The 71,718-nt window shown below is 41.4% G+C and overlaps 4 protein-coding genes across 5 annotated transcripts; 2 read left to right on the top strand and 2 right to left on the bottom strand.

Moving 5' to 3' along the window:
* The first annotated feature begins 18,980 nt into the window (after positions 1–18,980).
* LOC308377462 (N-acetyllactosaminide alpha-1,3-galactosyltransferase-like) lies at positions 18,981–22,252 on the top strand. Of its 2 annotated transcripts, none has more exons than XM_080854124.1 (5): positions 18,981–19,161; positions 19,301–19,387; positions 19,926–20,012; positions 20,114–20,251; positions 20,471–22,252. In XM_080854124.1, the coding sequence occupies exons 1-5, from the start codon at positions 19,118–19,120 to the stop codon at positions 21,150–21,152; spliced, it is 1,038 nt and encodes a 345-aa protein (XP_080710250.1). In that variant the 5' UTR covers positions 18,981–19,117; the 3' UTR covers positions 21,153–22,252. The 2 variants fall into 2 exon arrangements, with proteins under 2 accessions (XP_080710250.1, XP_080710251.1); XM_080854125.1 differs by having other exon boundaries at positions 19,024–19,161; positions 19,926–19,963.
* A 490-nt stretch (positions 22,253–22,742) lies between these two features.
* Positions 22,743–53,495, bottom strand: ccdc30 (coiled-coil domain containing 30). Its single transcript, XM_080853832.1, has 28 exons — positions 53,101–53,495; positions 52,542–52,727; positions 51,992–52,112; positions 51,583–51,773; positions 50,319–50,408; positions 50,041–50,124; positions 48,848–49,001; positions 45,115–45,230; positions 43,931–44,005; positions 43,730–43,794; positions 39,681–39,873; positions 39,438–39,524; positions 39,198–39,323; positions 38,804–38,941; positions 38,242–38,420; positions 37,580–37,835; positions 37,053–37,175; positions 36,586–36,756; positions 34,085–34,294; positions 30,905–31,062; positions 30,063–30,228; positions 29,320–29,441; positions 29,079–29,220; positions 28,709–28,845; positions 27,447–27,558; positions 26,019–26,077; positions 25,071–25,352; positions 22,743–22,983 (listed from the first exon to the last, which is right to left on the bottom strand). The coding sequence occupies exons 1-27, from the start codon at positions 53,104–53,106 to the stop codon at positions 25,142–25,144; spliced, it is 3,678 nt and encodes a 1,225-aa protein (XP_080709958.1). The 5' UTR covers positions 53,107–53,495; the 3' UTR covers positions 22,743–22,983; positions 25,071–25,141.
* Positions 53,496–58,021: 4,526 nt separating this feature from the next.
* emp3b (epithelial membrane protein 3b (MAM blood group)) lies at positions 58,022–61,116 on the top strand. The gene is made up of 5 exons (XM_080853587.1): positions 58,022–58,049; positions 59,585–59,686; positions 60,034–60,136; positions 60,513–60,653; positions 60,824–61,116. The coding sequence occupies exons 2-5, from the start codon at positions 59,609–59,611 to the stop codon at positions 60,997–60,999; spliced, it is 498 nt and encodes a 165-aa protein (XP_080709713.1). The 5' UTR covers positions 58,022–58,049; positions 59,585–59,608; the 3' UTR covers positions 61,000–61,116.
* A 1,026-nt stretch (positions 61,117–62,142) lies between these two features.
* On the bottom strand, positions 62,143–69,443 carry nsfl1c (NSFL1 (p97) cofactor (p47)). Its single transcript, XM_080853672.1, has 9 exons — positions 69,336–69,443; positions 68,228–68,325; positions 68,027–68,104; positions 67,575–67,740; positions 66,331–66,426; positions 66,004–66,113; positions 64,260–64,397; positions 63,526–63,702; positions 62,143–63,162 (listed from the first exon to the last, which is right to left on the bottom strand). The coding sequence occupies exons 1-9, from the start codon at positions 69,435–69,437 to the stop codon at positions 63,000–63,002; spliced, it is 1,128 nt and encodes a 375-aa protein (XP_080709798.1). The 5' UTR covers positions 69,438–69,443; the 3' UTR covers positions 62,143–62,999.
* Positions 69,444–71,718: the final 2,275 nt, after the last annotated feature.

Here is a 71,718-nt window from a genome sequence, read left to right as displayed (position 1 = left end):
ATTTCGCTCGATTCGATTAACGGAGTATTACAATCTGTGTTAAAGAGACGCGACTCAAGTAGAGTTATCGTCTCATCGAAGCTTGCCAGTAGCCTACACTTGGTACAAGTATTGTAGCCATTGAAATTTGTTGGAGAGTCGCTAAGCATATTACACGATGGGCAGCGAACAAGGGTCGAACAAGACGCCATGGCCAGCTAAGCGTTAGCTGAGAGGGACAAGAAATAGGGGGGGGGAGAGTGAATTCCCAAATTCGATGTAATGTGAAAGGTAGTGATAGTGAGCGCGGTCACTGGGATACTTAGCAGTACAAAGCAGATAAGCGTTCCGGGGCTAGACAGCACGGCACAGTGGCAAGCGTAGCAAGCAGGAAGTGGCGTCCAATTTGTTAATTGGAAAGGTTAGTGTACTTATTGGGCCTATTGTCTGTAATAGTGTTCACACTCTATCTTACAATTCTGCGGATGACAAGCTATCTACCAGGGATTATTTGCAAAGTTAATACCATTAAGCCAAACCAATAAAGACACAATTTTATATCGTTTAATATTTTATTTAATTGTAAACGTGTAAAAAATGGAAATATGAAACATGAAAAACAAAAACTGGTCAATGCAGAGATTTATGCTCTATTGATTGCAGAAAAGGAAAAAAACAACAACATTGCTAAACTACCAGCTTTATCTTACCACTACGTTAAATAAATAATCAAGGTACAATCGTGTTATTTTGATGCTATTGCTGTATGTCAACATGTATTTAGCTAGATAACAGTATAAAATCATGTCAGTAACAGCATACGATATGCAAAGTCATAGACATTAACTTAGCATAGCAAGAACTCTGCATAACTCGACCTGTTTCTCCAAATTTGAAGGCAAAATTTTGAAGGCTAGCAACTCCTTTTTTGAGGTAGACAGGAAACGCACTGAAACCTCCACGAGTTATTCTTGGGGCCTCTGAACTTGAACATGTCCTCAGATGAGGCTGACTCTGAATCCATGCTGAAAAGTTGTTTGTTAGTCAGGCTGTTTGTCGAATGTTTAAGCAAAACAGGTAAGGCTGTCGCTGCCCTATCTGAGTCGGCTGCCCTATCTGAGTCGCGCATGCATAGTAGTTACCGGATCGTAGTCGCTTGCTTCACTTTGCGACACTGTAACAACGAGCCAGGTAATCCACCAAGGTTTATGATGTTAAGCTTCATGTTTATTGAATTATTAGTTAAGCAGTGCATTCATTACTAGTAACAGTAATACAAAATAGCCCCATATGTTGACGTTGAGCCTTATGCTGTTTACCGTTTACAACACAATTAAATATAACATTAAATGTACCCGTATTATGTTTTAAGACCAGCCCCATATGTTGACGTTGAGCCTTATGCTGTTAACCGTTAACAAAATTATAAAACATTACGTTAAATAAACCTAAATTATGCGTTAAGACAAGCCAGATATGTTGATATTGAGCCTTCTGCCGTAAACCGTTTGTGTTTGAGCATGCGCGATGTGTGGGACTCAGATAGGGCAGCGACTGTCGCTGCCTAATGTGAGTCCCTGCCCGATGTGAGTCTGCATGCGTCACTTTGCGACACTTTTGTAGTACAACGAGCCAGGTAATGCTGGTGGTGTACAGCATGAAGTGGAATGACAAGCGCATTTGTTTACGTTTGAAATCCACCAAGGTTTATGATGTTAAGCTTCATGTTTATTGAATTATTAGTTAAGCAGTACATTCATTACTAGTAACAGTAATACAACATAGCCCCATATGTTGACGTTGAGCCTTATGCTGTTAACCGTTTACAACACAATTAAATATAACATTAAATGTACCGGTATTATGCGTTAAAACCAGCCCCATATATTGACGTTGAGCCATAGCTGTTTACCGTTTACAACACAATTAAATATACCAGTAAATATACCCACATTATGCGTGAAGACTAGCCCCATATGTCGATGTTAGGCCTTATGCTGTAAACCTTTGACAAAATTATAAAACACTACGTTAAATAAACCTACATTATGCGTTATGAGAAGCTAGATACGTTGATATTGAACCATGTATGAGCATGCGCGTCTTGGATAGTTTGCTCCTGAGCCTTCTGCCGTAAACCGTTTGTGTTTGTTTGCGCATGCGGACTCACATCAGGCAGGGACTCACATTTGGCAGCGACAGCGACAAAGGCTACCGTAGTGCTGCTGCCAAATACACACTCTGCTGTCATTGGAGCTGATAGAGCCACCTGATTGGTTGAAATGTCCTAAAGCAACGCAATCCATATTTTTGTCTAGGCAACATTTTGGCGAAACTGTGTTCATAAAATGTAACGAATAACGACATATGTTGTAGAAATGAAGCGGAGTAAAAGTATAGATAATAGCTGCAAAATTTTACAAAGTAAAAGTAAAAAGTATGCACTATTATTTCTACTTAAGTAAAGTACAGAGACGTAAAAATGTAACGAAGTACAGTAACGTAGTAAAAATACTTCAATACATTCCACCACTGTACAGGACTCAATAGCCGACTCAGAGACAGGGGTAAAGAATAAATCTAAATGTTTTACTTTCCGAGTTCGGTACACGATAAGGCAGTCCAATAATAATTATCCTTGTGCCTACGCTGCCTCACATGAATGTCATCAAAAACTATCGGAATATTGGAACTATTGGAATATTATCAAAAACTATTGGGATATCAGAACTATTGGAATATTAAAAAAAAAAAAACTATTGGGATATCAGAACTATCGGAATGTTATCAAAAACTATCAGGATATCTGAAAATCAACTTAACTTGCCTTCTTTACTTTACTGCTTCATAATTACTGAGCTATTTTTTAAACACTAAACAATACCAATAAAAGGACCTTCAAGGTACAAGTTATGTGTCCTTCATTTGTTCTGCCTCTTCAGTGAATAATGGTTAGTATTCTGTGCGTGTGTTTCAGGTTGGTTAAACAAATGTTCCTCAATAAACCCTCAATAAAGTCTCCAGCTATGAAAATGTGTTCAAATAGGCGATATATCACTCTTAGACTTTTATCTTGAAATTGAAACAAAAAAGGACTGCTATTTTGGAAGGTAATATCTCTTGACGTCAGAACACGGAAAAGTGCACGCTGCTGCAGTAGCGATTACCACTTTCCTTTACTTTATTTTAAAGCGTCTCCTTTCTCTGGGCTACGGTGTTTTCTTTTACACAGGTCGGGTTTTGCTGATAATGTATCCATTGTCTCTGACCTTGTAAGAAACGAGTAGTTAGTGTTGGAGTCGGGTAAAGTAGCGTAAGCACTGCAGAGAAGCTATATCTGCTAAGGAGTTGTTTCGAAAAAGTTACCGTCTTGACAGGACTCATTGGCACCTACCTCAGCTTAAAGGCACCCAGTGCAACTTTCGAGGCTTAAAAATAAACATTCAATTTCTAGTCTTTTTTACACGTAGTAAATTTCAATAACTCCATACCATTACATACCGACATTCAAGCAGCAAAGATGAGACGTCGTTGTGTGGTGAGAACTGATAGAAAATCGATAACAGCAACAATCGCCGCCATTTTCTATATTTTTTGTAACCTACAATAAATAAAGCAGGCTTCCAGTCAATGGAAAAATGGCTTCTCCCCACCGGCGATTGTTGTTGTTTACGATTTTCTATCAGTTCTCACCACACAACGACGTCTCATCTTTGCTCCTTGAATGTCGATATGTAATGGTATGGAGTTATTGAAACTTACTACGTGTAAAAAAGACTAGAAATTGAATGTTTATTTTTCATTGAATGTTTACATAAAGTTGCGCTGGGTGCCTTTAAGACCCGAACGTCACAGACATGAACACAGAGAATTTCTCTCTGAGTGAGTAGATGGTGTCCTCTTCCTACATACGGCAGGGGTCTCACGGTGGATGCCCACGGGACACGACTTTGTGTCGCTCTCATTGGGATAGAATGGAGGCGACTTGTCGACTGCTGTCACCTGCTGAGGAAAAAGTCGGCTCTGCTGACTGCTAAAAGTTGGGGATTTTTTAACTCTATGCAAATGAAGGTGACTTGCTAACTGCTGAGAGCCAATCAGTTCGGCGTGTGTGTGATTTGGAAGTCAACATAGCTCATAGGGGCGGGAGTAATCAAAAATTTTGAAAAAAGATGGCGGACATCGGGACTAATTTACCGTGACATATTTTATGTGAATAAAGGTTATCTACATGACTTGTATACGTCTAATTGACTCGGTTTGTTGTTTATATGCTACACGAATACTGTGAGGTCAAACTGAATATTGTAGGTCTTAAATTAAGCTCTCAACATTTAGTTAGCTTGTCGCTAATACTATGAGCGAAACCCCATTGAAAACACATTGTAGCTAGCTAGCTGCTAAATATGTTACATACAACGTTTTCGTGATTGAACTGGCTGATATGGTTTAGATGGTTTAGAAAGAATAAGTACACAAATTATAAATTAAAGTAATCAGCACAACATCTAAACTGAACTCTGAACTATTACTGAACTATTACTGTTAGCTTGCCGCTACAACTTTAACCGAAACCCCATTGGAACACAAAGTGGCTAGCTAGCTGGCTGCTAATAAGTTTCATATAACATTACATTGATTGCTGTTTACTTTTCATATGAGCAGATTTTGGGGCGAATGACCCACTCCAATATTAGCGATCTCAGTCACTACGTGGAGTTTTCGTTTTTAATTATGTATTTTAATGATGACTTTATTGGCAGCACAAAATAGGCGGTTATAACCTCGGCTACAACACGTACTGTGTTGGGTGCTTGCAAAACCACAAGCTCTCAAAAGCTATCCCTATCTGACCACGCTCCCCAGCCGACTTTTCGCGTATCGATTAAACACAAGACATATCTACCGTGGGCATCCAGCGTCTCAGGCTCGGCGTGGTCATGAGCAGTTGATAATAGTGATGGGAAGTTCGGATCATTCATTCTTTTTCCGACTGGGTCTTCGGATACGGGTCTTTGGATCATTTTTCACGTGACCTGCATTCAACAAATCATTTCTGTTTCCTTGGCTTAGCCAATGCAACAGTCCCGATGCGCGGTCATGAGAAAAAGAACAAATCTTTTTTTGAGAGGACTCGTTACTCTCGAGTCGTTGTAAGGATTCGTTGAAAATGAACGAATCGTTCACGAACGACACATCACTAGTTGATAAGGGTCCTGTTGGAACAGGTTAACAGTCTCTTGCTCAACACAGTGATTGCACCAGTGTTACAGATCTACTGGGGCTAATCGACCACAACACAGCTTTACGTGTTATACTTATTCCAGTATTAAATGTTTGCATATTTCTTGCACTCTCATGTTGCTTACACTATTTATGTACTCATTTTTACATAGCATACATGCAGGGATGGATTAACGAACGAGCCTACCGGGCCCAGGCCCAGGGGTACATGAGCTCAGGAGGCCCCTAAGCCAGAGCCTCTGCGTGAAGTCGCTGTTATGTATCTCTTATTTGTGGTTGAATAAGGTGTAGTTAGGATGACTTTTTTGGAATACATAAAATACCTTATTCTATATATTCCCTCAAAGAGGCAAACCTCTCTCTGCGACGGTTTTAATATTTTTAGGGGGAAATCGTCAGTAGCAATCTAACACAATTATATGCTTATCGTATATACACTATAGACACTATTAAGAAGCTAATTCAATTAAATGAATAATTTCTTATTTAATTAGTTATTTTTGTCGTATACAGATATGCAATGATGCTTGTTGGGTAATATGTATCTTGTTCGCCAATGTCAAGTCTCTATTTGATCATGTGACAAGACGATACGATATAGCTAGTTTAGGTTCATAATCTGAACATCAAGACCTACAAGCTGACTGAGCCCAGCCAGATAGGATAACAAGCCCCATGCTGCTCAGGTAGGTCATTGTTGGTAAAATACGCCTAATGGTGTTTGTGTGTGCGGCGGGGGGGGCCTTTAACATGTCCAGGCCAAGGGGCCTGTGGTTTCTTAATCTGTCCATGCTTTCAGACCCTTCCTCAACACACGATGAGCCATGTGCTTTAAAAAAAACAAATCACGCTCATATTTGCACTGAGAGGATTGACATTGGCATTGGATTGCATTGGAAGAATCAGTGTATAAATTCCATACAATTTACATTTGATTCTGCATAAATTAACTTTCCCCTTTACGGATGAGGGCTTTGTGATAAGATAGAAGGCCTATAAATGTAATGATTTACAACTTTCTTTGTTGGTGATACCTCTGGTTGATATAACTTTGCCGGATGAAATGTGTTTTCAAGGGATTGTGTTTTGGTTAACCTGAAATATGTTGAAGCGATGTGAGATGACACCTTTTTAGAAAATAGACACTTCACTTCACAGACAATCTTCTAGGTTTCTATACCTCTAAATGATGGTTGTACCTGTCCTTCGTTGGTTGGTTCTGTTCATGTTTTCCACTGTTCAACTTTGAAAATAAAGCACATTTTGCTCTCTCAGTTCTTACCTTTTGAATCTATCATAGGGAGATAGCTTAGCATTGTTGGTTGCTTGCCACTCAGCCCTAGCAAAACTCTGGCCATAGCCTCATTTGAGTGCAATGTGTTTTTATTTTACAGAGCTTTAACTACACAAGGATTTGGAAACGAAGTGGATAAAACATGACAAATACATACATGCACATTCTCTCATGTATCTACAGAGATGTATCTACTGATGGACCCAGATATCCAGTGCAGAAGGACACCCACAGGATGTATTCTATGTTAAATAATGCAGTGCTTTTTAAGTAAAGTACCACATCTCTAAATATCTCTAAACACGCTCATATTTGCACTGAGAGGATTGGCATAGGCATGGGAAGAATCAGTGTATACATTCCATACAATTTACATTTCATTCTGCATAAATGAACGTTCCTATTTACTGTGGGGGGCTTTGTGATAATATAGAAGAGCTATAAATGCAATGATTTACAACTTCCTTTGTTGGTGATAGTGTTTTTTGCAGTAAGTAAGTATCACATCTCTCAATATCTTTGCTTTGAATTCAGTCACACTTCGTTCCCTTACTGATACAGTATACTTCACCCAGTGATGTATTTTGAAAATATATAACCATTCTACTTAATTATAGGAAATCTGTCCCCCTGTGCATCCTCACACAAGTACCCAGGTGCCCACCCAAACCAAGGTCAATGATCATTTCCCCCGAGGAGTCCACATCTGCAGCCCCAACCAAGTTCCCCCTTGCGCTACAAATTAGTCTTCTTGTGCATCCTTCTGTGGCACCCCAAAATAGTTCCCACATGCCCTCACCAATTTTACCCCAAATGTGTCACAGGCTCTAACACCCCCCCCCCCCCCCCCCCCCCCCAACAAATCCCAAACAAATCCCAAACAACACTGGTGTAAAAATCTAAAAAAAACTATTTTTGACCCCTCAGTAGAGACAATGTACTGTTATGAGCCGAGGCAGATGCTTTGCTGCTACCGAAAATGAATTTGCGCATAAATACCTTAGATGTTGCCCTTCCTTTTCATGAACAGAGAGCACCAAAGGATTGACAGCAATATTGGCCTTACTTTCAATAAGATGACAGACATTCTTGCAAAGCGTTCCAATTAGGCCCATCCTGATTCACAGCTCCAGAAAAGTTCTCAAATGCAGGTCCTAGCCAGACCTGATGTCAGTCCCCACAGCAATCCTAATGTCATACCCCATAGCAGCACTCACACTAGTGTCCAAGTCCCCATTATTGAAACGCCACACATCAGTCCCATCAATCTTGTGCCTCTGAGACAAACCTCTCCACCTGAAAGGACCTCCAGCACTGATGGCCGTGCGAGTGTCACATTCAAAACTGGCGTGAAATCGTAACAATATTTGACCCCTCAGTAGAGACAATGTACTGTTATGATCCGAGGCAGATACTTTGCTGCTACAGAAAATGAACTTGAGCATAAATGCCTTAGATGTTGCCCTGCCTTTTCATGAACAGAGAGCACCAAAGGATTGACAGCAATATTGGTCTTACTTTCAATAAGATGACAGACATTCTTGCAAAGCGTTTGAAGTATGCTTTAATGACTATTTTTGATTACTACTGTTAAAATGGCTCCCTCCACCAGATGCATCCAGCTGTGCACCCCATTGTGTGGGGGTCGTAAACGGTGAGTTTCACTGGCCAGTTGGCCACCTCATGCTGGGTTCCTGAGGCATGCCTGGACATGCCTCTCAGCCCCTCTCTGGCCTATATAAGGCCAACCCTCCTCTGGCCATTTTGTTGGTCAAGAGCAGAGCTGGAGAGAGGGGCACTAAGGAGTTTGGACAATTCATTCAGAGACATTTACAATCATTCATGTACCGTGCGTCGTTAAGATTGTGAGTGTTCTATTGTCATATGTGTGTTTATTAGCGAGTCTGTTAATATCAGTTCATATCATATGTAAGTCATTTAGTGTAGTTATCATTTCATCTGTATAATTTCACTCTTGTTACTTCAACCAGTAACTGTTATTACGGGATAAATGGAATGTTCACCGTTAAGCGGCACGGTGTGAAAGGAACATATCAGCATTTAATCAAAGCCGTAATATTCATCATGTATACTACAGTCATTCATCGTGTATATATTCTTCATTCATGTTGTACATATTTGTTTATATCTGCATGTCTTGTTATTGTCATTCCATAGAAACCACAGGTCAACTTCCTGGATATGTCACTTACAATGATAAATGTATCCATGGATTAACACGGTCTTCAATCATTCACTGTCATCCAGTTGTATTCAAGTCCCTTACAAGGATAATTGTATTCACTGGCATTATTCATTCATCAGCAACGTTCAAGTCATGTCTCGTGTGTGTGTGTGGAAATAAACCAGTCATCATTGGACCTTTGGCATCATCAATTCTTGTTCTAACGGGACAGACCTGTGGCGATTGTCACTCACTATTTCAGTAATCAGTTATACAGTCCTTTTTGGGATTCATCAATATCCCTTATTTTATAACTACTAATGAATATGTTTTCCCAGGACAGATGCATATTTTTTTATAGAGGTACTAATGTGGTACTAGTGAGTTTCAGAACAGTTTACATGTTTTTAAACTAGCACACTTATTCTATAACATGAATGATGACGCATGAGGACACCCCCGGAGAGCTGTGTTTATTTATTTGATTGTCTGTGTGAATATTGTCAGCCTGACATTTGACATCTCTGTGGAAATTTCACCCAACTGTGGTGTAGAGTTATTTTCAGTATATGTCAGAAAGGTTGGAAGGTGAGACATTGTGCAAACTACTGTTTTTTAGATTCTTATGTTTTAAGTCAGTTAAGAGATAATCTCTCTATGGGCCTTGTGGAGATTATTAATGGAAAAAATGTACAGACCTTTGATTTTAAGTGTGTTTAGGTCTAGAATAAATATTTGGAGCTCACTTTCCACATTTGACCTTTGACCTTTATTTTGGGGTACTGTCATTTATAAATGACTACGGCCCATTAGGGTAAAAAAAAAAAGAACATTTTCCTTATGTAAAATACCATTGATAAAAACACAGAGGCATATATATATTTTTTATACATTTTAATGAAAAACACTTAAGTTCATATCATAAATCATCTAAAAATTCATCATTTAAAATCAATTATGAGATGACTTTTTCCTTTATATGGAATGATCAGCTCATCGACACAGAGATGTTCACTAGGTGGGATGCTTTGCATTCTCTCAAGTGTATAGGTAAGAAAAGGTCTGACCTTAAAAAGTGGGTCATGGCCCCAGCAAGCAAGCCGCCATGGGACCCATGCAGGCAGGCTGTGGGCGCTGTGGGCTAGGGCCAGCCCACACCAATCCTACACAGGCCCGGTGTGGGCTTGCCCAAGCGGGGCCCGCAGCTTTGGCTTCACTGCAGGCTGTCACCAGATAGCCCAACAAAAGATTCTAGAGTCTAAGCTGCCCAGAAAACCCATGCTGGGCCTGTGCGGGCTGCCACATATGGGCCCCCTTAGGGCTGGCACAAGGGCCCTTTGAGGGCTGCCCACGCAGGGCCCCTGAGCTTTTGCTCATTGGCAAAGTGCTGGCCCCTCAGTGCTGGCCCTGCGTGGGCAGCCCTAACATAGCCCACAGGAGCCCTCACTAGGCCCACAGCAAGAAAGCCTCCACAGGGCTGGCACAAGGGCCCTTTGAGGGCTGCCCACGCAGGGCCCCTGAGCTTTTGCTCATTGGCAAAATGCTGGCCCCTCAGTGCTGGCCCTGCGTGGGCAGCCCTAACATAGCCCACAGCAAGCAAGCCTCCAGAGGCCCTGTACGGGCCCCCTTAAAAGTGGCACAAGGGCCCTTGAGGGCTACCCACACAGGGCCCTTTGAGGCCTGCCCACACAGGGCTCTTTGAGGGCTGCCCACACAGGGCCCTTTGAGGGCTGCCTACACAGGTCTCTTTGAGGGCTGCCTACACAGGGCCCCTTTGAGGGCTGCCTACCCAGGGCCCTTTGAGGGCTGCCCACACAGGTCCCTTTGAGGGCTGCCCACACATGTCTCTTTGAGGGCTGCCTACACAGGACCCCTGAGCTTTTGCTCATTGGCAAAATGCTGGCCCCTCAGTGATGGCCCTGCGTGGGCAGCCCTAACATAGCCCACAGGAGCCCTCACTAGGCCCACACAGAGCCTGCACTCATTTTTTGCTCATTTATTTATTATATCATCCTCATCCTGTTCTTCCTCACCACTCTCAGCATCACCGCTTCTGTCATTTTGTACTCTAACTACCTCATCCTCATCACAGCTTGACTGACTTTCTTCACTTCCCTCAGGAATTGGCAATGCTGTCCCTCTTACCTTTCCATAAAACTTAGAAACATCCTGAGAAAGACATACAGTATGTGTAAATGTGTGTATACTGTCTGATAGTGTATCTTAACAATTGGAAACTATACTGAGCAATTGCGTAAATTCCTATCCCCTTATAGGACTTTGTTAGTTGTACATGGTATTAACTTTTTCAAGGTTTTACACAAATATTTGACATATCTCTACATAAAATTGCAAAAACAATAAGACAGTTTAGGCTACCAAGAAATATTTTTTTGGTTGGTGTGTTTTATGTCATATTGCTTAAAAACTGAACTTACCATCGTGCTCTTCCGGCATGTGACTCACATGTGCTCTCCTCTGCTATACTTCCTTATAGCAACAAATATCACCAAGATATGTAACAACTTTTGATGTTATTGGTTGAAGGGGATGTCATGTGGCACATTTTTAGGTTAATATTATTGGTCAAAGGTTTAGGTGTTTTTTTAAAAGCAGTTTTTCTTAGCGTCATTTATAAATGACAAGTCCCATAGAGGGTTAGTTGCAAAGCTGATTTTGTGCACTTGTAAAGAAAGGCCAGAATGATTAGGAATGAGATTAGAGTTGAGTGCATACTGTGTTGTTTTCCTTAAAATCTGTTGATTAGACTTTTCTGTTATCTTCATATGGTCATGGTTAAACGACACTCACAAAGAATATTTGCTGTATAATGTCAGCCACTCTAATTGAAGGATCTCACTGGGTTTAAAAAAGCCTGAAAAGGAGAAATTAAGGCCCCCTTTACACGGAGTCTAGATTCACTGAATCTGGTTCATTTTTCACACCTATCGAATCTTTTAATTTCGAAAAGACAGAGGGCCTCATTTATAAAACGTTGCGTAGAAACCATCCTACATTTTGTCTAAGACATTTCCTGAAATGAGCGTAAGTGAGATCCACAGTAAACAGACGTACACACAAAAAACACGTGTACGCCAATCCTTCGGTTATAAATCACAAATGGTAGTGAAATTGTGCGCAACTGAATCTCCGCCCTCAAAACGCCCCTATTTAATCTAATCAGCATATTATTAATGCACAAACAGAGCGCATCCTCAATGCACAAACTCTCTGTGACATTGGCAAGCAAGAAAGAAACATGTAAACAGAAGAAATAAAGTGAAGCTGACATCGACGTTCTGCTGATGGAAGAGCAGATGCGGGCCAAAACATCGTTAGAAAGCCTGTCTGGTGGCGTAATGGCAAAAGCAAAGTATGTGACATGTAGAAGGCACGTCTCCGAAGCACCAGCGGCCGCAACTGTCGCACGAGCAGCACCAGAAGGTGCATCTGCGGCAGCAGCACCTGCTGCTCCAGCATCGGAGTCTAGCCGGCCGTCGCCACCTTTCCTTAGGCATGCCTTTGCTGTGCTCCACTACCAACCGCGCACGGGCATGTGCTGTATTAAAGTGGTCTTCCTAGGCTGTTTGAGTGTGCGCAATCTGGATAAAATTGGCATTGGGAACCCTGTTTTACTCAGGAAATCCTCTTACACATTTTGCTGTTCCTGGGCACTGTATGGAAATCTAATAAATTACGGGCATATAAAGTGATAATACTGCGAAGAACATCGGGCAAAATTCTGCTAAATGAATTCCAATTTCTCATCGGAACGTTCCTGTAGCCAGGAATCCAAGAACAGACAAAACCTGAACGTGTATGGCCTGGTTGCATCTGGTGCGCCTCTGTAGACGAGAGGCTATTTGGGCACAACGCTCTCGACAAGCTGTAGGCCTACCTGCTTATCAGCCATACATCATCCTGTGTCAAAAAGTGTGCGCGATCACGAAAAAACCCTTTCTCTCCTTATTGCGCAGTTGGTAATATCCTCTAACAACGCCAATGCAGCTATATCTCCTAATGAAAACTAAGCCACTATTAGACCTTCTATAGGCTATAGATTGAGCGAAATGTTTTACACTAGTGAAATGAAAACGGAATACCCATTAGACGTGAATCTCATTCATGTGTGAATTGTTCTAATAGTTTAATTGATTTTATTGAGCGAAACATTAGCCCTAATGGTGACGGTGGTGCACGATGATGATAATGAAACTGCGTGTCGGCGCTTTGAGTTCTAAATTCCTGCAGTACTCCAGTATTGCCACAAGGAAATGTACTTACACGAACTAAAACCAGACGTAGAGATACGTCCTTTTCTACGTCTAAGACGGTTTTTATAAATCTGTACTTAGACGTGGATTTGATCGCACGCACAGTCTAAGATCAATTCTGTGCGTAAGTACGTTTTATAAATGAGGCCCAGAGCCTGGTAACGAGAGATTTGCGTAAAAACGGAGCCACCAGATTGTGTTGAACAGGCTGTAGTACATACCCCACGCCTGTGGGTGGCGCTTTAGCGCTTTAGTTACACAACTGAAAAAAACGTGAAAAACCTAAAAGAAGAGACTAAACAGCACATGGTTAAACACATTACACAAGACATTCAAGCTCCAATTAGCAACATTACATTATGGTTGTTAATAAAATCAGTGGTCAGACTAAAGGATAATGCGAAAATGAATCCTATTTTCTATTGATAATAAAGAGTTTGGAACAGTACAACATGACATGTCTGTCATCCCATTTCCCAAGAGGCTTTGCTCCGACCATTTTACATACATTTATGAATAAAAAAGCAAATTAAATCGCTGGCCAATTTGTATTTGTGGTCATGAAAGTTGAATAAAAAGAATTAGATCAAGATAAGGCTAATCAAAAATCAGTAGGCTGGGTTAATGAGAGTGAATTTGAGGCCCACCACGAGTGAGATTTTGAGGGAGAACAAGTGATAGTGGTTGGAGATCGCAAAACAATCACGTGGGGCAATGACGTCATCAGGTTGCGTGAATCCGTGCAGACGAACACCAGCCCCCGTACCGATTCAAATCTTCTCACTTTCTACCCTCGATTTGGATCGTTGCGGATAGAGAGTGCTCGTCTAATTGATAGGGCTATCTGTATTAGCTATCTGTATTAGTTTGACAAACTAGGCTCCATGTAAACGACCTGTAAGTGTATTGGAAGAAAAGTATGTGTCATGGTCTGAGTAGACCACAGGTTCAATATTTGTAAAGTGTTTAATTTCTTGTGTTAGAGCGCCCTCTTGTGACCTTAGTTGGTACCTATAAATAATTTATAATCCATAGCAACGCTTCCCGCTCCGTGTTGAGAGAAAGTCCGTTGAACTGGTGTGATTGATTCACTATTACGGAGAACGCTAGTTACTGTTTCTAAGATTTCCACCTGCATTTTAATCATATCTTACTCCCACGAGGGCAATTCTCGTAAGTACTATATCGCTATATATATAAGTCTATAGAAAGTCTAATAGTGGCTTAGTTTTCATTAGGAGATATAGCTGCATTGGCGTTCTTAGAGGATATTGCCAACTGCGCAATAAGGAGATAAAGGGTTTTTTCGTGATCGCGCAGACTTTTTGACACAAGATGATATATGGCTGATAAGCAGGTACCACTTGCCGAGAGCGTTGTGCCCAAATGGCCTGTCGTCTACAGAGGCGCACCAGATGCAACCAGGCCATACACGTTCAGGTTTTGGCTGTTGGATTCCTGGCTACAGGAACGTTCCGAGGAGAAATTGGAGACCAGTCGAGAAATCCCCGTCATCATTAAGCAGAATTGTGCCCGATGTTCTTTGCAGTATTATCCCTCTATGCCAGTATCAATTATAATTCCATACAGTGCCCAGGAACAGCAAATTGTGAAAGAGGATTTCCTGCGTAAAACAGGGTTCCCAATGTATTCTCATCCAGATTGTGCCCACTCAAACAGCCTAGGAAGCCCACTTCAATAGGCCTACAGCACATGCCCGTGAGCGGTCGGTAGTGGTGCTTTTGCCGTAGATGCGGCTTCTGGTGCTTCGGAGACGTGTCTACGACATTTCACATACTTTGCTTTTGCCATTACGCCACCAGACAGGCTTTCTAACGATGTTTTGGCCCGCATCTGCTCTTCCATCAGCAGAACGTCGATGTCAGCCTCACTTTTAATTCTTCTGATTACATGTTTCTTTCTTGATTGCCACTGTCACAGAGAGTTTGTGCATTGAAGATGTGCTCTGTTTGTGCATTGATTATGCTGATTAGATTAAATAGGGGCGTTTTGAGGGCGGAGATTCAGTTGCGCACAATTCAACGAACATTTGTGATTTATAACCGAAAGATTGGCGTACACGTGTTTTTTTTGTGTGTACGTCCGTTTCTGTGGATCTCACTTACGCTCATTTCAGGAAATGTCTTAGACAAAATGTAGGATGGTTTCTACGCAACTTTTTATAAATGAGGCCCATTGAGAGAAAACACATTGCGTGAGTACTTTTACTTTTGAAGAACATTTAAAAGTAAGTACTTTTTACTTAAGTAGGATTGTTGATGTAGAATTTTTACTTTTTTTTCCCTGGATACTTGTACTTTTAATTAAGTACTAAACTTCAGTACTTCCTCCACCACTGACTTTAGGTTTAGGGGACCTTTAGGGGAAATACAAAGTCTTTGCAGAGGGAATGCAAAAACATTGCGAGGGAATGAAAACGTATAACGGGGTAATGCAAAACCATGACACTTTTGAGGGCTGCGTAGTAGGGGAGAAACGTATGTGGCAGTGGAAAAAAATAAGTGTCGAGTAATATTGTGTTCACCGCTAGAGGGCGGGTGTAGACAAGGAGAAACTTGAAGTTGGTCCGATTCCTTTTTATCATCAAGCTGCCACTAACAACAGGTCCGACAGGCAGTCAACATTAATTTACAGCATAAAATCCGTTAGATATGTATCTCTTTGAGCCTTTACTTGCTTAAGTGGCACTGATTAAAGTCTTCGGACAAAAGGCTCAGACGGAAGACAGTTGTATATGATCACTATGGCACAGGCAGACTACCAGCTCCTCTTAAGAACCAGCGATCCATGAATGAAAGAGAGCGAGCCAAACATTTCAATCGTAGCTCCTCTCTCCAACAAGCACCACACATGGCAAACAAACTACAGTGATCTGGTGCGCCGCTTTAATATACCCATGTAGAACGTTGCGTCGCATTAGTACCGCTTTTGGCGCTCGGGTGTAAAATCATAATACATTTATATTTTGTTTTATTTGGTCAGCAAGGGGTGGCCGCAGGGGTGGCCAGGGACATGTCTACGGGGGCACGGGCCACCCCAGGCCTCCGTGTAGAACCGCCACTGACCGTGCATTTTGAAAATACTGAGAAGATCTATAAACTATCGAAATAGTGCTTCTTTAGTTACTAGTATTGACCATCATTAAGAGAAAGAGCATACATCAAGTAGTGAGAAACTGGCAGTCAGTGTGTTTTTCATAGTTTAATAGTTCCTTTTCAAGTATGTGCATTAAGAAACCTTGAACAGTGCAATTGGCAATACACAGTTATTTCACAATTATATATTGTGTCAATTGCACTGCATAGATCTGAAAATGTTAAGAGCATGATTGTATATTATGTCAAATTGTACAAATGTACAAATATATATATATATATAATATGAATATATACTTATACTTAAAATATATTATATTATATTGTATCACATATTATATATATCATATGTTATTCCATTGCACATTATACTGAGTCATTATATTATATTGTATTATATATATGCTATGTTATTTATATTACAGTTCAACTATTGAGATGTGTAGGCCTATGTATATGGGCCATTCTACCGAATTGGTGCAAAGTCAGGTCGGAAATATTTTGATTTTTTTTATGTTTTATTCCCAAAACTTTGTCCGTATGTATATTGTACCATATCTAAAGTACACTTATCTAGTAAAAGAACAGTCAATTTTTATATTGTATTTTCAGAATGTGTTGGAATGTTTTTCCTCTTCCAAAAATTGTCACTACCGAAACATCACATTTACTATAGTAAAAAAGTATTATTATTCACCTGTTCAGATTGTGTTTCCTTCCCTTCTCTGAAGAGTATTTTTACAAATATTTCTTGAAGGTTTTCACAATGAAATCCATAAAAATGAATTTTTTACCAAATTTTCAAGTTCAATTTATACAATTCATCAAAATCTAAGTGCAATATTTCTTTGTAAAATGCAAAATACTGATCATATTGATTCCAGAGTTGTTGATTGATGAAATTGAACATACATTAATCCAATCAGTATCATAACATTTTAGTTGATTACTCAATATACTTAATTTTTTACAAAACATCCTGTGTTTCGGTAGTGCTGCACTGTTTCGGTAGTGACATCCAGTGTTTCGGTAGTGACTGCACTGTTGGATGGATGTTCATTTCTCTCCCAAAATCTTCCAAAAGGTGCTCTGGGCCACCCTTTAGTCCACACAACACATTTATTTAAAAAATTATCGGATTGAACTACTTACCATTTCATTTTGTCACTACTGAAATCATCAGGTCACTACAATATGTTTCGGTAGTGACTGTTTCGGTAGTGACAATTCTAGCTAATTTTAAGCATAAATAAAGAATTCTAACAAGCACACTGCATGCAAAGACATCTTTGAAGAGGTGAACACACATACAAACATAAGATTTTCCATGAAACCCCAAAAGGTTTACTTAATTGAAGAAAACATGCGTTTCGGTAGTGACAATTCTTAAGGTTACACGTCGATTTTCAGACTTTGGAACACATTTATATAAAAACTATGGGATTTAGCTACTTACCATTCAACCATGAGGGTCAGAGATGCAGTGTCACTGCATGGTCAAAAATGCAGAGTCGTGGCTAAAACACAGGCTCAGCCAATGGACTAAAACTCTTGTGTTTCGGTAGTGACATGAAAACTAGGGACATGATTTTTTGAGTATAGAAAATTGATTTAAAAATTAAACCCACAATAAATCTAAATATTCCAAGTTCTATTTCAACCCAATCATAAAGATCTTTGAAATTAAATCATTGAAAAAAATCTAAAAAAATTGAAAAGTGTTATTTAAAGGCATTGAAATTTAGATGTCAGGGTTGGGGACAGCTACTTCCCAATAGAAAGTACCCTATAAATGATGATTTTGTTTATATTTAGCTTATCACTATCTCATGTAATGCATTGGGTTTATATAGACCATAACATTTTCTAATTAAATATCTATGCCTAAATACCTAATTGTTTTGTAAATAGTTTTTATTGTTGAGGGACTGCATATTACACGAATTCGGTAGAATGGCCCATATATTGAGATGTGTATATTTTTTACTGCTATAGAAATATAGGCCTATAGCTTTTTTTGTAATGTTGATTTGTGAAATAACTGTGTATTGCCAATTGCACTGTTCAAGGTTTCTTAATGCACATACTTGAAAAGGAACTATTAAACTATGAAAAACACACTGACTGCCAGTTTCTCACTATTTTATATATGCTCTTTCTCTTAATGATGGTCAATACGTAGTAACTAAAGAAGCACTATTTCGATAGTTTATAGATCTTCTCAGTATTTTCAAAATGCACGAGCTTTGCAAGAAAAGTGAGCGTTTATCATAGACCCATGCACATGTATGACTGGCGATTTAACTAGCGAGATTCAAAGTAACGTAGAGGCCAATCTTTTTCACACACTTCACGTAGAGCATAAACCCTTGAATACTCCATGAAATTGGTTGCGAAATGTAAAAGGTTATCGTGATTTTTATCCAGATAAACCGCAGCTCCTGGCAACTTGCGCTTGTTTGACAGACCGCTGAAGTCAGAGAGCTCCTTTCTCGATATGGCGGCGACGCGTTTCGCCGAGAAGCAGTGGAGGCGGCGTCTACCTATACATGTCTATGGACCATACCGCCACTCCGGGTTACGCTGGAGCGTACGCTGTGCGTGTACTGTAACTTTTGTAATTCAGACATGGTCCTTTGATCCGATGGTAGACGACACTGAAGAGTTCTGTCGTGCCAACACGTTGACATTTTTCTCTTTGAATATAAATCTTGACTTTAAGTAGGCCTATATATATCCTGCTGTTCAAAGCTTCTGCAATTCTGTGATCTACTTTCGCAAGAATTACGGAGACCCAATCCATCTTTCCCTGTCATTCGGAATTGGAAGTTCGACTGTCTGCCGTAGGCTACTAATTGAAGTTCACCATTTGCGTGAAGTACCTCAAGGATTCGCCGAAATTGATTTATTTTTGCCCAAGACCTGTGAGCAGCTCTTTGAAGAGGATGAAGTTGCAGTTCCCTTAATGAGCATAATGAGGTTGTGTTTTCCATTTCCTTCTCCTACCATCTGAGATATTTAGGAAATGGCTGGGACACCATATAAAATCAATTACTTTATCAACATAAGGTCAGTCTTTGTTGTCTTTTTTATACTCGTCGAGATAACATGCTATAAAATAGAAACTTCAACTGATTTATGCTCTCAGTTGTGTTCACAATGTGGTAGCCCATTAGCTAACTTTCAGGTTCGTCCTTATTTTTATCAGACATCTCCGCGCAAAATGGATGTGCCCACTTTTTCTATGTGTGACTGTGGTGCTCTTCATCTTACATCAGTATACAATTTCCAGTGGGTAAGTGCTACACGACTTCTATGAAATTACAATTGGGTTGTACTCTTTCCTTAGTAGTCTTATAATGGTTAATACAAGTGTAGAAGGAAGCACAAGACGATTTTTTAGGTACTGGTCCATGGTCTTTCAGAATGTGTTTTAGGACTATTTTTGAGCATAATGCAGCAACAAAAAAACTTTCCTTTTGAATAAAAAAAGTCAAGGACAGACATGAAATCTGAAGGCTACTGTAACAGTAGATGTTGATTTTTTATAACCAATGTTACATTTTGGTTTAGTCATGCAGGCTACTACACATTAGAACATAAGTCTTACAAGGGACACAACTATAAACATTTTAGGTGTATTTACGTATGAGCACATGCGATGCCCAAAATAGCCACCCTGACATACCAATGACATGAAGAAATCTACAGGCCAAACACTTATGTATATCCACACGATGAAAAGTCAGAGATGTTTACAACTATGTTTTTATTTCTTGAAGCTGTATTTGTTTTTGTCAGGTGTTTACTTTTTCTGATATACTCTCCTTCAGGTATTTTACTGCAATGATGAAGTGTACTTTGCCCCCTGGTGAGACCCTACTACCACAGGATCATATTGATAATTCACTAGATCTCTGGTATGTTAAGCGCTATAAAGTCCCCATCAAAGAAGTCCACGCGTTACAGTAAACACATCACCGTGGTGTGATAAAGCCCATGTGTTTTTAAACCCCTTCAGGTCAAGATGGGACGTTCGAACATGCACATCATGGAGGGCTCCAATAATGTGGAATGAGATGTTTGAAAAAGCAATCTACGATCAATACCATGTAGAAAAGGGTACATCTGTAGCCCTAACAGTGTTTGCCGTCGGAAGGTCAGTTTTTCATTAACTTTTATTGTTTTCCTGTTGGCATGTTTATAGACTTGTATGGGCAAGAGAAAGAGAGCAATCTCCACTAACAGTGATCTCTTCCACAAATAACTGTCCTGTGGAACTTTTATTGTGTGTCAAACAAATTCAATGAGGTCAACCAGTTCAATTCACTGCCCTACGTTTATTGATTCCTTTATCTGTGTTCTTTACCCTTTAAAGGTATTTGGAGGTCTACTTGAAAGAGTTTTTAACATCAGCAGAAAGGCATTTCATGGTGGGCTTGCCTGTAGACTACTACGTGTTCACTGATGTCCCGCATAATGTTCCCACTGTCCAGTTGGCACCAGGACGGACACTGCGAGCAATCCCGGTAAAGAGGTACGAGCGCTGGCAGGACATCTCCATGATGCGCATGAAGGCCATCACAGATGCCATCGACAACCTCATCAGCACGCGGAACCAGTATGTGTTCTGCATGGACGTCGACCAGGTCTTTGTTGGGCCGTTTGGCTCCGAGGCCCTCGGGGATTCAGTGGCCTTACTGCACGCATATTTCTACAAGAGCTCAGTAACAGAGTATACGTATGACCGAAACCCTAAATCAGTGGCTTACATGAATGACGGGGACTACTATTACCACGCTGCTGTCTTTGGTGGCACCTGGCAAAACGTGAGGAACATCACGGAAAGTTGCCATCGGGGGATTAAGACGGATAAAGTAAATGACGTTGAGGCCCTTTGGCATGACGAGAGCCACTTGAATAAGTACTTTTGGCTTCACAAGCCCAGCAAAGTGCTTTCGCCAGAATACTTATGGGCTCCGGAGATTGGCTCCACTTATGAAATCCATGTCCGTAGAATGATCTGGGCTGAAAAGCACTACGGGGTCCTCAGGGGTTAGAACTGGACTTGGTGTTCAGATGTTTAGACTTTAAGTGTTTAGACGTCATCGGTTGTATGTTTTTTTGATACGAGAGTTAGCAACCCTGCAAAAAGGCTTTGAGACGTCTTAATGTATGACAATTTTTTTGTTAATGTGCGAGTTCTTAAGTGGCCAGTGGTCCAGTGGTCTGTAAACCACTATGGAGAGGTAAGTAAACTTTTCGAAGAAAGTGCCAGTTTTATTTAGCTTTGCCATCCAACAAGCTTGAACAAACTGTAGTGGCTTAAAGTTCCCTTCTTTTGGTCAGTATGTAGTTCTTATCTTAAACCTTAAGTAATCACTCTTAGACGGAAAGAAAACGAGTCTACGCGTGTACTGTATTTCAACAACGGTAGAAAAACTGTGTTCGCTCCGTCTTTTACTGAAATTCTGACAAGTGCAACAAAGTGACAGTTGATACATCAAAAACAAACAATTGATACATTGATGCGTGAGCTCGCAACGTCACAGCTCACCTCTGGTTATTCCAAACAATGCAACCTCTGATTATTCAAACAATGCAATGCGTGAGCACTAAACATATTTTAGACTGAAATGTAAACTATAAATACAAATATGCTATCAATGTAAATAACAATCACTAAATATTAATCTAAGTTATATAATGTCTAAGTTTAACCAACAATATGAAAATGGCACTAACACAAACCATTTTATAATGTGGCTCTGCACAAAACACCACAAAAACAGAAAAGCTTTAGCAATTTTAGAAACATGCTTTGCACTGCAGTTTCATGGAGGGAATTTCCACTGTTGCAACATGATTTATAAGATTGTGAAACAACATTGGAAGGCAATGCAACACAATGCATTTGGATCCCCCTGATTTTAGTTGATAATTTGTATATTTGCTTTCTGTTCAAGGTGTTTCTGTTCTTTGATGTGTATATAGATGCTTAGTTCAGTGTGTTGCTTCTGTTCTATTATATTTTTTTTGTGATCTAATTCTAATGCTTTGTTTCATTTTTCTATTTGTTTTGATATTTTATTGTGATTTAATTGTACAGCACTCGTCAGTGTGAGTTTTTTTTTTATGTGCCCTAAAAATACATTTGACTTGACTTGATGTTGAACTGGCTTGTGTTGCATGAGAACACTTGATGGGAGGTTGTGAACCAAACTAAATAGGCTGATAGCAATAAGCTTCCAGCACATAAATACTGCGTCTTTATGGTTATCTTTACCTATTTCACAGAATCACACTCTTAACCACTGCTGTTCCATGTGATGATCCTGAGAAAAGTGGCTGATATTGTCACTGAAGACCATTCATCAAGAGGTGGAGTCAAGGGAGACGGGAGAACACAGTAAAAAATAATATGGCAGGGTTGCGAAATAAACATTGCACATTTGATATTAATACCAATATTATTGCTCTTCAAGAACTAAGCTCAGGAATTGTATTGCAGCCTTGCTCGTTACAGAATAAATGTAGAATCACCTGGTTTCATTTACATTATTTACAATACCTGGGATGTAGAATAGTACAAAGGTTCTCTAATGTTTTCACTGATTTGTATCAACTGATAAAATAATTTACACTTGAAATACAATCTGCATTTTATTAAAATACTTTATACAAAATATACAGTTTGTGACTGCAAAAAATTTAAATCTCAAACATGATTGCTTTGTAAAATCTTCTGCTTCCCAATAGACACAACAAAGAACAGTAGTGGAACAGTAACATGTTGCTTTTCCATTGCTCGGAATCCAAGGCCTTGTGGTGTGATGAATCACTGTAGTGAAATAATGGAACATTTGACATTGTATGGCTCTTTTGGTTGCACTGGTAAAAAGAAAAAAAGTATTTTCAGGATGATTCACTGCATTGACATCTGTCGGTAAACAAAGGGTTGACTCAAAAACAATCCGCATACGGATGTAATTCTAGAATGTTGATTGGTTAAGATTAGTTACCAGGCAGGAACTTGAGCAAAACCCCAACGATTACCTGGGTTTGTTAAGTGTAACATACATCCTTTATCAGTTATTTACGTTTACGATATTTACTGCTACAGATTACACCTATCACAAGTGTAATTCAGTTGCTATTAATGTTGAACAGCAGCGTTAAACATGACACCACATTAAAAGTTAGGAAAACGACTGAATTACACTTGTGATAGGTGTAATCTGTAGCAGTAAATATCGTAAACGTAAATAACTGATAAAGGATGTATGTTACACTTCACAAACACAGGTAATCGTTGGGTTTTTGCTCAAGTTCCTGCCTGGTAACTAATCTTAACCAATCAACATTCTAGAATTACATCCGTATGCGGATCGTTTTTGACTCAACCCTTCGTTTACCGACAGCATCCACTGGCACTCCTGGAAACCTGACCGAAAGAATGACCCAGGGACCCACTCAGACTTTTAAGGCCCTGCGTCTCTGACTACATCCATTACTTGGCTGAGAGGTCTGAGAGCCTCATTGCACTGGGATGGTACACACATAGTTCCGGTGGCCTATATGGCAAAGGGCCCATTTCAACCTCTTTAGAGATCCAATCCCAAAACCACTGTTACAGCATTATACTGATGGGAACCAGTTCAACCCCGCCCTGTTGTCCCTAGTGGTCATTTATAGATTATTTTTCCAACTCCTCTCCATAAGATGTTCTTTAGAGAGCTAATCGATAGTTGTGGGATTCGCCTAGACTCCCAGTCTGTATGCACTGCCACTGAAGAAGGGGTCCTCAATGTGCACCACTACCACTCTAGATTACTCTAGAATCCCAAACAACCAATTCATGTTGTGTCATGGAAAACAAATGTAAAAAAAATACAAAACTTCTGTACATCTCGCAAAAAATATCAGTGGTCCCTTTTAAGCATTGTGACAAAAAACATTCACATACAAAAATTCTGAAAAAAAAGTCACACAAACCTTTTGAATATATTGGCATGAAAATTAGCATAAACACACATAAGTAACAGAGTGGTTGGCAGTGAACAAAATGTCGAGCATGTTAAATACAACAGAGCGCCGGAAAACACCCGGCCTCAGAGCTGCGATAAACCATTCTGTCTTTCCAGTTACAGGAACACATTCAAAGGTACGCTTTCCTGCCCGCCCTGTGAAAGCTCGATGTGTGCTCAGAGCACAGGGCTGTGTTCTGGCTACCTCTCTTTAACATGATTAGCTTACATACTTCCCAAGTCCAATTACATTTAAAGCACTAAGCAGAAAGCACATGTGCTATTTCAATGCATTTCATGCACAGGCCCTAGTGTTTCTAAATTATATTTAACTGCATGAGTGTGTCTGAGGCACAGGAAGATACAGATGATACAACATTAGCACATTCCACCAAAAGTCTTATTTACAACTTTAATCTCTGGTTTGAAAAAGTGCTCAACTCTTGCCTCCTCCAAAGCAGCCACAATAGGCAAAGACCACAGTGAAATTGTTTTGTTCTTGTAGGAAAATTTTCTTCACATAGTTAATGTTCCCTTTCCTAAATAAGGCATTCTTAGAGGTTATTACTAGCATATGATTCAAAGTGGTTGCCAACTGCTTTGCCAGCTGGAATCAAACACAAGTGCTCAGCCTTAGTGACGGATGGAAACACACAGAGCTCAGACGAAGCAAGCCACAAGAAGAAGGACATTAAACAGGAGACACTATTATGATGAATAATGAATAATGATGACAGCAACCTACTCTCTTAAGCTAAAAAAAAAAAATGCAACACCTATGGCGTGGACTGATACTACACTGCAATGACGATGGACAAGTATGTGGACCTGTCCAAGAAATCTCCCAAAATAACACTTGGACTCATGCTGCATATTTTCACCACTTATTTCAAAGCTGCACTTTGACAAGTGTAAAACAGTTAGCATCTCGCCCTTGTGGGCCGCATGTACCTGTAGCCTCCCACGTCCCTTTTAGTGTTTCTTGCTGGACTGTAGCGCCTTCCAAAGGTGTTAGAGGCTTATCACGCGTCTTCGCTGGCCACGCTAATGCCGTCCTCCTGGTCCCCGAGGCCGCGGGCCCCCTCAGGGGACGTCACGTTCAGGTAGCTGAGCTCGGAGGGCTGGGAGAAGGCCACGGAGAAGGAGGACTTCAGGCTCTCCAGGTGCTCTCCTACCTTTACCCTGTGGATGGAGTCCAGGATGCTCAGAGGGTCATTCATGGCCAATCTAGGACTGGGAGGGAAGAGGGGAAAAAAATTGAAAAAGTCAAATTGTGATGGAAGGCATCCCTGTTTTAAGATTGTGTGAGCGACATATGTAGTTCTGGGAAACGTCTACTACTACATTAACAAAAAAATCATGTCATGTTATCTTTCACATGTTCTGAGCAGGCCTAGGAGTCCATACCAAGTCACCTAGACCCCCCTTTGGTATGGATTGACTCTGTCCACTGTACATACTATCCCAAAGTATCATGCAGGAATTCTATTTACAAAAATGGAGAGAAAATGATCCAGTTGAGATTAGGAGATGCCTGCATATGATCAATCACACAGGTGACAACACGTCTGTGGCACCTAGAAGACTGAATGCCATACACATTACACATTTGATTTTATCTTTTAATTAGTGTAATGCTTGTTGTTTGATAATGCAAAAACATTTTAGATATGAAGAGAGTAACTTAGTTGTAGATATGGCTATTTTTAGCAACACTATAACCACAGCAGTGACATTTGATATTGGTTTGATGTCCCATAAATATCCCACTGACCGACCATCTCATTGAAGGCCTATTTGCAGATCTCAGGCCACAATAATATGCAAGTTCTATTATTAAGGACTTCATCAAATCCGCCTGCTCTCTATTAAGAACTCAACAGAAGCAAAAACCTGTACCTTGATCCAGAAGTTTGGAGAAAGATTTCATTGTCTGAAGGAAGCATTTTCTTCAAATCCTTTTAACAAAAAAAGAACAAAGAAAGGAAACTAAGTAGCACAAACTCCCAGTACAGCAATGGCCACTTGTAAGTACATAGGCGAACAACTCCAACCTCCTAAGGCTTCACTGCACCCAAGAGCATCTGGGATCTGTAATGGTGACTGTTTATGATGGCTGTTAGGAAAGAATGCTTTGGAGCAGAAACTGGGTGAGTAGCTAAAAATAAGCCCTGCAGTCAATCCTGTCAGTGTGTTTTATATAGCACTTTATTTATCACAGCTCAGAGCAACATTAGCAAGAGCATGCTAATGAATCACAAACCTGTAAGGAAAGTGTTTAATTAACAGCAAATTATGATGAGGACAACCACTTTACAAACAAAATCCACTGACAGAACATTTGGCAGTGATACAAGCTTGCTAGTGTGCTAACTGGTGTCTTTTGATGACATTGTTGTCAATGTTGTGCCGTGAGGTTGGTTTTGAGCTACTGAATTAACATTAGGGGTGGGAAAAAAATCGATTATTCGATTTCTCTCGATTCTCTCTAGAACGATTCTTTCTCGATTCGTTTTTTTTTTACACCTGTTTTGTGTTGAAATGCAAGCTGCATCGATCATTGCATTGTTCATAGAAAGTCATAATTGTGACAAGGAAAAGCTTTTTCTCTAATAAAAAAATAGAGAAGGTAATTCATCTGTTGATTTTCTTTAATTATCAAACACAAAGTAGGAAGTAGAGACTCTGAGTAGCAAACTCAATTTTTTTTAAATCGAGATGCATCGATAATCGTTTTAGAATTGATAATCGGTTTGGAATCGAATCGTTGACCTCTGAATTAGGAATCGAATCGTGAGGTGCCAAGAGATTCCCACCCCTAATTAACATTACATTATTTTTCCTTAGGTAACATAGAGGTCATTTATATTACATTGCTAAACAGAAAGAAACACATTTTAAATCACATGATCTTTGATCCCCTTGCTTTCATTTTCAAAATCAAAGTCTGGTTTATGTGTTTAACCGCACACCGCAAAGTGTAGCCTACTGTTGCATTAAGTTGTAAATCTAAACAATAAGCAAAGATAGTGTCGAGCTGCAAGGTGAATTCTTGTGAATGCAAGGTGAATTCTTGCACATCCATAATTTTCGCCATACACCCAGAAGAAAAAAGTGATTGTGTGAAGTGAGATGAAGTTTGTAAATAAGATCAAAATACCGAATTTGTACATGGACAAACCAACTGACAGACAGCCAGCCAGACAGACAGCCAGCCAGACAGCCAGCCAGCCAGACAGCCAGCCAGACAGATGACCTGGTTGAATCCTTTCCCTGATGTCCATGCTGTTTATGCTAATACTCCTCCACCATTGCAGCACCCTTTACCTCCATACTGCAGGTGGAGTTCCTCAGGCCCCGCTCCAGCATCCCCACCTGATGAGCCAGACGCAGCGTTTTCTCCTGCAGCTGCCTGTTCTCCACCTCCAGAATGTTAACCCTGAGGGAAATAAAGACGCGTGAGCATGAGCATCTACAACTTAGGGTACAAAAGTCCATTTGGGCTTTCAGGTAAAAGGGTATGCGGCTGTGACATCAGCACAGTGTATCTCGTGATTCAGAGGTCAGAAAACAAGTCCCAGTCTGAAACCATTACATGTCCATTCATCGGTCTACTTCAATGACACTGTCTGAATTTGTCTCTGTCAGAAAAAGTCATGAAAAGCTCATTGCAGAAAATCAGAACAGTTAACCAATCCATTCCAAACTATGCACCACAGAAAAGATAAGTATGAAGTTAGCACACGCTTTAGCACACGTTATAGCATATGATTTAGCACACGCTTTAGCACACGTTATAGCATATGATTTAGCACACGCTTTAGCACACACTATAGCACACGCTTTAGCACACGCTTAAGCTCTGATGAGACATCAATAGATCAAGGGTACAAACAACAATAAGAAGTACACATTTTGCATCTGCAGTTAAGCATGGCCTACATGTACTTTTGAAGTTTAGTGGAAAAAGTAATACTTTTGGTGAATGATTGAAGTTATCTAACAAATAAGTAAATGTGAAAGTAAGCTCCAGTTTAAATATCCTCCACTTCCTTGTATTTTGAATAGTAATCTTTCATTCCTTTGTCACGTTGCACCCTTGGGGCTCGGCACCGGATACTGGAATCGCCAGTGGAATAAAGACTGAAAGTTACCACTAATCCCCCTCGCAGCAGTGTTTACAAACTTCTCCAGGTGTTGTCTGTTCTTGGCTAATCATAAAAGGCAACATTTCCATTTACTCCCTTTGCACACTAGTTTGGATTTGTTTTATGCCACCCACAGAAAAGCACCACCTACTCTTCTCTGCTGGATGGTGGTGGCGGTGCGTAGGGCGTTGCTGTTCACACACACGCACGTACACACGCTCGCACACACGCACGTACACACGCTCGCACACATGCACTTACACACGCAAGTACACAGGCTTGTACACGCGCTCACATAAACGCTTGCACATACGCACGTACACATGCTCGCACGCGCACACACGCACACGCAAACACGCACACGCACACACACACACGCACACACACACACACACACACACACACACACAAACACACACACAAACACACACACACACACACCTCTGCTGGATGGTGGTGGCGGTGCGGAGGCCGTTGCTGCCCATCTCCTCTGCCTCAGTGACACGCTGCAGCAGCTCCCTCTTCTCCAGCAGCAGCTTCTCGTTCTCCTCCGTCACCTTCCGACCATGGTCCTGCTCCTGTCCACCGGTGAGACGCAACACAACATCAGGGATTTCAAAAATCACATTTCAAACGGCCTTCATTTCTCCACACTCATTTACCTTCGAGAAAAAGTATGCACTTGATTTATGTGGATGTTGCCCGGATATTAAGCCCCTGTTCATGGCAATGCAAGTAAAATGCTTATTATTCAAACTCTATGCAGCAGATTAAAACAGTGGTTACGTTTTACAGGATCAAAGAGACTCACTCTCTCAGACAGGCTAGTGGCAAGAATGAGGTCATTCTCAAGTTTCTGAATGACTCGGTCGCGTTGTGTTGTCGCCCTCGTGTAGACCTGCTTGGCTTTGTGCAGCTTGGACTTGTACTGACACTGTTTCTCGTTGTATTTCCTGCACGAGGGGATGCAATCAGATGTGTGATACAATAGGCCCAGATCCAGCTGCAAACCAACAAAATGGTTTCCTTTCCATGTCCTCAGTGTCACGTACCGGGTGTTGGAGTCGAGCTGCAGCATGGCCTGCTGAAGCTCCTCCTGAAGCCTCTCGGACTCCTGCTGGCTGGAGGCCAGGTCCTCCTGCAGGCCAGCGCATCTCTGCCTGGTCACCCGCTGCTGTGAAGTAAACACACGGGAGGAGTTCACAGATAGCTCCTTCTCAACCCCATTCTCACAGTGAACTTGGCCTTACACAATCAAACAAGCCCACAACACGTACCACAAACATGAAAGAATTGCACAAGGGATTAGGGTGAAGATATGACACGGTAGCCCATTTTACACGGCACCATTAAAAAAAACCTTTATTATGACGGCCTTGCTTATTTACACTGACCTAAACAAGCACATACCCTCAGATCAGCTCTCCCTCTTGCACAGATGTCAATATGGCCTGGATTCTGCTCTGTGACTTCCTTCACTCCCAGCTTAATGCCAGGCCAACAACAGCCTTTATGTATTTTTTATAAAGATCGCTGCAGCGGTCACAACTCGCCCTAATCCTGCCTTAAACAGACACTACATAAAAGGGGCTTATCATACCGGAGATCGGTCTAGTTTCGTCTGAAACCAACTGCATGCCCACACAGGTTTGAAGTAGAGGAGAGAGTAGCTGTTGTGCAATACCCAAAATGAGTCAGTCATAGCAAACATCATGGCATATACATATGTTTCATAGCCACAGTTTGGCTGGCTGGACTGAGACAGTGTCCCAGGAGAACCCAGTTGGCCACATACTTCTTCTTTGGCGGCATTCTGCTCACTCTCCAGGACCTGTAGACGGGCATCCAGCTGCTTCAGGCGGTGAGCCAGCTCGGAGTTTGTGCGACTCAAAGATGCCTCCTTCGCCCTCAGGGACCGCACTTGCTGATGGAGCTCCTCCTCTCTTTGTTCTAGTAACTTCCTGTTTGGGGTGGGGAGATGTGGGATGTATGATGTTGTGAGTCTTGAGTAAACAAAGGTAATTCATTATACTACCATCATGACACACCACAGTCTATTGACGTTTTTAAAAAAGGCCTGAAAACTTATCTTTTTTCAAAAGCTTTCTTCTAATCATTGTTAATTGTTGTTGTCTTATATGTATATGTAGCACTTTGAGATCTGTATGATGTAAAGTGCAATACAAATAAAATGTATTATTATTATTATTATTATGACCAACAGCATAACCGTTGATGCTGAGCAGAAATGAGAAAAGAAAAAAAGGGAACTAAAACCAATGGACTGCATGAACAGCATTGGTGCAGAGAAATGTGCAGGTGGAGTAATAGTGATTGGAAACAGTTACTTATACAAAGGAATGGGTTAGAAATGCTCAAATGTCCCTTTCATGACCAAGGACAAATGGAGCCCTCCAAATCCAGTGAGAACCACTGGCCAAATAACACATTATACGCAATTCACATGTACTATGCATGAAATGTAGCAGTAGTGAGGAACAACCCTGGACTGGGCCCGACCATTATGGCATGAGTGTGTGGGGAGAGGGGGGGTATAGAATGCTGCAAGAGTATTATTGAGGAAGAGCCCTTCAGAGGACTGGGCAGAACGAGGAGGAGGGGTTCAGAAGGCCTCACCTCTGCAGCTGCTCCTCCTGGAGCTTGGCCCTGACAGCGGACAGGCTGTCAGCCAGGTCTCTGCTCTCCCTTTCCATCTTGGACGTCTCTCCGGCCCGCGCCTCCTCCAGGCGGAGCTGGTGAAGGGTGTTCTTCATCTGCTGCTGGAGCTCCAGCACCTACAACAGCAGCAGAAAACATACATCTGAACACACCGACCTTGGGCCGAGAGAGGGAATGTTACATGAAGCCTGTATAAGGGTGGTAACAAATGTTTCAACATAGAAGGTTCTAAAAAGGTTAAAGTGAGGCAGATAACCTGAACAATTGAGCATTTTGTGATAAAAGCGGGAAATTTGGTACAAATATAGCCAAATCATGAATTTTCAATAAGGAGCCGTAGGAGCCATTTTTCAAAATGGTCGCCGGTGCCAGAGTTTTCAGATCAATTCTCTTATTATTATGGGATATAATATGAAGTTGATGATCTTGTTAGTTACATTTAGTCACCATACATAGTTCTTGGAAGTTTTCACATAAAAACCTTTTTAAAATCAATACAATTTCAAGATGGTAGCCATGATGAGCATGATATTGTAATTGCAATAAAGTTATGTATATTGCATATGATTTGGATGATTTCCATATTTTGTGATGCAGAATTAAAATCAGCAATATAACATTAGCCCAGAATCTTTTTTTGTTCTCACAAACCAAGACCATTTACTTACAGCTTTCAAGTGACATGTTGGTGTCACCTCCAAGTTTGAATTAATTGGCGAGAGATGACTTGACTGTTGCAACAAACCTTGTGTTCATATTTGTCATATGCTCTAAGTAGGCTTACAAGTACATAGATACAATTTAAATCCAAAACTTAAATTAAGAAAAACACTTTAAATATTTTTTTCCCCTATTGATACCCTGTTTTACAAATAGTTAACGTGCTAACGCGAGTTCGAACTTAGGTTGTTGTGCAATCTTACTTTTAAAGACACAGAACTTCTAAGGAAACTAAGTGCAGGGGACATGGTGGCCCTGAAGCTTCATATCACAACAATGCCTTGTAGGTCTTTACAATCGAGCCAAAAAAGCCAGCCATGACATACATGATGACTGCCAGAGAAAGGTAGCATTGGCCTCTACAATTGTGAAATTGAAAACAAAATCCCTGTAGATGAGGCTGTGAATACCTCATGGGCTGCCTTCAATGCTGCCAGCCAAAAAGTAGAAGCTTGTGTCAGTTCTAACATTGCAGTCCTTCCAATGTTTCAGGAAAGTGCTCACTCTGTGGCCATTGACTTGAAAATCCAGTTTGTGTGGCCTGATAGATATGGTGAAGACAAGTGGTTATGTTTGGTAGGCTGCCCATTGAGATAGCAATACTGAAAATGCTGGGGAACTGGTTACAGGGAAGTGGTTGGGTTGAGGTGTTTTGCAGGCTGACATCACATCTGTGGGGATAGCTGAATCCTTCCTCAAAGCAGCCCATGTGTCTCGCCCAGGAGGGCTTATCGAATCACTGCAGCAGCTCTTAAAAAACATTTAGCAGCAACCAGTATGGCCAAACACGACTGATGGGGTTCCTCTAAACTTTGAAGCTTGGTGTCAACAGAGAGTGGAAAACTACCGGCAATTTCAGTACCGCACAATGTGCAGTCAATCCCCAAAACAAAGAATGCCCTAAAGGAGCATGTTAAGAGGGAAGTCTACCAGGGAGGCCATGTGTGGGGTCAGATTCTGGTATCTACACAAGAGCTACCTCCACCCTGTAAATGGGGCTGGTCAAAGACATCTGAGGGTCATTTACATTAACATTAGATCATTTAGCAGACGCTTTTATCCAAAGCAACTTACAAGGATGTATACAATGATGGCACACTGCACATCAGGAGTAATTAGGGGTTCAGTGTCTTGCTCAAGGAAGCTTCGACAGGAAATTGTCCCTTATCTTCCCTCATAAAACAGAAGGAAACTTTCTAAGTAGGCTTAATGTTAGAATTACCATCTGAATTCAGCAGAAAATTCAGCAGACTTATTTGTGCTATACTTTAGTAACTGCCAATATATGGCAAAAATGACTTACTAGATCAACAATCTTAAACATTAATTAACACGTCCGAAAATTAATCCTGAAAAATGGCTCCCACGGACGCCATATTGAAAATTCATTATGGCCTGATATCAAAAAAATGTTGGACTATCTTTGGCTATATGTGTGCCAAATTACTAGCCTGACGATGTCATACTCATAATTCTAGTCAGAATATGAGTCTGATACTGAACTATTGGGCTGTGATTATGGGGCGTGTTTCAACGAACCAGGGGGAAAAAATGCCTCCGCTCAATTGGATACCTAGAACCAATCAGAGCAACGTAGTATGACCATCTGATATATTAAAACTTTAACCTGATCCCGTAGGAAGGACGGCAAAAACATCTTTTCGATCGACAAATGCATTGATCACGTTTCTCTGTTCCTCTTTCAAAATGAATGCATTGTCAATATATGCCTGCTCACGTTACTAATTAGCAGCAAGGATTTGTGGTGTAAGCGTTAGCAATGACCTAACAATAATGGTCTAGAGCGTTTCAGTTAAGACATACAATCCTCGGCAACATTCGTGTTGCACATATACAACTAACCGAGTCAATGTAGACATAAAAAAGTTGTGAAGGTAGCATAAATTACATAAAATATGCCCAACTTACAAGCCGGATACGCCGCCATCTTGAGAGGATTTTGAATCTGCCGCCATCATCTGTCCATCATCGTATAAAGCCCGCCCTGACAATTTGATTGGTCCGGCTTTATCCGTCCGATGAAACTCTCTCCCAACTAGCTCAGAGCCAGACCAAATCTCCCTGACCAAACATTTTGTGGGCGGGGTTTGGGCTGGTATCCAGGCTACCAAATTACACGCTTTAATCACAAATGCATAATTCTTGTGAGCTAAGCCGCCCCACTATTAGTAATTATCCACAACTTTTCTTCTCCTCGCTTGTTTGTAATCGGCCATACTGTTCTCAGTCATATTCGTTATCAGTCAACTGAAGAACTCCTACATAGATTTAACATAAGACTGTTATGTGGTATTTTTATGGTCAGATCATGGCCTTAGCCTATCACACAGCTGAAGGTGGTACACACGTTTTCCAAAAGAGATATAAAGCTTTAGTATATGCATGTATTCTTCTTGCCTTCTTGTCGGCAGCGATGAGACGGCTCCTCTCGGCACAGAGCTCCTCCTGCAGGCTGCTGGTGGAAAGGCGGCTCTGGGAGCTGCGTGCCAGCTGGAGCTCCAGCTCTCTGCTCTTCTGCTGCAGGCGCTCCAGTTCCACTGCCTGCCCTCGCTCAGTCTGCTCCAGCTTGCTCAGCTTGGCCTGGGCCTGCTTTAGCTCTGCACACACCTGCACATCCACAACACCTGCTATCAACCACAGACTTGAACACATCCACAACACCTGCCATCCACCCCACCACTTAGTACTTCCACAACACATGCTATCAACCACAGACTTCCAGGGATTTTCCTGGGTAAAAATGGGTCTTCGGTGCTCAAAAAAATATATTGGCGCGCTACCCACACACAGTCTGTGTAACCGAGTCTCCTTATTAGCAGACATCTATGTATTTTTTTTTTTATCATTTCATAAATAATGGAGGCTATGCTTGAGGAAATAATTTTGCTTCCCCTTAAGATTCCAATAATAGATTGAAAATAGTGCTATCATGTATGGTTCAAAGATTTATATGCAAACTACTTAAATGTATATCAACCAGTGCACGTCGGGCTGGCCCTCGCAGCGGAACGACAGTTTAAAACCGCACCGGTTTATCATTTAGCAATATAGTACTATAGCCCTCACCGTCAACTTCAAGGCAGCAGCTGCCACCAATGGTGTCTGCGTTGGAAATCGTTAATCAAACTTTTGTCAGCATTTTGAGTGGATATTTCATTTGCATTTCTACAGGTGTATTCGTGCACGTCTGGCTGGCCCTTTCAGCGGAACGACAGTTGTAAACTGGTTGTAAACTGTCGTTCCGCAAACGGCTTAGGCGCGTGCCCAAATTTTTTCTATGCAGGAAAAACCCTGACTTCGACAATTCCACAACACCTGCCATGCCATCAACCACACCCCTTAGTACTTCCACAACACTTGTTAGGAACCACACACACCAGTACTCATCCACACACACACACACCTGCTATCATGTGCACACATTCACAAAATCTGTTTTCTTCTGCACAACTGAACTTCGCCACCACACCTGCTATCGACAACACACCTGCACACACTCCTCACAACATCCACGGAGAACTACACACCTGTACACATCTACCGCACCTGCTAAAACACCTGCACATCAACCACACGCATCCAAAATACTTGTAGTCATAAACCTGTTAACGTCCATAAGACCTACTTTCAACTGCACACATCAATTACACTTGTTCATAGGCATAAACCTGGGCCCCGTTCGGCGTAGGGCTGAAGCTAAGTTAATCAATTGTCCTTTAAGCACCTTACGTTTAGCGAGCTGATTGAGAACAGGATATATCGGCTCGTCAAAGGCTGGTCTTTTCTAAATCATGTGGTTAATGTCAACCAGGCTAAACTTATCAGGGCAATTGCGCGTGCATGTCCTACTTCAAAAGGCAGGAAAGGTCCATCACCAAAACAATGATATTCTAACGGTATAATGGTTCTAAACTCCAAGAAAAGGGCTCTTTTTTCCTCCGCTGGCGAGCAGGAGATGAACATGAACGCTTATGAAGAATACAAGACCATAATCATGGCTAAATTCAACACTGCCACCGCTGTGAGAGCAAGGCAAGAAACGTTGTGTGAGGATGTCTTTTGGCTGATATCTATGTATGAATGCGAAACAGCAATAGTGAGATCTGGGACAGAGGTTTAAGCTGTCGGTTAGACACTGCAAGATTGTAGTTTTACATTTCCTTGCAAGTCGCTTTGAATAAAAGCGTCTGTTAAATGACTAAATGTAAATGTATTAATAACAAATGTATAATTTGAAGCAGTGAAAATAAAGTGTGTACAGTATTTCTCTCTATTCTTATCATGAGTCCACCTTTATCATTTTCTACAATAATGATATGCTACGGTGTACTCATAACACTGTCATATAATTATGAGTGCTTTGTTTTCCGCATCGCCAACACTACAAAAATGTACCACTTGCAAAAAAAGCGCAAAACAGTCAATGTTCGATTCGGTGTTTGCAATAAATGACTCGAGAAGGTCTTGTAAATGAATTATTCCTTGTCAACTGAATCGGTAGCGCTCATACAAGAACTCATCATGATGGAATAATGGATCTTGGCATCGCAAATAACTCTCTCCCTACGCTAATTTAACTCTCTAATATCGGTCAATGGGATTCCTCCCTTTTCTGGGGGTGTGGGAAGCTTATCCAGCTACACTTAGGTTAGCCTGCGCTGGAGCAGGTTAGTGCTAATTGATATGTTACTATGGTGATTTATCGAAAGTTAAGGTTTAATTTTAGCCTGAAAATTAGCTTGCTAAACCGCTTAGCGAGCTTTGCCGAATAGGGCCCAGTAGACAGCCACATCACCTGTTCGTAAGCATGAACCAGGGGCATGTTCAATCTGAAAACAGTATGCAACAAGGTTTCCAGGTTGAACAACCGGCCTCTGCCTTTTGTGGAGGCGGTCTACCTTGAGCTTCTCCTGATCCAGCAGAGCGTTGTGCTTCTTGAGGTCCAGGTTCTTCTCCCTCTCGTAGCGTAGCTCGCGCTCAGCCGAGGTGAAGAGGTTCTGGGTGCGGGCCAGGTCCTGCCTCAGCTGCTTGCTCTCCTCACTTTTCTGCTGCAGAACCGAATCTTGGGACTGTTGGACAACAATGTCAAAAGATGAGGAGAAACAAACTTTCTAGGAAAACTTTCCCGAAAACAAAATAAATCCCATCCCACAATCTTAAAAGGGACAATGTTCAAAAGCCATGGAACACTACTCAAAAACTTCACATGATCTTGAAATGATTACTCAGGTATACAAGCCTTTGAGAAAATTGCCTGCGTGATGTAAATAACCAAAAGGACCAAAACAAAGGTCAGAATTGTTGCAGAGATACTGTCACAACAATTTTAGACTTGTTTGTGTGTGTGCATTTGTGTGTTTCTAACCTTTGATCGGGCATGTGCCTCACTAATTTGAGCCTGCAGAGCGAGCTGGTGTTGGCTGGCCAGCTCCCTCTCCTCCTCCAGAGTAGAGTGCAGGCCACTTATCTCCAGTTTCAGAGACGCCAGCTGGAAGACCACCACAACAACTCATGACACACCACACAAGCTCCCCATTAGCCCACATACCACAATCACATACCAATGAAATATTCAGGATGTCAACTCATAACAAGAAATCCGGTCAGGGACCATATCAGTATTTACTCATCATTTTCCCAAACTTCCAAAACAGGGTATGCTTCCAGGAAAGTGCTAATAAATGGCATGTCCTGTCAAGCAAGCAGTTTGTCTATATTTTCCATCTACAAATTCTCTTACTCAAAAAATTGAGAATTGAGTACTAAACTGTAGATCAACATCCTGTCCCTGTTTTATATGTTGCTTATTCTTCTATCCAGTATGTTTGGAAGGTTACACACGCAAGCGAGGATCATGTTTTTCTCCTGCTGTCGTTCAAGACCTCCTCCCACCTGACTGACCCCCTCCTCCTGCTGACTGGCCCCAGAGGCTGGTCTGGGCTCTCCCTCTGGCTTGGGCCTCCTCCCCTCCAGCCAAACCTGCTGCTGCTGCTGCTGCTGCTGCTGCTGCTGCTGCTTCCTCCTCACGTGCTGGAGCTCCAGGTCCAGCCGCTGCCTCTGCCCCTCGGCCTGGAGCCGCAGCTGGGCCTCCTCGCTCAGTTCCCTCTGGAGCGCCAGCACCTGCCGGTTCCTCTCCGTCATCTCGCTCCTGGGGGGGGTGGCACAAGTCGTATAGAGTTTCAGTATGCAGAATTACAGGTGAATGAGGTCATGCAATCGGACTATGTTACAGAGGCCTAATTGCCCATAGTAGTACTTGCTTTGTGGAGGGCTTTCAGGCCATGTTATGTTTGCCGAAGCAAGAGAATATTTGTTTAGAAGGTAGCCTTTATTCATTCGTTGTTTGGAGTCTTTGTCTACATCTAGCAAGCTATTAATTATAAGCTAGGGAAATACACTTCATACATTTGATGTCAACACCAGGACCCAGGAGACACTATGCTCTACTCTCTCTACTTGCTCTACAAGCTGAGCTCTGGAAGCCGTATTGAGAGTTTTATAATTACACAGGTGGTTTTGGATCCTCATGATGTTCAATTTATAAAGATGTTTACTTAAGTGTTCTGTGCTCTTTCTCCAGACTGGACAGCTCCGCCTTTGATCGCTCCAACTGGGCCGTAAGCTCAGACACCTGTCCCCTGCTCTCTCTCAGGTCCTGCTGGGCCAAGCTGTTCTCCACCTGAAGGGCCAGGTCACTCTTAAGACGATCATGAGCGCGTTCCAACTGTGCCACCTGCAAACAATGCAAATCAGTATGAGAACATACCATACACCATTTTGCCACATTCATTTTATTCTAAATGACATGCAAATTAACTGTAACTGCATGTATAAATGAAAATAGAAATTCATGTTATTATATGTTAAAATCAATCTTACTGTGGATTGTTAACCAAAATATTTCTCTTGGGGGAATATAGGGAATTAATTTTAAAGCAGTTAAAGTTTCTAATGCGATTTAAGTAAGGGATAATGTATAGACCACCAGTCATTTTTGAAACATAAATCTCGACAGGACAAACAGGATCCTGAACGTTGGGATGGCCCATTAAATACAATGGAACATCCTGCAGCATTCTGAAGAGCCATATAGTAATGTGATTTAACACGCTTCACCTTGTCCTCGAGAACTCCCTTCTCGCCTCTCACTTGCACAAGCATCTGGCTGAGGGCTTTGGCTTGCTGACACTTGGCTCGTAATGACTGCACCTCTGACCTCAAGGCCTTCAGCTCTTCCTGATCCCTATGAAGGATCTGAGGAGAAAAACAAGTTGGTTTCTACCCACTTCCTGAAACTGTGTCAAATGGCAGATTATGTTCATTTTATAATGTGCTTGAAAGCTTGCTGCCAAAACAGGAAGCCAAGTCAGCAAAGACCCAACAACTAAAATCCAATAATAATTCAGTAATGTTATATGTTAAAGGGTATAATGAGTTAGTGTGTTACTGAATGAGTAAATTAAGCTATGTATACACTACACCACATGTGTACACTACATGTATAGACTACCTCTTTGTCTTTCCTGAGGGCAGTCTGTGCAGCCGTCAAGTCCACCTCAAGCTGCTTTCTCCACTTCTTCTCCTCCTCCAGCCGACTCTCCAGAAATGCCACCCTCTCCCCAGAGGCATCTTTCTGCTGGTCAGTGGGGTGAGAGGGAGGCCAGGTTATTCCAAAGACTCACCAGAGAGACCCCTTTCAACTCTCCGTGGCAGAGCACCCTGTGCTGGGCGGTTGAGTGGACAAACTCACCTGCTGGGAGTTGACATTTCCTTCCTTTCCGGGAGCCAAAGCTGTTAGTGTTGGCTTCTTGCTTAGTTCTACCTCCATGCTTTTGATCTGTAGGGGAAGCCAGGGCAACAGCAATGATGGTCGACTACATCAGCCACAAAATACAGTGATCAACAAATGTGCACGAGGTGAGCAATGTTGACTCTTACATCATCCCATGCAGCAAGTGACTAAAACTCTAACAGTCTTTCCTCGAGTCCTCACCTTCCTCCTAAGACCCTCCACTTCCCCCTCATGCCGCTCACGCTCCTCCTTGCTTGTGTTCTGCTGCTCCCCGAGAAGCGCCTCCAGCTCCTCATTCCTCTCCACCAGCTCCTCCTGCTCGCCCTGCAACTTCTGCAGCCTCCTCTGCACCTCCCGCAGACGACACTCCTGGTCCTCTGACTCCCGCCGGCACCTTCCACCCACCAGATTAGACAGGATTAGGCCAAGAGTGCACTACTCTGGCACGTATAAATGCCAAATTCCCTGGTATTAGTTTCTGTAAACGTGTGGTCATACTGATAGGGGGGATAGAAGTTCTCCCTTCCTTTTCAATGAGGACAAATAAGTTAATGTGTGCTTAGTTGGTGATGGGTTCATGTTAGAGGTAGAATTAACAGCAGCTGTATTTTCATTCCTTCTGCCTTTTAACAGTTTGTTTTCTGAGGGACTGGCCAAAGGTAACCCATCTAGGCCATTAACATACAGTACATGTTCCAGACATAGCACTGTGTGTGCGCACACCAGAAACTGGATCACTTGAACGCAAAACCTCTAAACTCAGAGGAAGTAGAATTACCTACTTAACTTGCCGTCCTAGCCTTTTAAACAGTGCAGTTGACGTATTTAATCTAAACCCCTCAAAAAAAGTTCGGAAACGTTTTTTCGGCCGATTATTCCTCCCCTTCAATAATGCCAATTGGTATTGTATTTGATATCGTTGGAATGCCTGATTAGTCACCTTTACAACGAGGTACAACTTGTAAGGATCGTGCATTCATGGAATGAGCAACACAACAAAAAATGTGCCAAAATCCCCTGAGCTTCAAGTGCTGGCAGGTGTATGCCAGTCACAGGTGTGTGACTGGCACCTGAGTGGCACCTAAGTGACAGCACTTGTGTGCATGGGTCCTGCCACTTTGTTGAGTTTGTGTGTGCTCCAAGCATAAACATGCAAGCATAAACATTCAGGATAAGTGCAATAGGGCAACTGGAAGCTGGTGTTCCAGTACGCATAGTGGCAGCATTTTTTGGTGTCAGCCCTGGTACCATTTCCAAACTTAGGACCAAGTTCTGTGAGACTGGTGAAGTCAAAGACAGACAACACACCAAGAAGACCGGTTCTTCATCCTTGCTTCACTGAGGAACCGTAGGCTTTCTTCCAGATTTACAGGCACGATTTGTAACCACAGATACCACAGATAAATCTCTGATCTGACGGTGAGGAACAGACTGCACATCAGGCTTTTAGCTAGGATTTTTTGAGGGGGGGTCCATTTTGTAATTGAACCTAACGTGGCAAAGCCCCGGTGACCCAGCAAAACTAGGGGGGTCTGGGGGCATGCTCCCCCATAAGATTTTTTTTTGAAAATAACCTTTTAAATAGTGTCCTCTAGTGGGTTTAAGGAAGATAAATTAACAAATTTAGATGTATTATATGGCATAAACATATTGAAGACATCCGCTGAGATTTTGTTTTGGATATGTGTGAAGCAGGAGCACACTGACCTGGGAGAGAAAGCTTAGGGGCAGCTATACCCTTTGCCTCCACATATTTATGTGAGAACTCCTTCTCTGCAATGACTGTGATCAAAACAAAGCATTGAAACAGACTGTGCCTGGAGAAGAGCCTAATCAAAGCAGTTGCCTCCCTTTTAAAAAAAAAAAAAAAAACCTTTTAAATAGTGTCCTCTAGTGGGTTTTAGGAAAAGAAATTAACAAATGTAGATTTAAAATATGGCACAAAAATAAAAATATTGGAGACATCCGCTGAGATAGGTGCTAATTATAGTTAATGTCAGATATCCTCTGTTCAATTTTCAAACTCCCTCACTATATGACTTTTTGCTCGAGCAATATTCCATGACAAATGATACGATGCCAACGTGACCGTTTCAGAGTACTTCGTTCATAAAAAAAAAAAAAAGTCTGTTTCTCTGACTGACGTTTCAATTCAAAGTATGTACCTTGTGCTTGCACAGCTCTTTGCCTTCAGGAACTCCTGGGCTATATGTTAGCATTGTGTGTGGAGAGAAGGCGCTGTCAGGCGCTCCAAGTTTGAGGCTTTAAAATGCGACAGTGACGTGTCGCAAATAATTCCTTCCATTCAGGCAAGAACGTGCGGTGTTTATCTTCATATTTTCGTTTAGCTTTACGCTTTGCTAGATCCATGGCATTCTTTCAGTAGCGACTGCTAGTTTGGCTAGTAGTAACTCTCTGCGACTGGGTGCACACATTAGAATGTTTCATGTTTGGAACATTAACGTTACTTGAAGACATCTCTCAAGATCGCGTGATGACACAATATACATGAATAGATACCCCATTCAAATCGGAAAGCTTTTTGTCTGTATTTCGTGCAAAATATGCATTTTAGATGTTTATTTTACAATATGAAAATTCTGTACACCAAGAGAAAAGTCAGTGAGCACTCGCGCTGGAGCCGAGCCCCACGTCAGCCGGCAGAGAGGAGTTTACATCCTCTTCTTCTAAAGAGTATTTGGGATAAATAAAAAACAGTGCATCAGCAAAACTGACTGAAGAGTTAAAAAAAAAAAAAAAAAACCTGATCCAACAGCCCTTGACAGATTGTACAATTTAGACAGATAAATTAATTATTTTCTGTAGGGGCACTTGGACAGCACAGACCTCCGCAAAGGTCAACAGATATATATATTATATATATGGGCCATTCTACCGAATTCGTGTAATATGCAGTCCCTCAACAATAAAAACTATTTACAAAACAATGAGGTATTTAGGCATAGATATTTAATTAGAAAATGTTATGGTCTATATAAATCCAATGCATTACATGAGATAGTGATAAGCTAAATATATACAAAATCATCATTTATAGGGGACTTTCTATTGGGAAGTAGCTGTCCCCAACCCTGACATCTAAATTTCAATGCCTTTAAATAACACTTTTCAATTTTTTTTGATTTTTTTCAATGATTTAATTTCAAAGCTCTTTATGATTGGATTGAAACAGAACATGCAATATTTAGATTTATTGTGGGTTTAATTTTTAAATCAATTTACTATACTCAAAAAATCATGTCCCTAGTTTTCATGTCACTACCGAAACACAAGAGTTTTAGTCCATTGGCTGAGCCTGTGTTTTAGCCACGACTCTGCATTTTTGACCATGCAGTGACACTGCATCTCTGTCCCTCATGGTTGAATGGTAAGTAGCTAAATCCCATAGTTTTTATATGAATGTGTTCCAAAGTCTGAAAATCGACGTGTAACCTTAAGAATTGTCACTACCGAAACGCATGTTTTCTTTCATTGAGTAAACCTTTTGGGGTTTCATGGAAAATCTTATGTTTGTATGTGTGTTCACCTCTTCAAAGATGTGTTTGCAAGCCGTGTGCAGGCTAGAATTCTTTATTTATGCTTAAAGTTAGCTAGAATTGTCACTACCAAAACAGTCACTACCGAAACATATGGTAGTGACCAGATGATTTCGGTAGTGACAAAATGAAATGGTTGTTCAGTAGTTCAGTAGTTCAATCCCATAATTTTTAAATAAATGTGTTGTGTGGACTAAAGGGCGGCCCAGTGCACCTTTTGGATGATTTTGGGAGAGAAATGAACATCCATCCAACAGTGCAGTCACTACCGAAACAGTGCAGTCACTACCGAAACAGATAAATTGAACTTGAAAATTTGGTAAAAAAATAATTTCTATGGATTTCATTGTGAAAACCTTCAAGAAATATTTGTAAAAATACTCTTCAGAGAAGGGAAGGAAACATAATCTGAACAGGTCAATAATAATACTTTTTTACTATAGTAAATGTGATGTTTCGGTAGTGACAATTTTTGGAAGAGGAAAAACATTCCAACACATTCTGAAAATACAATATAAAACTTGACTGTTCTTTTACTAGATATGTGTACTTTAGATATGGTACAATATACATACGGACAAAGTTTTGGGAATAAACCATAAAAAAATTCAAAATATATCCGGCATGACATTGCATCAATTCGGTAGAATGGCCCATATACAAAAAAGCCCTGGTCCAAAGTGTCTGTGATACCTGTTATGAACTTCCTGATTTTCAGATGATGCCAAAGAACCATTAACTCGATCTGCATCACCACCCTATTGGGAAAAGCATAAGAGCGGTGAGGGTAAGCATACTGGCAAGACTACTACTAGTATGTTACTATACAGTTAGTCACTAATGAAAACCCTTTTCTGTTGGGATATAAACTACTTTTAGATTTGTCCTCCACACCTGTCTGAGATGCAAGGGAGAGTGATCTGCTGAGATTTGGGGCCCATAACTCAAGGCAGCCTTTGGCACTTCAACCTATGAAAGACAGAGCTTTATGAGTGACAAGACCACTGGATCACATCTGTGTGAGTGTGACTATGACCAGAAGCAGTGACTACGTCTCTTCAGTTTATGAGCTAAATACAACAGGTCTCTACAGTTCATGAGCTTAATCAACAGGTCTCTACAGTTTATGAGCTTAATCAACAGGTCTCTTCAGTTCATTAGCTAAATCAACAGGTCTCTTCAGTTTATTAGCTAAATAGATTTTTTTTGGTTATTTGCAGATAAAGCTGCTATGTTTTGTCGTGGAAAATTCTAAGAGTTCTCAAGAAACTTCTCAAGGCAAATAGGTATGAATATACTGAACAGTTTAATTCAGAGGAGATAACTACTGCTGAGCTGGTCCATGGAGCATCTCAAAGAATCTAAGCATATTGCAAGAGCAATCAAGTAGAAAACCCAACCAACAAGTCCCCATGCCCCCTTTATATTGATCAAATCAACCCTTGCTCTGCCCCGTTCCTGGTTTCATTTGCGTCTTATTTGTGTCATTTGACTCGATCACACCGAGATGGAAAACAATAGGTACATCTATCTTAACAATGTGCATATTAAACAGTTTGCTTTGTCTACGTCAACAGACTTAGCCACCTCAAGATGCACGGTGTTTCCTGTGATAACAGGTGCCTCGGTTTTTTCAGACATGGTGTCTTGACATTGTCTGCCTTGTGGCTTTTGCAGAGGCGTATGGATGAGTCGGTCACCTCGCCATGACCACTATGTGTTTTTTTTAGAGAAGGCATGTTTGCCACGTGATTTATCATAAAAGGTATCTTTGCAAGGGGGTTTATAAGAAACGGCATGTCTGCCTCATGATTTCTCGGAAATACTATCTGCGCACCTGGTTTATAAGAAAAGGCCTGTCTGCCATATGATTTCTCCAAAAAGGGCCCTTCTGCCTAATGGCAGCCTCTTCAGGAGCTATGTATAACTGCTATCTCTTATTTGTTGATGAGATGTCCATGTTCCAGTACCAGCAATACACACATTAGTCAAAAAAATACAGTCATAAGTAGATAAAAATAAGGCAGTTTGCATGTGCATAATGACAGTGGAGTACAATTTTATATATTGTTTTTCACCATTTCCAGAAGGCCTTTTCGCTCAGTGTCCAAGCAGCGAACACGACCCCTGAGGATTCCAATCTCCTCATTTAGCCTTTCGTTTTGGTCTTTGGCCTTCTGCAGTTCGACCACATCTGCAATATAACAGTGCATATAAATCATATATTTTTTTCTTGAATTTAACTAAAAAAGTGACACCTTCATATATTTTAGAATCATTACACATAAAGTGGCCTGTTTCAAGCCTTTTTGTTTTAATCTTGAAGATTATGGCTTACAGCTCATGGAAATCAAAAATCCAGTATCTCAAAATATCAGAATAAAGAATTTAAAATACAGAAATGTCCACCTGAGAAGAGCTCTAATCAGCTAGTTAAGTCCTTTTGCACAAATGACTGCCTTTTGGTTAAATCATCAAGATTAACATAAATCAAGCACTTCACATTAGATTTAACTGATATGTTCACTTTTCATAACCGTCATGCCCAAAGAATAAATTGCTTCACTTCATGCAGAGGATTACCAGTAGGGTTGGGTACCGAGAACCGGTACCAATACGGCACCGGTTCCATACAACCGATACCTACCCGGACCGAAATGCAACGCAGATTTCGGTGCTTCCTTTCGGTGCCTGAGCAGATAATTTTTTATTTATTTATTTTTTAATTAAAATTTTTATAATTTAACAAAACTAGCGATAGCTAACGAGAAGTAACGTTAGTGGCGTAGATCTTTCTGAGTACGATCTGTATACTTTTTTGTGTTGATAACAGATTTCGTGGGGCACATATAAAACTGCTCCATCTCCCAATATAGACTCTCGCCTGTGTCGCTCACGCTGCATTCCGTATGGGACTAGTGGAAACGGGATTTGTGTTGAGGAGTTGCCATGGTAATGGGTTGACTTGCGTGTGGTTTCGGTTTCAAGATAAGTGTGGTTGTTCTAAGCAGAAGTTGGATACGCTTTATTAAACGGAGAGCTACCGTCTCATCCAAAGATATTCCTTCTCAATGTGAGTTCTTAAGAGAGCACTAACTTGGACGCTACAATAACATTGCAACAGTCTGACAGCGAAGAGCAGGCAGCCTTGCACAGAGCAAGCACAAACAGAGCTAGCCATCAATATAACGGAGAAAATGTCGAAAGGTAAACGATCAAAAGTGTGGCTGTATTTCGCACAAAAAGATTCAAACAAAGCGACGTGCAGCATATGCAACGACAAAATTGCGTGAAAATGGGGGAGAGAACTCAAGAGGCCCTGAAGCTAAACTTTTAAAGGGGCAGTACACATTCACGAAACCAGTGGGTTTAAATAAATGCAAACTAATTAATATTTGTTTTACTCTGAAGGCAAACATGCTCATATTTCTGCAAAAGTATTACTGAAGTGTGAAGTGTGTGTACAGAGTGTATGATACAGATACAGATGTATTTATTTATATTTATTTAAGTATACTGTAAACAGTTGTAATAAGTTAATATATTGTTCATAGTTTGAAGTTAAAAGGTTTGAAGCCAAGTGTTTTGTATTTATTTTTATTTATAGTATACCTCAAACAGTTAATATATTGTTAAATTTAAAGAAAACTATTTGCCTTGGCAATAAATAAGCCTAATGTCTTTAATTAAAAAAAAAAAAAAGTATCGGTTCTGGCACCGTTTAGGCACCGGTATCGTTTTAAAAGTATCGCTTATGTACCGGTATCGGAAAAAACCCAAACGATACCCATCCCTAATTACCAGTCATTCATTCATTTATTTATTTTCAGAAATTTGCATTAAATCTCTCTCTTTCTCTATCTATCTATTTCACACACACACACACACACACACACACACACACACACACACACACACACACACACACACACACACACACACACACACACACACACACACACACACACACACACACACACACACACACACACACACACACACACACACACACAGATGAAGGGACCGGTATTCATAGTTAATAAGGATATGCCATAGTCAATAATTCCATCTTATTTATACCTAGTATAAATGTTACTTTTATTAGCATGTTAGCATTTCTGGGTGAGGACTCTTTGGTTTGACCTCAGGACGGAGGTGAGAAACCCCTTCCCCCTCCGGGTCAAGACAAAGAGTCTGCAGCCATGGCCTATTTGAATAGATGGTTACACCCCTAAACATTATGTATATAACAGCCTGTCCTTTAAGGAATAGGCAGATTATCTTGAGGCGAAGCTCCGGGCGAGTGGAACTCAAGCTTTGTCTCACAATGATGGCCATCATTGTTCAAGAATAAACCTGGATCATGACTGACAAATCCACGACTGAGTCTTCCAATATATGGTATAAATCTAGATACTATCACAGACCACAAGCAACATGTTGTGTTCTCACAGTCAGACTAATGCGACCTGCGCTCACCCACTTCCCCTATGGAGAAAGCTAACGGTCTGTATGTGGGTTGTAACACGCTGCCAGACACGGGGGAATGCATTGTAGGGTGTTGCGTAGGTGATGAAACAAAAATAATTGAGAAATGTGAGACTGAACAGTCGCAATCGGAAGACGGCGCAGATGCAGAAAGCTGTCGCCCTCACCACTCATACGGCAAGTCCTACAATGCACTGCCACCGCGTTGGGAGCCAGACGTCAATTTCAGGCAAGAAAGCGTGAGCCCTTGCCCCACTGTCTGCAGCCTCATCACCTGAGAGTTTGGCTTGCGGCCTGTCTCTCTCCCCTCAAAAAAATGCCAAACGAAAGGGGGACTTAGTAAACAGGGGTTTTCAAGAGAGGTGGGAGGCAGAATTTATGTTAACCGATGTAAAGGGCAAACCTGTATGTCTTGTGTGCGGAGCCAATGTGGCTGTAATGAAAGAATATAATTTAAGACGGCACTATGAAACGAAACAGCAAGACAAGTGCAAACATCTGGACATGAAACAGAAGCTCCAGAAGGTAGATGAGTTGAAAAGAAGGCTGGTGTGACAGCAGAGAGTGTTTGCTAAAGCAGCCCGACCCTTACCAAGGGAGAATTTGTCAAGAACTGCATGATAAAAGTTTGCGACATCGTTTGACCTGATTAAAGGCAAGCATTTTAAATTCTACCTTAAAACTCCTGGACTCTGTATACCATAGTGCTATTCGCTTTGTCACAGAAGACGCTTTCAGGACCCACCATAATTTAAACAAGAATGTTGGTTGGTCCCCTCTAGCAGACAGGAGGGAAAAACACTGTCTTTTATTTGTTAATAAAGCCTAAGTGGAAAAACAACCTAATTATCTCATGTCCCTTTTAAAATTAATCATTAGTCATAACACACGGTCACAGAGCCTCATCTCCCTTGAAATCCCCCTTATCAAAACTTATATAGGTAAAATAGCTTTTAAAGTTCTTTGCTTCCCATAAATGGAACACTGTTCAATAGGACTTGAAACGTACCCAGTATTTGTCTGTCAACCAATTTAGAAGTCTTTTGGAAGCTAAGGATGTGCCTCAGTGCTGCTGTTGTTTTAAATAATTGTCTGTTTTTTTTTTTTTACTTTATTTTACACACACACACACACTCTACCACACCTCATACTATAGACCACAATTAAAACCTTCTTGTGCCTGTGTGTGAACGAAGGTGCATACCTCATCACAAAATATATTTAAATGAATACAGCTTGGAGCTTCTCTTTTTCTCCAACTGCCACTGTATGAGTTTGTGTGTCAGTTGAATAAAGGAGTAAAAAGAACGCTCCAGCCCATACCACAATAGCGCTCATTTTTCCGGAAAGAGTCCAACTCGTCGGTCAGATGGCGGATTTCCCTGTGTGCCATAGTGAGTCTCCTGGACGCCTCCTCCAGGTCCCTCTCCAATCTCTGCTGCTCTCCTCTCTGCTTCAACAGTTCCTCACTGTGGACCTGGGAGAGAGTTCATATGAATTCATCACATACTCATGACTTGGATGTTTTTTTTCAAAAAACATTTTAAAGAGGTATGCCAACAGACATGCTGTTAACTGTGAACTGTTGCTGAACCACCATGCATCCATGTAATTGGTGTGCGATGCAAAAAACCACACTGACCGTAGTCAAGACAAACAGAAGGTGACACGATTAAATATCAGATAATTTAGGAGGTGCAATATGACACAGCTTGCGTGAATGACAAACAACTGACACTGAATGCTCCCAGAGCAAAGCCAGGCATGCCACAGGCCAAAGCACAGTGCACCCAAATGGAGATGTTTCTATCTAAAAACACAATCCATAAGGGACACACAGAGGCATCTCAGGTTCCCAAAACCTCTGTGGTTACCCAGCAATTATTTAAAAGAGAAAGCTCTAATTAGTATTGTGCATACTGGGTCTCATCCACAACATAGAAACCTAGACATTTAACATCATGTTACTATTTTCATGCAATGACGAGGATTAATCTTCTTATCTTAGTTTGTTGTTATAGTGCAGAATGACCACAGGATATACATAAAATCACCAGAATGCAAAAAATGTGTTGAACATAGCAATATTTATTTGGTATTCTATTATTTTCTGTAATATTACAATCACCTTGATCAGAAATAGCTAAGTTTGTTACACTGAATATAAATATGAAGTCTGCACTGAATTGGTGTTTTTTGGGAGGTGATGAAATGTCTGTCAATCTGATGTATTCATACTAGTTCTGATTTTCATCTTCTTAACCTTGATGACAACAAACTGGCACAGAGTTTTGCATTTTCATCCTTAAGGCAGAGAATGTCCTCATGGATAACTAATTCTGAGCTTTAAGCTACATGCATGTGTTGCGAATCAAACACAATTCTGAGTCCTGTCTATGCAAAAAGGACAATCATTAAAACAATGTGAAATGAGACCCATTGTTAGTGAGAACATGCCGTGCCCATGGAGGGAACTGGTGATGGAGGGTTAATTATTTGGCAGAATTAAGACATACGTTGGCACACATTTGTGCTTTCTGTGTCGCCTTGCGCAATCCAAACAGCTTCCTCCAGGGACTGTGGACTTGAGACTGTTGCTCCTTAAGAAGTAAATCAGGGACACACACACAGAGACATCTACGCATCTATAATACTATATATGAGTATTTCTGTATATACTCACTATACAGTGTTATGCTACTGAAACAGACAAGTCAAGTGAGGCAGGTAGCAGAGGTTCTTCAAACAGAGGGGGGACAACTGAAAGGCAGGGGCCATAGAGAGATGTCCTCACCTGACCCATGCTCTCTTGAGCACAGTACATGCTATCCTGATGTTGCCTCAGCTCCTCCCCCATTGTGTGACGGATGTGATCCAGCTCCTCCTGGTGGCCACATGGGGATAAGGCAGGATTTAAACCAATTTACATAATTTACGTTTAGCTTTATTATCAGGCAGTTTATTCAAAGTTGTTCAGAGTTCAGCTGAAATACAGGGTGCAAATACCTTCTAGTAATACAAGCAATGCGTGTCTCTACACTGAACTACTGTTGGCAAAAGTTCCTTCAGCTGTCCTGATGGAACCCTTCAAGATTCTATCTGTAAATCTCCCATAAACGTGATACCTGTCAGAGAACTGCTTGCTTATAAGCTGTGACTACAAAAATCAAAAACATACTTTTTCTTTTAGGTTCGTAGAATAGAATGTAGAAGTTTACATTCCTCATATGATCCTTATATGATCCTTATATGATCCTCATGTGATCATTACTTTCCACTTCTACTTGTACCTTGATCCCATTTAAAGACTCATCAGGTCTCCCTGGCATTTCAGGCTGTCTGACCTTTGTGCTGTCTTGTGCCATCCATTCTCCCATCACGTATTCAGTGGTGCCTTTTACTATGCTTTTAACCTTTCTATTAAGATTTTAAGTGATCAGTGAAGTTTAACTTTTAATATTTTTTTCAACACACCTCACTTCCCTCTAACAGCTTTTTGATAAGTCTTAATTATGAATATAATTACAACTAAGATAGAGAATAGTATACTTTGGTATGACTTTGATCAGCCAGTTTGTTTGGTTGTTTGGCTGGTTTTAAATGCATTTACATGATAAATAAAACTGGAGTTGACTTCTCCGTAAGGAATAATGTCGTCAGTATCGGAAAATAAATCCCGACAGGACAAACAGGACCCTGACGCACAGTGGACTTAAACTAGAGTGAGGGTGGAGTTCCTAGGACTTGAGCCAATGACGGCACTACCATTGACAAGTGCACAGTGGGAGGCACAGGACTACAAAGAGGACCACAGAGATCCAGACCCTTAGTTTCAGTCGTGGCTGCTGTTGATGTTTCAGTGCCCATCTGCCAGGCTTCGCTGTGCTCCAACAGGGTGTGGCACAGCTAGTTTGAATGATGACTACTTTTATAGCATCATATCACAATCTACAAGGGCTGGGGGACCTACACTAGGTGAAGAAGCACAGACCCAATTCAACTGGTACTCCATTCTGTCCATGACACAGAACAGCTGCTCTGTTTCCCACAAGCTCTACCTGCAGGTGGACCTCCCTGAGGTTGCCCGTCAAGGTCTGAGTGTCCAGCTTCCTCTCTGCAGCCTCCAGGCGCTCCAGCAGCGTGGCTCTCTCCACCAGCATGTAGGCCACCTGCTCACTGGAGCTGCTCTGGCTGATCTCCGCCAGGCCCTCCTGCTCCAGCATCTCCACCACCTCTTTGCGCTGAGTGTCTATGATCAGTTCAAGAAAAGTCAAAATACACAGGTCCATCTAAATACAGTAATGTACAGTCAAATAGCTAAGTGGGTTCACTTTACACTGGGAGTCTGTGGATGGTTCTGGAAAAGCAGAAGTAGAGTCAGACAGGTCCATCTAAATACAGTAGCCTACTGTAAAGTCAAATAGCTGGGTGTTGTCCATGGGTACTCATCTCTTCATCCAAGCTCACCTAGCTGGTGCTTCATTTGGGCGAGCTCAGCACGGAGCTGGTCGTTTTCACGCTCGTACTCGGCTGTCAGGGATTCACGCTCCTCTAGCAGGTTGCGGATGTGTTCTACGTAATTCTCCACCTGAGCACATAAAACATGGCCACAGCCTCTGGTGATGGCAGACCATAAAACAAGTACACACAGAGATATGAACAACTTCTTTGCATCAGTGCTCCAAGGCAAACACACCACAGACTTTCAATTATACCACTGATGTCAGGATGTCATCTCATCCAATGTCTGTGTTCTTAAAAGTACTTTGGAATACAAAAGAGTATAGCTGGCTAAATTTAGTAGAGTACTCATCAGCACACGTGGTTAAGATGGGAAGACTGGATTAGATTTCCAGAGCCACTTATCCTGTGACAGCCAGTTTGCACAGGCTTTTCATTAGTCATTCTTTAGAGAAAGGAGTGCTCCTGTCTGCCCACACACACACACACACACACACACACACACACACACACACACACACACACACACCTGTTGCCTGGGAGCCTGTCCTCTTACCTCCTTCATCTCAGTGGCCTGCTGTCTGCGTAAGGTCTGCAGCTCCTCTGTGGAGGTGAGCAGCTCACCCTCACTCTGCACAAGCAGCTGCCACAGGTGGCACAGCCTCTGTTCAGGGGAGGTGTCAGAGGAGACGCCATCCTTCTGCAGACGAAGGGCGATCTCTTCCAGCACATCCATCCCCCCCTATGAACCCATACAAACACAGCTATTTGTCAGCTATTTTAATTTGACACTGACAGGGAAGGGCATTAAAAAGTAGGGTGTTGTTTTGACCGACACTGAAACAAAAGGGGCATTGTGAGACAATGGGCATGCTGTAACCCAGGGAGAAACCTGAGACCTCCTCCCACACATGAAAGAGGTTATAAAGTCTCCAGACAATGCTTGACGTTTGGTTCAAAACCATACTTGTCTAATGGTTTTGAACCAAATCATAAGACTAAAACAGTATGCCATCACTTGCAGCCTGTTGGATTCGGTTAAATGAAACGTCACAGACTAATAACCATGTTCAGACAAAAAATTATATTATTTGTAATTGTAATTGTAACATTACCTCCATGTTCAGATCCTCTTAGTGGCAAAAGCTGAAGTGCCACTTAATGTTTTCATTCCACACTGTTCTTTGGGGAAGTTTCTTGGCGACCCAGGAAAGTGTTTTAAACTTAATCTCGCTCTGTAGTGCAGCTACAATTAATAACTGATATCTACTCCCCATCATTAAGCCTCAGGTTGACACTTAGTGCAGGAGAGTAAGTCAGACGATAAATAAATGTATTAGTATTGGTCCGCAGGCTTAACTAAGTGACTCGACAACGACAAACCATCACATCATATCTGCAAATCATTCTGAAAAGGCAAAACTCTCGGCAATCTCTCAGTGACTTTATACTGAACTATGCTACTAGGTTAACCCTTGTTGGTTAACAGGCAGAAACATAACGTCGTTACAGCTCAGAAGATGTCACGACAATCATGCATGGAAGCTCAGACGTTTTCCTGGAATATTTCCCAGAAAACGACACCTCAATTAAGAGGGAAACGACTAATCAATTTAGTCGACCAGGCAATTTGTGAGAGGAAATACAATTTTTAACAGTTTTAGGCGGATTTCACAAACGTACTACCCTCAAGAGAGTGATAATAGACTAAGTTATCCGTCTTAAATCCCACTATCCATAAGATGCCCATCTACTTAGCTAACTAGCAACCATCCATGTTTTTTTTGGTTTCGTTTTTAAATTAATAATATTTCAAGCTAAGTTTTAATGTTTACAGAAATGAAAGTGGCTAGCCAGAGCCATCTTGCTAACTAATGTAAAGACAAAATACACAACTTCAACAAGACAGACATCTGCCACCCTGGCTAATAAGCTAGCGACAACTTGCTACCTAAACAACCACAAAACATGCACTCCAACTTGCGCAACTATATCCACATCCTCCGGTGAATGGCGTAGGTACTGTGCTTTGACTATTGACAATGTTAAAGTTTAAACTTATCTTATTCATCGAAGTTTCCCTGCACAAATGTGTCTAATTCTGTTCATCTCAACTAAACAGCTGGTGCTACATTAGCATGGCATGTAGGCTAGAAGCTCCTTAGTTCTTTGCCTTCCCCTGAAGTGTCCATCAAGTGGTTTGGAGTTGGATCCTTGGCAACGGAACGAACCATTCCGACGAATAGGATGGGGGGATTCATCGCCCTTTATCCAATAGTTCTGTCCAATGTTTCCGGCTGACATAAAACACGAGTGTGTTAGTTATTCTTTCCATTTGTTTTCGACTTTTCCTTGGCATGTTTCTTCTTCCAGCTGTAGTTTGCTCGAGATCGCGCAGAATCATGTCCCATTCATTGCTGACAGTGGATATGGTCAATAATCCCCTTTCCTTTTTCATGAAGATGGAAATGATTACTGACACTAATGATGAGCCTAGGGCCTTTAGTGTGTTCCTTTATTGGCTAAATTAGAGTGGTACAGTAAACAATTCAGTGTTTTGTATATAAAATAAGGGATTCATGTAAAGGGTTCAGTGCCAAAAATCACTTGCCATATAGGCCCTACAGGTATTTATTTAATATTGTTATTTTTCATGCATTCTTGCATAAAGAAACAAATGTATTTTTGTCGTCGGATAATCAAGCCAATGCCGGCGATGTTTTGTCATCATAAATGCATGTTCTATATGCAGCGGATGGAAAGTAATTTATTTTTTAATTAAGTTTACATTCCACTGCACAACATGTGACACAACATAGAAGAAAAATGGTAAATTAAGAACACGTAAAAAAAAAAAAAAAAAAAAAACTGCAAGTGCAAGTAGGCTATGCTCGTGGGCACTGGAGAAATTAACGTTCGGTCTAAGGTGGAACGTAAACACACAGATTCTCAGGGATGGGCAGCTGGGGGGAGTGAAGTGATATGAGCTGGGTTTTTTACCTTGACCTTAAGTTGACCAATATGGCCAAGGGAATATGAGACAGGAATTAAACTATTGCATACAACACATGTTCAGGATGTGTAGCCTACCAGCAACCGAAAACTTGCAGTGTGCCTAATTCAAATAGACAACTTTCTCACACAAGATTATAACTTATTGTTACACAATCCAAATAGCCTTTGAAATGTGGTGCATTTAGTATTTATTTGGGCTACGCTCATCATCGTAATAGCAGAGGCGGATAAGGTCATGTAAAATCTGCACGTCCATGCCTATGTTCCAAGCACTTTTCAAACAAATCTGATGCCCATGAATTGAGCCATTTGAGAGAACAGTTTAGTTTCGAACTAACCTTTGTAACTGTGTAGCTTCTTTTTGTGGCATAGTACAGTACATGTGTGTATGTAAGGTCAGTAAAGTAAAGGTTTCTGTTTGTTCCGTATGCTCATTGCCTTGTCAACTTGTAAGTTGCTCTTAGTGCAGTAACAATTACATCCAGTAGGTGTCACTCAAGTCATTCACTCTTTTAGTTTGCTTGGGATATATAGAAATATATTTACAGTATTTGATAAACTTGGTAATTTGTTGCATTTTATCTTGTAATTCTGAATGTTTTGAAAGAATATGGAGATCGTTTGAGGGCAATTGTGGATGTGACCTCTGTCTGCTCTGTTATTGAACATGAAAAAATGACCAAAGTAGTCATAAAAATGTGACAATTAAACTCTGGTCTTATTTCATTTTATAAATACTACAAGGTTACAAACACATAATAAATAAACCAGGTCTAGGCTTAATTTAAAAGGGTATATTTAGGACATGAAAAATGAATTTAATGCCAATTTCACCAAGGTGACAGCGGGTGCTGCCCACAGACTGCTGCTGGGCTCCGTGACGCCTGCCTCTGCTATTCCTTGACTCTTTTGCACAGCTGCTGCCCGCGTTGGTTGGTAGTGTTGGTTGGCGCCCATGCTGCTGGGAACAAGCCAGCGGTGCCCGGAAGGGTTCCAGGTCACACTATGGAGACGGAAGTCCCAGAGTCACCATTTTGGGAAAAGTGCTTACTCTAGCAACCCAGAGCTACACATTCTTAACACATTGCCAGTTCATCAACTTTTTAAACTGAGAACAATTACTTATGATTGACTAACATGACTGATAACACCTAATATGCCAAAAAAAAACGTTGACAGACACAGAAAATGTGAGGAAAATATGTTTACCAGTTCACCCACATGGTTCCTTCTTCCACAGCAAGATGAAAATGAGACTAAATTTAGGGTCACATGACAAAAACTGTGTCTACCTAGATACAGGTGGTGGACCAACTTACCCACTGGCTCATCTTACCCACTCTCCACCTATTTCTGATTTGAAATACAGAGCATTTTGTCATTTGTATTTGACGAGCCTTATAGAAAATGGTTATGCCATTTGTGTCAAAAAAAGTGTAGTGTAGCATTTTTGCATTTAAAAAATACAGAAAATACTAAGAACAGTGTGCTGAGCACGTTGCTTGTTTAAGACACATTGCCAGTAAAATAAGGATGTCTCACTGTCTTGTCTGATTTTGTGTAAAGGACAATAGGTGACAAGAGCTGTTCAACAAAAACTGATGCAAAAGTGACATACAGTAATTTGCATGATACAGTACTTCTCAAAACAGATTTGTTACGTTCCCTGTAAAGCAGTAAAGAAAGGCTGTAAAATAGTATCAAATGACCAAATAAGCCTTTGTAGAGTCTCATTCAAACATATAGCTTTGTCTCAACTCTCTGGATCCACTCAACTTGTCATTCTACCCTGTTCTACTGTGCATGCATCTTCAAGTTACAGTACATTATAACACAGCATTGCTGACTGAAAACAGACTTATATAATTATACAAAATATATCTGTGGTATATCAATACAAAATGTAGTCATCTTGGTTTGTCAACAGCCATATCAATTCTAGCTCGCAACATCTGAAAGGAATCATCCGGTGATTAATCTTTTGTTCTAATGAAGTGAATAGTCTTTTAAGGAAGCTCATCTGCTCATTACTTGGATCATTAATATAACCATAGACACTGTGGAGAAAAACGGATTTGAAATGGTAATGAGTAAACATTTTACTCACAATTTATTATTCCAAAGCTGAAAATGCCTTGCATAAAGGAGAAGAAAGCTTGAATGCAGCATAAACATAGCATCCCAGCTTGAGTAGAGCCATTTACATGCAATTTATTTAATATCAGTATATTAGCATCATTGATTTTATATTAGAAATGGCAAGTGCAATTGCCAAAAAGTGAATACAAAAAATGCCTCTGCTACGAGGTACCCACACCACAACAAGTATGACTGATAATAAGATTAAGATATTCTTGGTCTGTCTATCCTCTGATGTATAAGTGTAACTGTTTACTGTTTCCTCCAATCTAATTATCTAATCTAACAGGATCATCTGACTCTTCTCGTAACTTGCGCTAGTAGAGAACCTCTGCCCCAGTCTTCCACTGCGCCTATCCTGTAATTTTGTCCAATTTTCACTAAATTGACATGCTGTGTGTGTTGTGTTTTAGTTTTTTTGTTTTCTGACAGTTTTAAAGATGGAAAATCTGTATCACAACTTCTCTTCATCCCCATGTTCCACAATCCATACATGACCTGGATGAAGTGGATGAAACATCACAAAGTGTCGACAGCAGGAGTGTTTTGAGGAGGAGCAGAGTGAAAGAATCGTATTTACAGCGCAGTGGAGTAAACTTCATGTGCCGTGTTTCAGGGTTTTGGGTGGGTCTTGTTTGAGGTGGTGGTGAGATCCGAGAGGAGGGAGTGTGCTGGGGAGCAATGGGCGCTCTGTTCCACTGACAGGAAATGGAGGTTTAGATTTTCCTCAGACTTTCCTTAAAAAACACACAGCATTCCACCCCACCTTCCACTGAACACTTGGAAATAGAGGGCTAGCAGGGAATATGAGGGGTGTGGCCAAAGCAAGAGAAGGAGAGGACAGCGTTTCTGGGTAGGAAGCTGTTTGGCACTGCGGTTGGGATTTGTATACACCAGACCAGCATTGCAAGTAAGTAACAGTATGACTGAACAAAAAACTATGCTGTGCTTCACATTATTTTTAGCTCCTTCTTGTCATGTTATCAGTTATGTGATTATGTGGATTGCCGATAATGCTTTTGTTCAGAATTCTAAGAATTAATTTTAAAGAATGAAGAGCTCCTGAAGTGATGAGCCAGAATACTGTTATGACTGACTACTCTTAGTCTACATTCATAAACACAAACCATCGTTTCAAATAGTTGACAACATCTAAACTTCACAAGGACAAGGATAAATATCAAATTCCATCTTGATTTAGCAAAAAAAAAAATCTATTTTAAAGTTGCTTTTTGGAATTGCTGCTCATTGACAGGAACTGTTGTATGTCATTGCGTGATTTGAATTGATGAGGACACTCATGACCTAATGAAATAAACAAAGCTGTGCGTCTCAGACCTAACTGCACAAAACCCAAACTGTTTTTCTCAAATACAAACAATGCAGTCACTCCTTTTCCTTCAGGGCAGAGGATTATTGAAGTCATACTGTAAGTAATTACCAAATAATTACGTTTTAACTCTTTCCTCCAAGGCTTTGTGAGTTCCTGAGGCTCAAGAGCCAATCTTGAGTTTAACACTAGGGCAGTGTTTTCTGAGCATGTCCATCCCAGGCCAAATGATGGCTCTTTCTGTCAGGGTTCTTCTCGGGGATTGAACCCGAGATGCTGGGTTTGGGGAACCAGCACTTAACCCAGTGGGCTACAGACAGGACCCAGTTGCAGGATGTCGTTTGGAGTTTAGTTTCTTTTTATTTTCAAAAACACAAAAGATACTTCCACCGGAGAAACTCCAAAAACACAAAAGAACAGCAAAAAGGGCAAAAAGCATCAACTAAATAATATACTAAATGTAGACAATGTCACAAAGACAAGAAGCAGCTTGAGAGCTGCAACAAGACTACGTGTTTGAGAGCACGACCAAAAACACATGGGGACAAAAAACAATCCAACGACCAGAGAAAGAGCAGGGAAACTAGCCAGGTATTTAACTCCTGGCTAATTGTGACAATGTAACACAGGGCACATAATGGGACACAGGTGAGGGCACACAACGAGAAACAGGTGAGGGCACACAACGAGAAACAAAGGCACATGTGAACACAAACATAAAGTAAAATGTCCTTTTGGCCACTAGATGCCGTCAATGTGCCAAATTACGGCAATCGCCGCCCAAAGTCCTGACACTTTCTTATGCTGTATACTTTAACCATTTTTGCTCTTTTTAACTTTTTTTTATCTCTCTATAAAATGAGAGGTACTCTGCAAGAATTGTTTGGATACAGTTGTATGGAGGCGACAGTGATACAGGAGGTAGAGAAGTTGTTAAGTAAACAGAAGGTTGCTGGTTTGATTCCCTGTCGAAGTGTCCTTGAGCAAGACACTGAACCCCTAATTGCTCCTCATGTGCAGTGTGCCATCAGTGTAAAATTTGTATACATCCTTGTAAGTTGATTGGATAATAGCATCTGCTAAATGACGAAACGAAATTAAATGTGTTTGCATAGGTCTTCTGGGGTCCTCCACCTAAAATGGCATACCTGTTGATGTTTGTGACCCTGCTTCATCTCATAACGCTTGCCGTCCTCTTCATTGCTACTATGGAAAAGGTGAGTTAGACTTAGTTCTAAGTTGAAGCAGCATTACATAACTGTTTATTTGAATCACCTCTTCTTTCCGCCTCATGCCCTAACCTCAGCATAAGCAGAATGATTTACGTCAGAAGGTGGCAAGCCACCTTTACAAATGCTTTTCGACAAGTTCACCTTACTCAAAGGTACAAAAATGACTGGTTAAGTCATTGAGTATAGTTGAGTTGACAAGACATTACCAAAACCTACCTAATAAGTGGTGATCTTTCCAGATACACATCATTTTGTGAACATTTGACAGGTTTTTCTTTTTAAATTGTATTGACTTCTTTACCATTCATTCTTTGTTGCTCTCTCTCCCTCAGTCTTGGTGGGTTTGGGAAGGATGGGAGAGTTCCGACCTGTGGTACAACTGCAGATTTGACAATGAAACAGAGGCCTGGTTTTGTGCCTCATCAAGAGAGAATGGTAAATACATGACATCTTTTATCTATGCATCTATTTACAATTCCAATCTTACACTTGATAGTGGGTGTCATATCTGTCATTTCAGAGAATCTTATCTCTGCATTATTACCACATTACTACCTTATCATTACTTCTAACATATAGTTGAGATTAATTCTATATTGGTATATATTGTCAATAAAACAGCTTCCTGGTAAAAAATGATAATGAACAATAAAAGTGGATTGTTGGACAATAATTTTTGCTTCAGGGCCAGAAAAAAAACAATGACATCATTGTTGCAAGCATGGAGGGAGCTTTTTGTCCACCAAATGTGCCTCTGGCAAATGTCTGTTTTGACAAGACCAATAACCATACTTGCCTTCCTTGTATTCAGAGTGGTTGCAGGCTGTCCAGGTCCTAATGGTCCTCTCTGTGGTGTTCTCGTCAGTATCCTTCCTGATTTTCCTCGGGCAGCTCTTCACCATGTCAAAAGGGGGGCTCTTCTATGTCACTGGCCTCTGCCAAGTGTTCTCTGGTAAGGTCCCCTAAGGGGCTGACACACTCAAACACAACAGCACCACAGTTACTTCCCAACATGTTTTCATAGTAGACTTCCTGTGACTCTGGGCAGTTGGCATTGTGCTCAGGCAGGCTAAAGCATGATGAGGGTGAATTCTCATTCTTGTGACTTTCTTGTGCCCTCAGGTCTCACTGCGTTCACGGCAACCCTCATTTACACACTGCACAACAAAGAGGTCCTTCAGGATGCCCGAGAGTTGAGCTCTGGACACTTTGGTTACTGCTTCATCTTGGCATGGGTGTGCGTGCCTCTCTTACTGTGCAGTGGCGTTATGTACATTCATCTGCGCAAGAAAGAGTAGAACTATAAGGGTGACTGTAGGATGCTGCTGTCATTATATACTGACTTGATGTTGATATCATGAAGACACGGGCAGTTTCTCATTAATCTCAAATGCCGTTCTGTGTGGTAGCTTGGTAATAGCGTGGTAATGGAACAGTGGCGAAACAATATTCATGGTAGAAAACGTGGTAATAAACACCCTTTGGCTCCATGCATGTTACATGATCAATTATCTTTTTCAATATGGTTTTCCATTTTGTCAGTAGGTAAATTGTCATCAGTTTAATATCAATGCCAAAAGTATGTACCTTATTAGAGAAATTAAGGCTTTTACTGCTTTTTCCTATGCATGAAAGTTTTTATATTTAGGAAGTACCAGGAATGCTGTATTTTTGCCTAAATAAATCAATCAAATGATAACTGTCATTTTCAAATATTATCATTTCTATGTTTATGGTAATTTGCCAGGCGCTTCTGTCCAAAATTGACTTACAAAACTGTACAAAATTAAGTTATATTACAATTTGCCATAATTCTGATGGTTTTGATGCATGGTTTCACTCTCAAGAAATGTGAAGGGCCAAGAGTTGGTAAGTAAACATTCCAGAGCTCTTTCTCTGTATCAGTAACCACATACCCAGCACGTGCCAGGGAGTCCATGATAATGTCAGCAGAAATGTAAACCTCATTTTAACAGTAGGCTAACTAATCATTTGAATAAAGGTCAGTTCACCTGCAGACTGTAGAGAGGCATGTTGTTAAATTACATTTATTTCTCAGAAATCCCTGAGCCTTCCAATTGATGGAATACAGATCCCCTAATTCGCAAACTCCTAATTTCTGCAGTCAAAAGAAGCCAAATTAAGAAATGAGGTTTGGTGCTTGGCCTCCTTGAACTTCAAATATCCATTCCACCTAAGCGGCACTCCAGGTATCTACAGGGACATCATGCTCACCCAGTTGGTTGATTACATACCTGACAGGGATACAATCACCATTATTTAGCTCTAACCTTTGGAGTGACTGCACTAGTCAGAGTGTTTGAATGTATTCCCTCCAAATATAATGACAAAATAAAGAGAATCCTGATGTCAGATTTTCTAGCGATAAACATCAATTATGAGAAACAAGAGAAACAACACAAGAGAAACCAGGCTTCCTCTAACACCAGACAAAGGATTTTAATCACAAGTTTCCAAAGATCCACACACCCACTCAGTGCACCAGTTCTACTGCGGGTCGCTGCATAGAGTATAGGATGGCTGCCACATCTTTTCTAGTGACAGTAACATCTACGTTTGACAGCTGAAGTCGCCATCATAAGGTCATTGTTTAAGTTTGTAATAGAATGGTCGTTAGGCAACAGAATTAACAATATGGTGTGACATCATATAAAAAGCTAACCTTTTGGTAGCTTTAGCAAATATAACCCTCACCCAGACAAAACAAATTATATATATAAAAACAAATATTTCAACCCTTTTTTTTCCTTCTTCAGGAGTCCACAATGATTTTGGGGTGACAAAGACAGAGGAGGTTAGTGTCCTTAAACTGGGAACTTTAAAGTAAGGCTACTGGCAAAAGAAGGAATGAGAAGCAATGAGAAGGTGGTGTGTGTGGGGGGGGGGGGGGGGGGGGGGGGGAGGGAGAGGTTGAGTAAGGAGGTTCAATCTGGAGAGAAGGAGGCAGCATTAGATGACTAACAATCATTGAGGTAATACCTGTCAAACTCTTCAAGAAATCTCTTTATTCAAATCATGTGTTCACCGATTACGTCCAAACCCACCACAACCATTCAAGTTTCTTTTCCTTTCCATCTACAACCATCACTCCACCCAGGATACTGCAGACTCCTCCTCTGCCTCAGCTTTACCATACTCTTAACGTCTTCTTCAATGCCCTCCAAGAACAGAAGAAGAAAAAAAAAAAAAGCAATTAGAAGTCCACAAGTCCAAGTGATTCCCCTGCAGGCGGGGAGCTCAGAATGCTGTGATTGGGCCAGGCCACAAGGGGACGCTGTCACTTTAGCCGCTGAACAATGACCGCGTTCAGCAGGTTAGCATCTTTGAGCGTCTGGCCTTCATCCGCCAGCTCCTTGTTGGGGAAGGTGGTCATGAGGACAAACTCTGTGGCGGCCATCGCAGGGCGGGCGCTGGCCACAAACTGACGGATATCTGACACCCTGGGAGAGCAGGACACAAATTCAAGGAAGAGGTTTAATGTCGTTATGGTTAATATATTAATTAGGGGTTATGCACGTCGCCATTTAACTGCAAATTACTGTACAAAAATAACATAATTAAAAAAAGGCATAGATGATTATTTCAGGGATTTATGCCCATTTCCTCTTATCAGCATCACAGTGTTTAGGATCAAATAATCAATTTTCATTTATCAATCTTTGATTCCACACTGGACTGCAATATAATACATTTAAATACACTTGTTCTATCCGGAAGAGTACCATTCTTACACTACACAAACACATCCAAACATGCACTTCAGCCAATAATCTTTGGATGGACTGTCTGTTTGATGCCCTCACCTGTGAGTGTGGTTGAATTTCTGCACTAGCCTGCCACCATCTGCAAGCCTGATCTGGATGTTGGTTACTGGTTGGCTGCTGTCAACGGTGATGGAGGCGCTAGCCTGAGCCTCATTAGCAGCCTGTTCCAGTTGGACGCCTCCCATCCCCTCAGTGGACACCACCTCAGGGGTCGCGCTACAGACGGACCGACGGAGAAACAGAGAGAGAGGAACACACGTGAAACAGGGGAGATGGGATAAAGAAGGTGGCGTAAGAGCCAAACTCAACAGCAACTGAGTCACCACAGGTGAGGTAGGGTATCCTGATATAACAAAGACAGACAAACATAACACAAAACCACCTGTATCAACCCTATGCCCCCTTGTGGACATACTATTGCAATGCAAGCTCATGCTGAACTGTGTTTTGATGTAGAGGTGCTGTGAGTGACTTCTACTAGAGTCACCGCTCAAATAAGGCTAAAAAATACTTGATTCTTTGTTTTGACTTGCTCGCTGCACAGCTATTGCTATGGTAACAGTGGAAATAGACAGAAATTGACAAAGCGCTCAGTTTCGAACATTGTGGTTATCATGTTTAGAGTCACAAAAAAGAGAGACAATCGTTTTAGAGAGAATCGAGAAAAATCGAATAATCGATTTTTCCCCCACCCCTATTTGTCACCCCTACACTGACTGCCTACATTAGAATTGCATAATCAATTATCCCAACAGATGAGAGCGTTCACTCACCTGCCCAGTTTCTGACCTTCCCCAGTGAAGGCCCTGAAAGCCATCTTGGGTTTGGAGAAATCCTCGTCCCGGTGGTCCTCCATGTCCAGGTTCACCTGCCCACCTCGAGAACGCTGCCTCAGCTCCAGAGGAATCTCCCTGAATGAGGAAGGAACACAAAACAACTTAAATTTAAATATATATAAAAAAAAAATAGGGGGAAAGCCTCTCCAACAACAGCTAAATCTATTCCCTCTACCCACCGTCCTGTGTGAACCCCTACCCTCTGCCCACCCTCCTGTGTGAACACTAAGGCCCAATCTCAATACTTCCCCTTACCCCTTATCTTACCCCTTACCCTCGAAGTTGCGCATTCATGTGAGAGCTAGTGGTGTCTCAATACCCAATTTGATCAAGATTAAGGGGTAAGGTTGAGGGGTGTATGGCCCTTGTTTTTAAGATTATCGTTGAGCTCACTTGCTCCTCCAAGGGCTATCCCAGAGCACACAGCGAACCCAGCTCGGGAATGTAAAAAAAAAAAAGGCTGCTTGAAGCGAGGAATATTTTACATGAATAAAGCTATCTACACAACTTTTGATATGTTTATAATGACTCGGTTTGATCTGAAATGAACGACACGAACGATGCATAGTATTGTAGGTCTTAACTGAAGCTTTCAAACGGTAGTTTTAGGTAACAGCTAGCGCGTATGCCACCACTTCATTGGGTTATATGGTAGCTTGCTAGGACTAGCCTGACTCCATGCATGTGTACAGATAACTTTATTATCCACGAATTACGTTTGATATCTGTGAATGACAGCACTTGCTTTGGAGACATCGATCCGTGCTTTACATGTACCGTCCACAACACAATTACGACAGTCTAGTTTTGTGCTCAATACAGTCGTAAATATTTGCAACCATAATTGAAACTTTTTTTAAATCGCTAGTTTCATAGCTCATACAGTCACGCATGTATACAGATAATTCCGAATTCCGTTTGATATCTGTGAATGACAGCACTTGTTTGAAGACATCGACCTGTGCTTTACATGTACCATCCTGTATTATCCAGGGACGCCAAGTGACGTACCCGAAACCGAGTGGCGTCTCATTTCATAGGGGAAAGTTTTCAGCCCTTGGCCCTTACACTTGCAAGTGCTAGGGTTAAGACAAAGACAAAGACAAAGCAAAAGGGGCAAGGGGAAGAATCGAGATTCGGCCTTACCCTCTAACCACCCTCCTGTGTGAACACCTACCCTCTACCCACCGTCCTGTGTGAACACCTACCCTCTACCCACCCTCTTGTGTGTACCCCTACCCTCTACCCACCCTCCTGTGTGAACACCTACCCTCTAACCACCCTCCTGTGTGAACACCTACCCTCTAACCACCCTCCTGTGTGAACACCTACCCTCTACCCACCCTCCTGTGTGTACTCTTACCCTCTGCCCACCCTCCTGTGTGTACCTCTACCCTCTACCCACCCTCCTGTGTGTACCTCTACCCTCTGCCCACCCTCCTGTGTGTACTCTTACCCTCTACCCACCCTCCTGTGTGTACCTCTACCCTCTACCCACCCTCCTGTGTGAACACCTACCCTCTGCCCACCCTCCTGTGTGTACTCTTACCCTCTGCCCACCCTCCTGTGTGTACTCTTACCCTCTGCCCATCTGCCCACCCTCCTGTGTGTACCTCTATCCTCTGCCCACCCTCCTGTGTGTACCTCTACCCTCTACCCACCCTCGTGTCTGAACACCTACCCTCTGCGGATGGCCTCCAGGAAAAGGGCATTTCCAGGATCACTGTAGTTTCTCAGTTCCCCTTCATCCAGACTAAAACCAGTTTTCCACAGCTTCAGCACAACATTCACCTGGAACACAGAGATGTGTGTGTGTGTGGGGGGGGGGGGGGGGGGGGGTTAACGGGATATGCTTTTTTCAGGGCAAGAAACTAACAGGTAATCAGGCATCATCTTCTTCATTTCAATGGTTCTAATATTTGCTGAATTTCAGTAGCATAGGGTATTTGTTCACTTAAACTGTAATATGGAGTCTGAGATGTTAGTGCATCCATGGGTAACCACTCACATTCTGTGTGCTGTTGGCGGATCTCCGCGCTCCTGATACATAGGCGGACTCTTCCTCAGGGGCAGCCCCCAACCGGTAGCCCCCACCAACAAAAGCCTGGGTGGAAGAACGACAGAAAGAGGGTCAAAAATATGGGAAGCTCTAGAACTAACCTTGAATGTACACTTTATATTAATAACTGAACGGATGGCAAGGCTACTACATTAAAGTGATTCATGTAGATTTGATGCAGATGCCTGTGTTACCTGATGAATGTTATCACTATGGATGCATTAATACCTATACAGGCGTCCGGTAGCACCACAAATTTCTCTCATAAATGCTACAATGCCATTGTGCAGTTACATCTCTATGCAGGTTGACCGCATTAAGGCTACACACAGTCATAGGAGTTTGAAACTCAAATAACCAGATCAGGGCAAACAGAAATCAAGCACCAAACATCAGACAATATACAGTGTTAAAAAGCAAATGAATCAAATAGCAAAAAAAATACACAGTACCTGATACATCAGATCATGCCTTTATCAGAAAACAAACAGCTGCTCATTGAATACCTGCCACTATTTTGCATTCCACACTAATAAAACTAAGACAAAGACCTCTCAGCAGTCCCGCTTGACAATGAACACAGATTCAGTTCCTGGGTTGACTGCACCAGTGCATATCTGCAGTGAGGAGCACTTCACACTGTTTAACTTTGCTTGAGCCAAGGGTACTGAATAATTCACAATACACCAGATTTAGAAAAACTGCAGTAAGAAAAGACCTGTGTGTTTTTATAATGACACTGCTGAGGGAAACAATCGAAAGCAAAAATAGTAATTCACAAATCATTTCATAAATCCATAAATGCATTTGTTCTTATCCAAATAGCACATCACACTACAGAGGGACTATAAGACAACTGAAAATAACAGTATTACTAAAACTGAAAAATATAACTTCATGGTGGACAAAGCAAAGTGGCGCAAGCAGAGATGGAAAACATGCAGTCCAGTCCAACTCGAAGAACAACTGAATGAACACAGAATGAGGGACAGTTTACAGTCCCACATCGGATTTGAGCTTGCAACCTCGGACAAGTGAGGCAGACGGGCGTGCTAGACAGGAGTCTTGAACCCTAGGGCTACTGTCTGCTGGTAGCCTATCTCTTAAGGTGTCGTGTCCGGTAGAGATTTACTCAATGCATGACTTTTAAGCTGCTGGCTACCATTACATACATATCAGAAGGGTGCTGCTACCTTAGCACCGCTGGATTCTCCAAGCCCCTTCCCTGCCTTGTCTACAGGGACAGCCCCGTGCTCCTTAGCCCCCCGGAACAGGTCCTCCACCACCTCATTGGAACTCTTCTTCTTAGGCGGACCCACAATCTGCTGACCACTGCGCTCGGACCCGCCAGCAAAGAATCTGGAAGGGAATAATAGGTCAGTGGAGACTCCCTTATAAATTACTATACAACTACACAGCAGGCTGCATAGCTGTTCATCTTGGAACGGTTCCAGTGATGAGCACAATGCATCTGCCAGCAATAAAAGGACAAGACAGATCTTGCTGAAACTGCAGCTCTAAATGGGAACCACTGGCAATTTGAATTGAAATGGTTTAGGCTACTAAAATAACCTTAGCTTCTCTTAAAGAAGAGTGCTTCTTTGCATACCAATTTTCATTTGAAACAAGACAGGTGTAAACTCACCTCTGGCCTTCCTCTTCATCACTATCATCATCTTCCTCGTGCATCAGGTCTCTGAAGGAGGTCACACGGTTTTGTTCACTGCATGAACAAAAAAAATGTGGCACCAACTTTTAGACTTCAGTCATACAGTGAGTATCATTCAAGCAACAAGTCTACCATATATAACAGCTCTGGGGTAAAAGAGGGAGACCAGAAGCTTACCTTGGCCCAGCTGATCGGGAAACTGAGCCACTCTCTGGTTGAGGCAGGGTTACAATGTCATCCTCAGCTCCATCTTCATAAAAGCTAGCCAGGGCAAGCTAATCAAACAAGAGTTTTTCATAAATACCTTTGCGAGCTGTGCCTGAATCAATTCATACAGTGTACCAACAACTGCTTATTAAAATAGACATCAGTAATATACCTGCTAGCCGACCTTCTTAATTACTAATTAGTAGGCCAAGAGACAAAGCCATGGTATCAGTAACAGAGTAATAGTAGCTTCATAACACAACAATCTACTGCAACGGCACAATCATTCTCATTTACAACCCGTGGGTCATCGTTACAGTTAAAGTGAACTTGACTAGACAAAAGCTAGGATAGTATATTTAGTCATCTGCTTAAAAACAAGCCATCATACCTAAATACGGCAAACTCATCATTTCTTCAACACAGTTAAAAATCATCAGACGTTAGCTAGCTAGCTAGCTGACAAGTGAATTTGGCTAGCAAGCTAGCCATCACTTTTTCACAGAGATGACATGATTCAGAGATTGATGAATAACGCTGGTGACACCGAAGGCGATACGATGTCAAGAAATGCACCATCCATTGCATATTCAAATACTGGATAGCTAATTAGCTGTGTTACTTATTCTACTGGATAGGATTTATTGGCTGTTTTGCGCTATGGTGAATATGCCGGCCAACAGTCATAAAGATAGCTTGTTAGCTAGCTTACGATCAAAGCGATAACGTTGGAGGTAACAAGCACAGAGCAAAACTTTGCCACCACTTTGATTATGCGTGTAGCATTTGAATATTGATACACAATTAAAGGGATAACTTGAATCTCTTGGATTTCCCACTTTTGTGGGTGGCAATTCATCTAGAGATATTCTTCTTAGCCTAGGATAAGTGAGTGACTTGCACAATTTGCCAAGCTAAGCTAATAAGCAAACGTTAACTTGCAAGCTAACCTCGGCTGTGAAAGTACCGCTACGATGATGGAGCTAGGCTAACGTTAGCTATCCATGGAGTAATGGGCAAACAGTCACCCTTATCAAATCGGTTGTCCTACATCACAAACGACTTCGATCTAACATACCTGTAAATCCCAACCAGCTGATTCCAAGAAAAACCTGGCCCTCTCCTCATCCACATCTGTAACAGCAACAAATTCTCTCACCGCCGCATCTTGGTCCGCCATTTTGAAATGTCAATGCAGAGAAATTTCCGACTAGATCCAGGGAAACTGGGAAACACACTATTAGTTCCTATATGCGAGAGCGTGCTATTTGTTCCTATGTCTTCTTGACAGTTCTACAAAGATTAATATTGACCTTCCATTGCTTTGTATTATCTTAATTGCCTTATCTAATATATACAATCAACATTACACTATGTTACTATAAGCCAGCGTCATGGTTTTAAATATCAGTTATACTTCACACAGGCTACGAAAAGAAGCCGAAAGAAGGCCTACATAGGAAAACGGTATTCCACTAGGTGGCAACCGTGGCCTAAGAAGAGAGGGGCTTGAGCCATATATAAATGTTGCTTTCGAACGGGATGGATTGATTTTAACATAAGGTTTCAACACAGCCTGTTCAGCTGACATGATGCATGCACAGTGTGAGTGTGTGTGTGTGTGTGTGTGTGTGTGTGTGTGTGTGTGTGAGAGAGAGATAGACTGATGATGTTGGCTTGATCCACCATGATATTTTTTATTGAAATAGGTGCGCTACCCAGCTTGCTTTCACACAATTGTACACTTCTGAGTGTGAATGATCCATCAATAAGTCAAGATGTGCCCATCTTGGTCTACATAGAAGCAATTTTTTTTGTTTGTAATTGTCTATCATACTTATTCTATGCATACAGACCGAAAACAAAGATAGAAATGTATACAGTGAGCATTCTAATGGGGGGGGGGGGGGGGGGGGGGATGTTTTCCAGATGTTTTTTTTGTATGTGCTTGTGGCTGTTTGATCATCAAGGCTAATTAAGTGCTGGCAACAGAAGAAGAGGCTTGCTGTCATCATCCCATGGTACATATATTCACACCAACACACACACATACACACTTACACAAACACACACACACCACATCAATGTTTAAAATTTTACTTTTGTGATACTGCTCAGCTGCAAGGAGTTTTTAGAGAACATAGGAGAACAAGCCAACCACACAACCACACCACAGACCACAGAGGTCTACAGGACTTAATTAGAAGCCATCTGTCTGCTCGGACACAACAGTGAACCGCGTCAATATCCCTGTCCACCCCCTTCTATATTTCCTCTAGCAAAGGGCACAACTGCACACTAGTCTCCAGTCTGCACTCTTCTCTTGACAATGCTGATGGGCTGTAAAAAGAAAAGTCCGTTACACCTTTTATTGACAATGACAGTTTGCAGGGAGTGGATGTGCCACTCCCTTTTTCCTCTGTGTGCTCATTAATGTTGAGGATCTGACCTTTTCACCTCCGTGAGATTTTTGGATGTGTCCCATTCGACCAAAAGTAGGCAGTGTCAGGACAAACTGAAGAAACAATGATGGTGACACACAAACGGCCTGAACAGACTAACCAAAGAGACACCAAAAAATGCTGGAAGTAAAAAATAGCTCCATCACAGACTGAGTGGAACTCAATGGGTGTTCTGGCAACTGAAAACAATGGAGGTATTTTCTGTCACAGGTTTGGCAGAAAATAACCACAGTCAGGGACAGACACATACAAGAGGGAAGGCTGAACAATACTGAAGCTCGTGATGAATGAGGAAGAACACTGCAGTGTTCCTGATGAACTGAGGAAGTACATAACGGTGGTTGCATTCCCTTCTGATATAGCAGCCCAATCATTTATTATTAACTGTGTAATCATCCATTCATTGACAATAGGAATGGCAAAAGAGCAGTGCTTTCTGGAAAAGAAAATTAGTTGTTCTTTAAATAAAAAACAAAACAATCATTAAGCCCATAGTAAACAATAACAGCATGTGAATGTTAGTGAGTGGACACAAACGTGTGGGGGAAGAAGGGAAGTAGTAATGACCCAGTTATAGAGGAAGATAGAGAAAGATGAAAGGCCAAGACAGACATTCCAGGGCCACCAACTGTCCCTGCCCATAGTGATGTATCGCAAGGGCACCTTTCATCGAGCGGTCAGTACCATTGTCACTAATGCTCTCCCCAAAGATATACAGATGTTTTGACAGTACAGTAGGCACTCTCAGATTAACATCTCCACACACACAGTGAAGGGAGTGTGCCGAAGAATATAACAACACATTGGCAGAGGAATAAACAGCACACACCCGTGTGCAATTCCCCGGTCCATCCCCACTTGTCTTTCTTTTCATAAACAGGAAAAGCTGAATTGATTCTTATGAGAGATAGACTGCACTAATGAGTGAGGGAAATGGAGGAGTATCTCTGTGATGTAGCCATGTCACCCCCGATCTCCCATTTGCTACTCCAATCAGGA

Source organism: Sprattus sprattus, assembly GCF_963457725.1.
Source record: "Sprattus sprattus genome assembly, chromosome: 16".
Classification (NCBI taxonomy): domain Eukaryota; kingdom Metazoa; phylum Chordata; class Actinopteri; order Clupeiformes; family Clupeidae; genus Sprattus; species Sprattus sprattus.
This window is presented reverse-complemented; position numbering and strand designations above follow the sequence as displayed.

What these genes read in the sequence shown, in the direction of transcription:
- LOC308377462 (XM_080854124.1), top strand. Translation starts at nt 19,118, where the DNA reads ATGGCTGGGACACCATATAAAATCAATTACTTTATCAACATAAG. An exon ending in CAGTATACAATTTCCAGTGG is followed by an intron (nt 19,388 to 19,925) that starts GTAAGTGCTACA and finishes ACTCTCCTTCAG; the next exon opens with GTATTTTACTGCAATGATGA. An exon ending in ACAGTGTTTGCCGTCGGAAG is followed by an intron (nt 20,252 to 20,470) that starts GTCAGTTTTTCA and finishes TACCCTTTAAAG; the next exon opens with GTATTTGGAGGTCTACTTGA.
- ccdc30 (XM_080853832.1), bottom strand. An exon ending in GAAAAATGAGCGCTATTGTG is followed by an intron (nt 45,231 to 48,847) that starts GTATGGGCTGGA and finishes GTTATATTGCAG; the next exon opens with ATGTGGTCGAACTGCAGAAG. An exon ending in TGGATCAGGAGAAGCTCAAG is followed by an intron (nt 34,295 to 36,585) that starts GTAGACCGCCTC and finishes GTGGATGTGCAG; the next exon opens with GTGTGTGCAGAGCTAAAGCA.
- emp3b (XM_080853587.1), top strand. Translation starts at nt 59,609, where the DNA reads ATGGCATACCTGTTGATGTTTGTGACCCTGCTTCATCTCATAACGCTT. An exon ending in TGCCTCATCAAGAGAGAATG is followed by an intron (nt 60,137 to 60,512) that starts GTAAATACATGA and finishes CCTTGTATTCAG; the next exon opens with AGTGGTTGCAGGCTGTCCAG. An exon ending in CCTCTGCCAAGTGTTCTCTG is followed by an intron (nt 60,654 to 60,823) that starts GTAAGGTCCCCT and finishes TTGTGCCCTCAG; the next exon opens with GTCTCACTGCGTTCACGGCA.
- nsfl1c (XM_080853672.1), bottom strand. Translation starts at nt 69,437, where the DNA reads ATGGCGGACCAAGATGCGGCGGTGAGAGAATTTGTTGCTGTTACAGAT. An exon ending in CAGCTGGTTGGGATTTACAG is followed by an intron (nt 68,326 to 69,335) that starts GTATGTTAGATC and finishes TTGTTTGATTAG; the next exon opens with CTTGCCCTGGCTAGCTTTTA. An exon ending in TCCCGATCAGCTGGGCCAAG is followed by an intron (nt 68,105 to 68,227) that starts GTAAGCTTCTGG and finishes TTGTTCATGCAG; the next exon opens with TGAACAAAACCGTGTGACCT.